This window comes from Apium graveolens, chromosome 6 (assembly GCF_009905375.1).
Source record: "Apium graveolens cultivar Ventura chromosome 6, ASM990537v1, whole genome shotgun sequence".
Lineage (NCBI taxonomy): Eukaryota > Viridiplantae > Streptophyta > Magnoliopsida > Apiales > Apiaceae > Apium > Apium graveolens.
This window is the reverse complement of record NC_133652.1, coordinates 22,910,698-22,982,786: the sequence shown is the minus strand read 5'-3', so window position 1 is coordinate 22,982,786 and position 72,089 is coordinate 22,910,698. Positions and strand designations below refer to the sequence as shown.

At 35.4% G+C, this 72,089-nt stretch overlaps 5 protein-coding genes and 1 long non-coding RNA gene across 6 annotated transcripts; 1 reads left to right on the top strand and 5 right to left on the bottom strand.

Moving 5' to 3' along the window:
* Window positions 1-28,507: 28,507 nt before the first annotated feature.
* On the bottom strand, window positions 28,508-29,569 carry LOC141668660 (blue copper protein 1a-like). Its single transcript, XM_074475632.1, has 2 exons — window positions 29,206-29,569; window positions 28,508-28,994 (listed from the first exon to the last, which is right to left on the bottom strand). The coding sequence occupies exons 1-2, from the start codon at window positions 29,366-29,368 to the stop codon at window positions 28,666-28,668; spliced, it is 492 nt and encodes a 163-aa protein (XP_074331733.1). The 5' UTR covers window positions 29,369-29,569; the 3' UTR covers window positions 28,508-28,665.
* Window positions 29,570-29,895: 326 nt separating this feature from the next.
* LOC141664766 (blue copper protein 1a-like) lies at window positions 29,896-30,769 on the top strand. Its single transcript, XM_074470722.1, has 2 exons — window positions 29,896-29,959; window positions 30,450-30,769. The coding sequence occupies exons 1-2, from the start codon at window positions 29,896-29,898 to the stop codon at window positions 30,767-30,769; spliced, it is 384 nt and encodes a 127-aa protein (XP_074326823.1).
* Window positions 30,770-34,533: 3,764 nt separating this feature from the next.
* LOC141667448 (uncharacterized) lies at window positions 34,534-35,598 on the bottom strand. The gene is made up of 2 exons (XR_012552626.1): window positions 35,110-35,598; window positions 34,534-34,859 (listed from the first exon to the last, which is right to left on the bottom strand). It is a non-coding gene; the product is annotated as an uncharacterized LOC141667448 (long non-coding RNA).
* Window positions 35,599-44,977: 9,379 nt separating this feature from the next.
* LOC141664765 (uncharacterized) lies at window positions 44,978-46,129 on the bottom strand. Its single transcript, XM_074470720.1, has 3 exons — window positions 45,823-46,129; window positions 45,240-45,601; window positions 44,978-45,034 (listed from the first exon to the last, which is right to left on the bottom strand). Exons 1-3 carry the CDS (start codon window positions 46,127-46,129, stop codon window positions 44,978-44,980), a joined length of 726 nt encoding a protein of 241 aa, XP_074326821.1.
* A 1,372-nt stretch (window positions 46,130-47,501) lies between these two features.
* Window positions 47,502-49,013, bottom strand: LOC141668037 (AT-hook motif nuclear-localized protein 18-like). The gene has a single exon (XM_074474720.1). It carries the CDS (start codon window positions 48,510-48,512, stop codon window positions 47,628-47,630), a length of 885 nt encoding a protein of 294 aa, XP_074330821.1. The 5' UTR covers window positions 48,513-49,013; the 3' UTR covers window positions 47,502-47,627.
* A 6,186-nt stretch (window positions 49,014-55,199) lies between these two features.
* On the bottom strand, window positions 55,200-59,566 carry LOC141667128 (ATP-dependent Clp protease ATP-binding subunit CLPT2, chloroplastic-like). The gene is made up of 5 exons (XM_074473499.1): window positions 59,252-59,566; window positions 59,105-59,143; window positions 58,906-59,015; window positions 56,647-56,826; window positions 55,200-55,649 (listed from the first exon to the last, which is right to left on the bottom strand). Exons 1-5 carry the CDS (start codon window positions 59,485-59,487, stop codon window positions 55,492-55,494), a joined length of 723 nt encoding a protein of 240 aa, XP_074329600.1. The 5' UTR covers window positions 59,488-59,566; the 3' UTR covers window positions 55,200-55,491.
* Between the last annotated feature and the right edge of the window lie 12,523 nt (window positions 59,567-72,089).

The window sequence follows — 72,089 nt, the reverse complement described above, 5'->3', positions numbered from 1 at the left end:
GTAGATTCATCCAGAAATAGAAAGCCATAACATCTGATGGAGTTGACACATGAGAAACCTCCTTATGCCTTTGTTCCTGAGCAAACAGATGATACACTTGAGAAATAGTTGGAAGGGGATGCATCATAGCACATTTCCTCTTACAGCAGCAAATTGTTCCAAAAATTTCATCATAAACTGAAGTAACCTTTGTTCTTGTTATCGTTGTTGGATCCTCATAGTTAGATTGCAAGTACAAAGATTACATGTATAGTAGGGAAGTGTATTAACATCATTAATACTTTCTCAAATCATTTTGATCTTAGTAAAAAACTCAGATATTGAATCATTCCCCTGGTTCAAGTCCAGCAATTGTTGCTCCAATGAATAAACCTGTGGTATTGAATTATGTCCATACCTATAGTCTAGGTTATTCCATATGTCTTGTGCAGTCTTAAGAAACAACACACTTCTAGCAATAACCTCACCGATATTAAACAATAACCAGGATATGACCAAATCATTACACCGTTCCCACAACTTATACTCAAGAGAAGTAATTGGAGGAATTGCAACAGTTCCATTGATAAAACTAGTTTTATTCTTAGTAGATAGCGTCAAAGTCATGGATCGTTTCCAATTATGAAAACCTGTTCCATTGAACTTCACAGACACAAGTTGACTAGTAGAAGAATCTGAAGGATGTATATAGTAAATGTTGGAATCATGATCAGTGTTTTGAGTATTGTTTTATTTTTTTCTCTTCTCTTCTTTTTTATTGTAGGTAACCCGCAGCCGCTACCCTTCGGGTGCGCACTGGGTAAACCCTACGAGCTCACGCAATAGCCTGTAAACCACGTGAACCAAGGTAAACCGTATTTAAGCGACAGGCTCTGGCTCAAGAGGCATAATCATAAATTCTCCTTTCGAAGGATTCGAACCTGTAACCAAGAGGATAGTTATCCTCTCTTTAACCAACCGAACCAACCCTTGCGGGCTGTTTTGAGTGTTTTCAGTTGACATTCTTTGAGATATATTAGTGAAATATCATAATCATACACTTTATCAAACAGATAGAGTGCACAAGCGGTTGAATAAACAGATTATAACAAGAAATTTAGGAATTACGACAAATCGTGTTAAGAGAAGGCAAACACAGTGATTACTTTGAGATCAAAAGTAAATTCAATGATCGATGAAGATTATAAGATATAAATTGTAATCAGAACAAGATTCACACAAAAACTCAAGATCGAAGCTATAAAACTTCAAGAAATCTATGTATATAACAAGAACAAGCACTAAATCGGCCTTTTATGAATTTAAGACTAGAATTCTATCAAAAATTATGATTATCTCAAGATCTTAATCAAAAACATTATGATAGAAGTGATTAGATAGAGTTTAGTAAAATGACACCTGAAAATCGATGATTCTAACTATGTGAAATGAAGATAAGAACTGTCTGCCATTAAAGTTTCATCTTGAAGCTTCGTTTTTGTTTGTCATTTTTTTATAAAAGATGAAAGAAAAGATTGTATCGAACTAACTAACTGTTTACATTTACAGAGATTGAGGTTTTATATACTATAAGACTAACTCTTGAACTAAAAACAAATTGGCGGGAAAAGTTGTTACTCCCTAATTAACTTAAGTCTAATAAACAAGGTGAATGTGCTGAATGAGGTGGCAAGTTCTGCTGAGTTGGAATCGAGCACGTGGCAGATGGTGATATATTAATAATAAGCACAAGTCTAATAGATTTGATTTTCAAACAAAAAATAAGATAAGTTTGTTAAAACTGATTGTTTAAAAATAATTTAAATAAGTCTTCGAGAACAATCCGTTAGTTTGTTTTAGATGATACACCTGAACAAAATATAAGTTTTGATTAGTTCGAAACAAGTTAATTAGATAAATTTTGTTTGAGGAAAGATATGAAAGAGATATCGAGTCAAACTCAATTACATTAAGTCCTAACAACCTAACAACTCTAAGTTTTGAACAATATCCGATAAATCTGCATCATTCTCGAAAACTTGTTATAATGTTCTCGGATATATGTGCAGAAGTTTCATCATCAGAAACCATAAATTAACAGGAATAACGATTGACTATTTTTTTTAATTTTAAACATGCACTTATATCATGCCAGTTAACTTTGTACTATTATATATAGACACACAGATATAATTATGGTGGCATCGAATGTAACTAAAATATTGACAGTTCGCTTCTAGTAATGTCTGCTTTCTGCAACTCACTGCCAATGTGTTTAATTATGATCCCCCCCTTCTCCACACACTGCCTGATGTAATGATATCAGATATCTATGTGCTTGCTGCGCCCGTGAAAGACCAGATTCTTGGCTAGATCTATAGCTGATCTGTTGTCAATGTAGATGATTTTAGGACCAATTTTCTCACCCGTTAACTGACCTAAAACATTACGAAGCCATATTCCTTAACATGCTATCGCCGTGGCCGCCATAAATTCAACTTCACATGAGGAGAGTGTCACGCACCTTTATTTCTGAGATACCCAGGTGATCATGCTTTCATTGAGGTAAAAAACCATTCCCCCGGTGCTCCTCCTGTCATCCACTTGACCCGCCAGATCACTATCAGAAAACCCTGATAACAAATGATTATCACTACCCTTTGAGTACACTAAACTGAAGCGAATTGTTCCCTTAATGTACCTCAGTATGCGCTTGACAACTTCCAAATGTAACACAATAGGGTGTTCCATGTACCTGCTCACAATTCCAACGGCATAAAAAATGCCTGTTCTCGTATGCACTAGATACCTCAAACAGCCAACGAGACTCTTATAATCTGTAGCATTAACCAATTCTCCTCCCCCATCTTTACTGATCTGTAATCTTGGATCCATAAGATATTTAGATGCATTACAACTTATCATCCCAGCCTTTTCAAGGACTTTCCTCGCGTAACCAGCTTGCTTTAGCTCAATCAAATCATCACCCTGATGTACTTCGATACCCAGATAGTAGCTTAATTCTCACAAGTTTGTCGTTTCAAAGATTTCACTCATCTGTTTTTTGAAGGTTTCAATGATTTTTGCACTCGAACCAGTGATCAGGAGATCATCTACATAGACGCCAACTATCACGCTATCTTCACCTATTCTCTTTGTATAAACGACATGTCCATACGGACATCTAACAAAGCCGAGACCCTCCAGGAACTTATTCAATTTTGCATACCAAGCACGTGGTGCTTGTCTTAGATCATACAATTCTTTAGCCAATTTGTACACAAGATGTTCTTTAGCTTTTCTTTCAAAACCTTTCGGCTGGCTTATATAAACTTCTTCAAGAATTTCACCATTTAAAAATGATGTCTTCACATGTAAGTGGTGTACCTTCCAACCATTTCTAGCAGCCAATGCCAGTAAGAGTCGAACCATTTCAATGCGAGTTACCGGAGCAAAAATCTCGTCAAAGTCGATACCTTGCTCTTGAACGTACCCCTTAGCGACAAGCCTCGCTTTATGTTTGACTACCTTCCCACCAGCATCCCTTTTTATCTTGTAAATCCATTTCAAACCGATAGCCTTGTGCCCCTTAGGAAGTTCAGTTAGATGCCATGTGTTGTTTTTCTCTATCGACTCCATTTCTTTTGACATCGCCTGTCTCCACTCGCTTGATTTTGTGGCCTGCCTGTAACATGTAGGCTCATCAACCCCCATTAAAAGCAATTCCTCATCCAACTCAATGGACTCTGTGTTGTTGTAATGTCAGCCAATGCTCGAAATCTTCTAGGTGGCTGACTATCATAATTGCTATCATTGTCTACTTGTGCAGCAGACGAGATATACGTCTGGTTGGGACTCTGATCATACTCTGTATGCTTCTCACCCTCTGAATCATTTACATCATCTCCTCTTTCATTGTCTGCTCTGTAATAACCCCAATTTTTGGGAAATTTTTGAAACCCTTATGAATAGTGTTTTTGCTGAATGAGAAAACTTTTCATGCCACACTATGTAGGGGTTCTGATATGGATATTCTGAGATTTTATTAGTACTTTATATGGGATATAAGTGTATGTAAAGATCGTCAGAATCCAAATCCGAACACTTTGATTTTTCCCGGAAATACACTAGATACGGAAAGATTTGAGAAAAAGGTAATAGGATAAAAATGATTTAAATTAAAGGATTATAGGAGAGGATCATAAAAGGAATATAATATATTGAGAAAGGTTAAGGGAACCTAAGTAATAAGATCCCGGGTATGATCCCTCAAACGATAAACGAAAACGAAAGTTAAGCGAACCGTATAACAGATCAGCGGTCATTAGGCAAACGATTAGGAAGCTAATCAAAGGGTTTAATGGGAGTGATGTCATCCAACCAATAGAAAGGAGACAAGGAAGGGAGGATGACATCATAAGGGTGACATAAGCATGACATGGAAGAAGGGAGGTGTGGTTGATTAAGGACCACACAAATTCAAGGGCAAGGTGGTAATTTGCTAAATCAAAAGCAAAACCAAGTCAACCAACTAGCAAATCATTTCATTTCACCAAGGCAAAACACAAAATTCTTCTTCTTCTTCATGAAGCTCTCGGGTTCTCTTCTTAAAAAATGGAAGTTCAAGCTCCTCCACTTATTATTTAGCAAGGTAATTATCTAAGCTTCCCCATGGATAGTTACATACTTCCTATAAGTTTAAGCTTCTAAATCCTTGCCAATCTTTTTCTATAAATCATCAAAGAAGATGGTGAATAGTGTTTTCAAGAACTAAAATTTGTGTTCTTGAAGTTTTGTTTAGATTAAGCTTGGATAAGGGCTTTAAAGATGATTCCAAGCCATCCCCTTGATTCTCCACTCTCCAAGGAAGGTATAATCTCTTAACCAAGCTTTGTTATTGAAAGTTAAGAGCATAAAATGAGTATTAGAGTTCATGAGAGGCTTGATGATTGTGTATGTAGAGATTAATGGGTTTTGGGTTGTTTTTGAAGTTGTAAATCTTGGTTGTTGATTAATGAACTTAAGTGTAGTTTAAATTCATGATAAAGAATAGTATAAATGGTTAATGTGGATTTGTTGGGATTGTTATGATGTGATAAGGATGGATGTTTGTTGTATGATGGATTGAGGTTGGATTTGGGGTTGATTTGGAATGGGTTTGAATGGTTTAAAAAATGGGAAATCGCGTAAACATAGCCGTCGTAACGTCCGATTTTCTTTGGACTGTTTTTGTGCATAGCATTAGGACCCGAGAACCCCCTGCTAGATTGTGACCACTGCCATGTTTAGATAGCTCATGTTACGAGCTTCGTTTTGATATGTAGTTCGTTCGATTCCGATTTACGGTTTAGGAGAAACGACCGTTTCAAGTAACGGCGTTTCGCGAACGAAACTTTTTCCCTCGCCTTACTTTGAAATGTAGGTTAAAGACCAAAAAGGATTAATTAATGCATGAAACATTTATGGTAAGTGTTTTAGGCAGTTGGTAAGTCACTCGCGAAGGAATCGCTTTAAAACTCGTAAAGGTTAAATTATTAAAAATGGTGGAGCCGAGGGTACCCGAGTGACTTAAGCGAATCAGTGAGCGCAAAACAAGCGTTAGAGTCTAAGTTAGTTAAAGTATAGAATTACAAGTGATTTTGGTTTAATTCCAACTTACTTGTTGTTTATAGGTTACCAGACTCGTCCCGAGCCATTCGTAACCCCCAGTCGCTCAGGCAAGTTTTCTACCCGTTATACTGTTGTTGTGATGTAAATATATGTATATGCATTATCTTGTGATATTGCATGATTGTTATTAGCAAATTTTGCGATATATTGGAGCATGCTAATATGGTATATATGCATGTCTGTTTCGTAATCTGGTTATCTATCTGTTGATTTCAATGCTTATAGTTGCATAATACCTATGCTAGAAATAAGCAAGTAGTTGCATATACCCTTAGTATAGGGACCCAAAGGTGAAAATATTTTCTAAAACCGGGAGTCGAGGATCCCGAGTAGATTTTATATATATGGATATGGATATTTATATATATATATATATATATATTTATATATATATATGGTTATAGTTTTCCAAGCTATTAATCGAATAAGGTTTATTCAATAGCTTGAAACTTTATTTTATTATTGAATATTATTTCGAATATTATTCGAAGGCTTATGACTCTTTTATATTATTTATGAATATTATTGGAATATTCATTTGAGGATCTATGACTCCGATTATGTGCTGTAATATATTCTTTATTTTATTAAAGAATAAGGTGTTAATAATCAAACTTATTTTCGATTATTCAAATAAAGATAATACTTTCATATAAGTATATCTTTGGTTATTTAATACTCGTTTCAAGTATAAATTTTAATACTTCTACTTCAATTATTTTTATAAAGATTATTCTTTATGGGAATATTATTTAATTAATAATATTCAGATATTTCCTAATATTCTGGGGACTGATTTACTTCATTAAATCAGCCTTACTCCAAACACTCTTTAAAGTGTTTTCGAGTCTTTAAAATGATTTTCAAAAGTTAGAGCGGATCCCAAAACTATTTTTATATTTAAGATCTTCCTTTTAAAAAGGGGATTTAAATACTCGCTCAAAACCTGGGGGATCCGGCTCAATGGTGTGTTTTATATTCGCAACAAGGTTGCTGTCTTGGTAAAAGAGTTTTTGATTACTTACCCAATATTCGGGAAGTAAAATTCTTGGAACAAGTTAATCCATTAACAGGCATCGCCTGGGAAATATCGGTGAGTTTTCCTTTCCAACTAGGTACGACTTCTTGGTGGAGCCGTATCAACAAGTTTCTACTTGGGGAAAGGGGGAAACGAGCTTTACGTTTCAGAGTCATGGATTTCATCTGAACTAGGAGTGGCGTAAGTGGCCGAGTAGCGCCGGCCCAGCCTTATTATATTGGCCCAAATGGCCTGGAAGTTCCGCTAAGGCGGTCCATTCCTTAGGAGTTCAGTGTTCGGTTGACAAGTAAATCCGACAGGTTCTCCTCTACATGTAGAAAATGGTGGGGTTGTACTACTACGACTGATCATCGTAAGTGGTCTTCCTGGCGCGGTAAACTCCCGTAATGAGTTCATCATCCAATTGGATAATTTCTGCAACACTACCCAGAGCACTTCGATGGAAAGGCTACGGTTGGGCGATTGTTGAGTGTTGGCAGGGTCAAGTTTTCAAAATGATGTTTACATCAAATGAAGTATCTCGTAACTTCATTTTATTTTGATAATATTTTAAAGATTTAATCTATTCAAATCTTGTCTTATAGTCTCATCTATGTGATGAACTTTTGAAGCTAATTTATAACTTGAACGGTGGTAGTTCAAGTAGTATTTGGGAAAGATATAAGTATATTGGAGTATTTTGTAACTTCATCTTTTAAACTTATATCTAGTAAATGATTATCTTATGCATGACAAAGATTTTCAGAAAAACGTTGAGACAAGGTTAGATATATGAGATCACCTTGCAACGATATTTTTATACAGTTATACACTGGAATTCTGTGTGTATTATGCATGGAAGAGGACTTCCAATATTTTGAAAAGTATATATGTATATATACTGAATATTTTGCGACTTCATCGCATTAAGATATCAAACTTGGTTCATTTCTTTTGACCAAGACTTTCATGAGTATTATGAGTAGGCTCATATATTGTAAATCATTATACATATTATTTTGGTGGGCTTGCTGCTCACCCTTGCTTTATTTCTTCATCACACAACAACAGTTAGGAAAGATGGCCAGACTCCAGCAGACCCAGCGCAAGCGCGTGGGAAGCGTCCCTCGTCTTCCCGATGATGTCGTAGCTGCTATAGCTGCAGAGGTAGATCTATTGTAGATCAGACCATCTACTTTTGAGAATCAATTATGTATAATTATAACTTGTGGCAGATAATGGCAATTAACTGTAAATTTATCAAGTAATCGTTTTGGGGTTGTAATAACTTTTAAATTGTGGATTCAAAGACTTGTACTTATTTAAATTTCATCTCTGAGACTATAACGGGTTGTGGTGTGTGTTAGTGTGGGGTCACAGCATAAGGTTATTTATTAATTAAGTGAAGTGATATTGTGGAAAGAAAGACCGTGACGACCCGGATCCCCGACCCCGGATCTGGGGGTGTTACAGAAATGGTATCAGAGCTAAGCGTTATAAACCTCAGAGATGATGGGACGTTAAGATAATAAGTTCACTAAGATAATAAGAACTCTTGCCAAGTTCATAGTCGGGCTACCTAACGTAGTACTGACAGTTAAAACCCTTATGGGAACCCTTATAAATGTAGCGATAGAAGCGTAGTTCGTTATCGTATAGAGTAGCGGGACTCCGAACCCTGAGGTTGAGGAGCAACAGCGCGATGATGTTTTATTACTAATTGGAGGTCGGATTGTGGATCCGATAGAGTGTCCTAATGCAGGACCGGATGATGTTGATATTGAGGATGTTGTCCTAGTAGGGATAGTTGTTGAGAAGGACCCCATGGAGGATCCTGACAGGATTGGATAAAGGACCACTGATGAATTGATGACCATGGTTTGGTCGACTACCAGAGGTAGGATTGGCCGGTCACTACTGGAGGTTCGTTCAAGTTGTAAAGATAGTAGCCCCTTTAACGCGGCTTACTCGTAAGCCTGAGAAGTTCGAATGGACAGAGAAATGCGAGAACAGCTTTTAAGAACTGAAGCAAAGGTTGGTGACGGCCCCTATGTTGGCGTTGCCGGATGGAAAAAGGAGATTTTGTGATTTGTAAGTGACGCTTCGCATAAGGAATTAGGGTGCTTCTTAGCACAGCAAGATAATCGCGTCTGCGTCAAGACAATTAAGGTAATATGAAATTCGATATCCCCGCCCATGAGCTTAGGCTCGTGGCAATAGTTTTACCTTAAAGATTGGAGGCACTACTTGTATGGAGAGAAGTGCGAGAATTACCTAAGCCATAAGTGCTCTAGTACATTCTTACGTAGAAAGAGCTCAACATACGCTAGAGGAGGCGGTTAGAGCTAATCAAGAATTATGATTGGCAGATTCTTTATCATTCGGGGTAAGCCAATATGGTGGCTGATGCCCTTAGTAAAAAGGAGAGACTCAAGATGATAATGTCTTTTGGAGAGTTTATAAGAGATTTTGAGAAAATGGAAATAGTAGTGAAGGTAACCGGAGCCGGTACCGAAAAGCTGTTTGAGATTGCAATACAGCCCGAATTATTGGAAAAGATCATATTGTGCCAGAAAAAGTTATGAATGAAGGCAGGGAGCCAACAATTAGATAAAAGATTAATATCGAGAGAGATGATAAGGGAATAATGAGGTATTCCCATAGAATTTGGGTTCCAAATGTTTAAGAGCTTAAAGATGAAATCTTAGATGAAAGCTAGTTTGAGGAATAAGAGTTAGAGCAAACCCTGAACGTGATAGTCAGGGAGGTTGCCACCAAGACAAAAAGGAACCCATAACATGATGAAGTGGAAAATGAGGATTTTAAATTAAAAGATGACCCCAATTATGGGGAGTAGGATGAAACATTTCATACTAAGGAAACAGAAAGTCGAGTAAGGAAAGGAGACCCAAGACGGTACTCCTATACGGCAATTCATGGACCTGTCTAGACAGAACTTAGACTATTATCCCCAACCACCACCTTGAGGAAACAATGTGGTGTGAAATTCTTTCAGGACCTCTAAGTCGCTAAGCTCTCAGAGTTCCAAGGAACAAGCTGACCCCGTCGAGGCAAGAGCCTGGCTAAAGGAAATAGAGGAATCATTTGAGATTCTAAATGATTGATGAACCACAAAAGACTGTTTTGTCACTTACCCTCCTAAGAGAGAGACCACCCGCTGGTGAAAGACCAAGAAAGGCACGGAGCCAGAGGTTAGAATAAACTGATTTAAGTTCAGTCAATTGTTTTCGGGAAAGTAATTCCCAAAGATAAGGAGATGGTGTAAAAGCTTTGGAGCTAGAACAAAGGCAGACGAGTATGATAAATTATGAATCTAAGTTGTAAAAGTTGTCAAGATTCGTTCTGAGGACACAAATCCAGAATGACGGGATGTTTGAAATCAATGTTTATGTTGTGTTGGTCCATGAAATAACGATAAGAGAAAGGAAAATAAAAAGAAACTGAAGTGGAAAGGAATATAAAGGCAATAGAGTTTGAGGAATGATAAAGGAATTGGGTATGAGGAAACCCTAAAGACTCGTAGCAATAGAAATAGAAAAAGTATGTAATCGTCAGGATGAGGGTGATTCACCATGAGTTAAAATTGTTGGGTGAAGGCATAAGAGATACATATATTTTATCCCCTGTAAGTTGGGAGGATTTGAGGAAAACTTGAGATAGTTCGAAGGTTAAATATGAGACGCGGATAGACTGAGGAGACAAGGAAGTAAGAAATTAGGAAAATTGGATGAAGGAAGTGACCTTCAAGAATGTGAAGTGTAAGACCGGTGGCTTGATACCCAGAAAGGGAGACGCCAGGTATGAGAGATATCCCAACATTGAGGTGACTGTTGAGAAACAATAAAAGTAAATAAGGAATTATTAAGAAGAAGTTCACGTTGAACACGACCAATATCTTCCAGAACATCCTTGTTATCGTTACCAAATTAGGCAAGACAAGCGGATAACCGTTGTTATCTTTTGGAGGCCATATGGATTGACCTCAATATGAATAAGGATGCTATTATGAAGTTAGGTATAGACTATCGAGGTGGGAATGATGAATATGATAATCTATCAGGGATATATGACTTTATTTATCCATGGAAGGATGCTTGTACCTTTTTAAAGGTGGAATTAAGGATAGAACATCGGTAACTTAAAACGAATCCTAGGGGAATGCCTAAAGGTTGGCATTTCACCCTTAATAGGGATAGTTAGAGTTTTGACAGTATGAATTGGAAAGGATTAAGGTAATAACAACCTTTAAGAATCAATGGAGAAATTTTTTCAGAAGTATATAGACAATGATTCTGGTATTAATAAATGGTATCTTGATATGCCCTGTATCTAGGGAATACAGGAGGAACGATTCAAGGATAACCTTAGAGGTTTTACAAGGAGAAAGGTAATATTCAAAATTCTCAAGAATAGAAATGTTGATAAAGGAAATATGACGTAATTATAATGATGCCAAGTGAGGCACGTGTTAAACCACGAGAAGGTATGGATCGAACCAGTAATGGTCGAAATTATTCAGGGAAATTAGGACTTAAGATAAAAGATGTTCTAAGTATGATTAAAAGTCAGTCGTGACAGTGATTAACCTCTAAAGACTGAGGCAATAACTTATGGAAAAATGGTGATAATTTTTTTATTTTTACTCATCAGACTTTAAAGAAAGCATCTTCACTCAAGCAGTGATCGGAAATAAGGTAGAAAATTTATTTGGAGGTGGTTAAAAAGACATTGACTGTAAGGAAAATTTTACTATCAGGAAAGGCCAAAGAGGTGGCCGACACTTTAAAGGTAAGTGGATAATTATAGGCGCGTGTGCCAAAAGAATACAGTGATGATGGTTAAAAATGTGAAGGTTGAATTATGGTTTGGAAGATTGACATTCCTTCTGATGACTGTGCAATACCCAACCGTAATGGTAGTTGGTAAAATTTAATTCGTGTAATCGCCATGAACGGGCTATCTATCTTAGGAGGTCCTATCTTGGGATAAGCCAGGACCATGTTTCCAAAAGGACTAAACGAACCTTTGAGTTAAGTCTTCTATCGAAGGCATATGATTAAGAATGGTATTAACCTGCTATCGTTGCTTGAGCGAAACTCTTCTGCAATTTTATCTGCTTCATGTCATGTATGTATGTCAGGATCAGGAGTGTTCTTCATGAATCAGGAATGGTGATTATGTTACCTCCTTAGAATGATTTGATACGACATGTATGGACTCCGTATGGTTAGATATTAAGATTTTATGGAAAACGAATGACGACAGTAGGTCAGTGGTGGACCATAGTAAGGCAGCAATGATTCTGCGAGTATTGAGCTGATTACAACCGTGAGAGTTGTATTGGAATGGGTGTTGAGATTGAGTACCACTAATCGGGTCGTGGTAGTGTATAAGTTATCATTGATAGACTAATTAAGTAGAATATCTACCTAGTGAATAATTATTCTTTCTTATCAATAGAGAGTCGTATTATTATACGAGGGAGGTTGCGATGCAAGCATAGAATTCTAGTAACGATGATGTATAGAATAAGATCCCAGATTCGATTTTCGATGTCGAGGGAGTTTCAAAGGTGATTATGTATAAGCTCGAGGAAGAGTGTGCGTCCATAGAATGATGGACGGGATAGCGAAAATATTTAGGCATGGGAAATACGAGGCTATAATGCTTGATGCTAATATAAATACGTATATGTTTTGTTCTCCTATGACAAACCTCTATAGTTCAGAGGTAGGTTCCAAGCCAGATATTTTGTGGCAGTATATTTTTTTTCATATATACAATTCTCTTCAGTTCGTTCATTTCTCTTCTTTTCATTTCATGTAAGCTGAGAAGAACAACCCTTCCAGAAGGGGAGGTATTGCCGAATGACTATCTATCTTTGTGATAGAAGCCTAGTAGGATACCACATGTTGTTTAATTGCTTGTCAAGTACTAAAGGCTGGCCACCTTCTGTACTAACTATGCGATATAACAAGTGTTCATGATCATAGTGATCTCTCAACAAATTCCTTTACTTCTATATGATTAATCAAACTTTGGAAAATAGAAATAACTGAAAAAGGAGTAATAAAGTGGTGGTAGTATGCGGAATGGAAACACATTCGTGATACTAAGGTTGACGTGGTTATTAAAAGGTTATAGAACGCTAACGAGCAAAAGTATAACCCGTATAATATTAGGAACGGAAGGTAGTAGCGATTACGAACTGGAAAAGAATGGGTATTAAGAAGCAAAAGCTATAATGAGAGTCTGTGCAATAGACTTGAAAGAAATTGGAACGATCACTTAACACGGATTAAGTTATCTTACGACAATAGATCATATGCCATTATCGAGATGTCGCCTTATGAGATCATTGAGGGAAGACAATGTCGATCTCCCTTATGTTAGGATGAAGTTGTAGAGCGCAAGATGCTCGGACCTGCAGTAGTCCAAAGGACCAAGGATATAATAGATCTAATCAGAGGACGGCTGGTAGTAACCCAAGATGGACATAAGAGGTATGCTGATTTGACTCAAAAAAAAAAAAGGACAAAGAGTATGAAATAGGGGGCCTAGTAATGTTATAGGTATCCCCTTGGAAACCCTTGAAAAGGATTGATGAGGTTCGGAAAGAAAGGAAAGCTAAGTCTACAATTTGTTGGACCCTTGGATATATTAAGATGTTTGGGAAGTTAGCATATGAGCTAGCCCTACCCCCGAACCTGTAGTAAGTTCATAGCGTGTTCCACGTATCAATGTTAAGGAAGTGTAATTCAGATGCCAGATAAATAGAGGCATATGAGCGCATAGATATGCAACCCGACGTAACCTATATGGAGCAACCAGGAAGGGTTATAGAGTGAAAAGGAACAAGTGCTTAGGGGAAGGATTATCAAACTAGGCAGAGTTTGGTGGCAGGACCACAATGTGGGAAAATTGACTTGAGAGTTAGAAAGTGCAATATTAAGAAGGTATCCCTATTCATTTCTATCTGATTCCGGGACGGAATCCTTTTAAGGAGGGGAGACTGTAATAACCCCAATTTTTGGGAAATTTTTGAAACCCTTATGAATAGTGTTTTTGCTGAATGAGAAAACTTTTCATGCCACACTATGTAGGGGTTCTGATATGGATATTCTGAGATTTTATTAGTACTTTATATGGGATATAAGTGTATGTAAAGATCGTCAGAATCCAAATCCGAACACTTTGATTTTTCCCGGAAATACACTAGATACGGAAAGATTTGAGAAAAAGGTAATAGGATAAAAATGATTTAAATTAAAGGATTATAGGAGAGGATCATAAAAGGAATATAATATATTGAGAAAGGTTAAGGGAACCTAAGTAATAAGATCCCGGGTATGATCCCTCAAACGATAAACGAAAACGAAAGTTAAGCGAACCGTATAACAGATCAGCGGTCATTAGGCAAACGATTAGGAAGCTAATCAAAGGGTTTAATGGGAGTGATGTCATCCAACCAATAGAAAGGAGACAAGGAAGGGAGGATGACATCATAAGGGTGACATAAGCATGACATGGAAGAAGGGAGGTGTGGTTGATTAAGGACCACACAAATTCAAGGGCAAGGTGGTAATTTGCTAAATCAAAAGCAAAACCAAGTCAACCAACTAGCAAATCATTTCATTTCACCAAGGCAAAACACAAAATTCTTCTTCTTCTTCATGAAGCTCTCGGGTTCTCTTCTTAAAAAATGGAAGTTCAAGCTCCTCCACTTATTATTTAGCAAGGTAATTATCTAAGCTTCCCCATGGATAGTTACATACTTCCTATAAGTTTAAGCTTCTAAATCCAAGCCAATCTTTTTCTATAAATCATCAAAGAAGATGGTGAATAGTGTTTTCAAGAACTAAAATTTGTGTTCTTGAAGTTTTGTTTAGATTAAGCTTGGATAAGGGCTTTAAAGATGATTCCAAGCCATCCCCTTGATTCTCCACTCTCCAAGGAAGGTATAATCTCTTAACCAAGCTTTGTTATTGAAAGTTAAGAGCATAAAATGAGTATTAGAGTTCATGAGAGGCTTGATGATTGTGTATGTAGAGATTAATGGGTTTTGGGTTGTTTTTGAAGTTGTAAATCTTGGTTGTTGATTAATGAACTTAAGTGTAGTTTAAATTCATGATAAAGAATAGTATAAATGGTTAATGTGGATTTGTTGGGATTGTTATGATGTGATAAGGATGGATGTTTGTTGTATGATGGATTGAGGTTGGATTTGGGGTTGATTTGGAATGGGTTTGAATGGTTTAAAAAATGGGAAATCGCGTAAACATAGCCGTCGTAACGTCTGATTTTCTTTGGACTGTTTTTGTGCATAGCATTAGGACCCGAGAACCCCCTGCTAGATTGTGACCACTGCCATTTTTAGATAGCTCATGTTACGAGCTTCGTTTTGATATGTAGTTCGTTCGATTCCGATTTACGGTTTAGGAGAAACGACCGTTTCAAGTAACGGCGTTTCGCGAACGAAACTTTTTCCCTCGCCTTACTTTGAAATGTAGGTTAAAGACCAAAAAGGGTTAATTAATGCATGAAACATTTATGGTAAGTGTTTTAGGCAGTTGGTAAGTCACTCGCGAAGGAATCGCTTTAAAACTCGTAAAGGTTAAATTATTAAAAATGGTGGAGCCGAGGGTACCCGAGTGACTTAAGCGAATCAGTGAGCGCAAAACAAGCGTTAGAGTCTAAGTTAGTTAAAGTATAGAATTACAAGTGATTTTGGTTTAATTCCAACTTACTTGTTGTTTATAGGTTACCAGACTCGTCCCGAGCCATTCGTAACCCCCAGTCGCTCAGGCAAGTTTTCTACCCGTTATACTGTTGTTGTGATGTAAATATATGTATATGCATTATCTTGTGATATTGCATGATTGTTATTAGCAAATTTTGCGATATATTGGAGCATGCTAATATGGTATATATGCATGTCTGTTTCGTAATCTGGTTATCTATCTGTTGATTTCAATGCTTATAGTTGCATAATACCTATGCTAGAAATAAGCAAGTAGTTGCATATACCCTTAGTATAGGGACCCAAAGGTGAAAATATTTTCTAAAACCGGGAGTCGAGGATCCCGAGTAGATTTTATATATATGGATATGGATATTTATATATATATATATATATATATATTTATATATATATATGGTTATAGTTTTCCAAGCTATTAATCGAATAAGGTTTATTCGATAGCTTGAAACTTTATTTTATTATTGAATATTATTTCGAATATTATTCGAAGGCTTATGACTCTTTTATATTATTTATGAATATTATTGGAATATTCATTTGAGGATCTATGACTCCGATTATGTGCTGTAATATATTCTTTATTTTATTAAAGAATAAGGTGTTAATAATCAAACTTATTTTCGATTATTCAAATAAAGATAATACTTTCATATAAGTATATCTTTGGTTATTTAATACTCGTTTCAAGTATAAATTTTAATACTTCTACTTCAATTATTTTTATAAAGATTATTCTTTATGGGAATATTATTTAATTAATAATATTCAGATATTTCCTAATATTCTGGGGACTGATTTACTTCATTAAATCAGCCTTACTCCAAACACTCTTTAAAGTGTTTTCGAGTCTTTAAAATGATTTTCAAAAGTTAGAGCGGATCCCAAAACTATTTTTATATTTAAGATCTTCCTTTTAAAAAGGGGATTTAAATACTCGCTCAAAACCTGGGGGATCCGGCTCGATGGTGTGTTTTATATTCGCAACAAGGTTGCTGTCTTGGTAAAAGAGTTTTTGATTACTTACCCAATATTCGGGAAGTAAAATTCTTGGAACAAGTTAATCCATTAACAGGCATCGCCTGGGAAATATCGGTGAGTTTTCCTTTCCAACTAGGTACGACTTCTTGGTGGAGCCGTATCAACAAGTTTCTACTTGGGGAAAGGGGGAAACGAGCTTTACGTTTCAGAGTCATGGATTTCATCTGAACTAGGAGTGGCGTAAGTGGCCGAGTAGCGCCGGCCCAGCCTTATTATATTGGCCCAAATGGCCTGGAAGTTCCGCTAAGGCGGTCCATTCCTTAGGAGTTCAGTGTTCGGTTGACAAGTAAATCCGACAGGTTCTCCTCTACATGTAGAAAATGGTGGGGTTGTACTACTACGACTGATCATCGTAAGTGGTCTTCCTGGCGCGGTAAACTCCCGTAATGAGTTCATCATCCAATTGGATAATTTCTGCAACACTACCCAGAGCACTTCGATGGAAAGGCTACGGTTGGGCGATTGTTGAGTGTTGGCAGGGTCAAGTTTTCAAAATGATGTTTACATCAAATGAAGTATCTCGTAACTTCATTTTATTTTGATAATATTTTAAAGATTTAATCTATTCAAATCTTGTCTTATAGTCTCATCTATGTGATGAACTTTTGAAGCTAATTTATAACTTGAACGGTGGTAGTTCAAGTAGTATTTGGGAAAGATATAAGTATATTGGAGTATTTTGTAACTTCATCTTTTAAACTTATATCTAGTAAATGATTATCTTATGCATGACAAAGATTTTCAGAAAAACGTTGAGACAAGGTTAGATATATGAGATCACCTTGCAACGATATTTTTATACAGTTATACACTGGAATTCTGTGTGTATTATGCATGGAAGAGGACTTCCAATATTTTGAAAAGTATATATGTATATATACTGAATATTTTGCGACTTCATCGCATTAAGATATCAAACTTGGTTCATTTCTTTTGACCAAGACTTTCATGAGTATTATGAGTAGGCTCATATATTGTAAATCATTATACATATTATTTTGGTGGGCTTGCTGCTCACCCTTGCTTTATTTCTTCATCACACAACAACAGTTAGGAAAGATGGCCAGACTCCAGCAGACCCAGCGCAAGCGCGTGGGAAGCGTCCCTCGTCTTCCCGATGATGTCGTAGCTGCTATAGCTGCAGAGGTAGATCTATTGTAGATCAGACCATCTACTTTTGAGAATCAATTATGTATAATTATAACTTGTGGCAGATAATGGCAATTAACTGTAAATTTATCAAGTAATCGTTTTGGGGTTGTAATAACTTTTAAATTGTGGATTCAAAGACTTGTACTTATTTAAATTTCATCTCTGAGACTATAACGGGTTGTGGTGTGTGTTAGTGTGGGGTCACAGCATAAGGTTATTTATTAATTAAGTGAAGTGATATTGTGGAAAGAAAGACCGTGACGACCCGGATCCCCGACCCCGGATCTGGGGGTGTTACATGCTCCCTGTGAGTTGGTATCATCCTCTCCAGTCATTTCAGGAACCCTGAACCACTCATTACGATCAGTGACATTTCCTTGATCATTCCACACCCAAAGCTTATCTTCTTCGAACACCGCATCACGGCTCACACAAATTCTTTTCTTTTCTGGGTCATACAAGCGGTATGCCTTGGTCCCTGATTTTTTCCCCAAGTTTATTATTTTCACACTTCTATCATCAAGTTTGCTTATTTGATAGTTGGGCACTTTCATGTCTGCAATACAACCAAATACACGCACATGTCCCACATTTGGATTTCTTTCAAATCACACCTCATAAGAAGTCTCACCTGACAGTCCCCTTGTAGGTAGTTTGTTCAAAATATATACAGTATGCCTAATGGCCTCACCCCATAGCATCGATGGCAATTTTATTTCCTTTAAATAACTTCGCGCCATCTCCACCACCATTCAGTTTCGCCTTTCAACAATTCCATTTTTTTACGGTGTGTACGGGGCAGTATAATGTCTTTCAATTCCCTTTTCCTCACAGTAAGATTTAAATTCCCTCGAGTAAAACTCGCCTCCCCGATCCGTTCTGAAAACTTTCACCTTTTTCCCAGGTTTATTTTCGACTAGAGCACAGAATGATTTAAAAACATTCAAAGCCTCATCTTTGCTCTTCAATAAGTATGCCCACATATACCTGTTATAATCATCGACAAGCAAAAAAAGTACTTGTTCTCTGCTGCTGTATCAGGCATTATGGGGCCACACAAGTCACCATGGACTAAGTCAAGTACCTGATTTGCGCTATAATTGCTCTAAGACGGGAAGCGTTTCCTTGTCTGCTTTGCTAACAAACACCCATCACAAATACCATCCACCTGGGTAATCTTTGGCAGACCCTTCACCATGTGTCCCTTATACATTAACTCCATTGCTTTGTAATTAACATGTCCAAGGCGTATGTGCCAAAGACGTGCTATTTCATTTAATTTTGACATAAGGCAACTTGGTTTTGTAGTCTCAATCAGGAGCTTGTACAATCTATTTTGCGACCTCTTTACTTTCATGAGCAATTTCTTCTTTTTGTCAAAAACCCACAGATACTCTCCTTTCAGAGTTACTTCATTACCACTTTCAGACATCTGCCCCAGGCTAATTATGTTGCTACGTAAGCTAGTAATGTAGTATACCTCGGTTAAGACACGTTCCTCCCCGTTCTGGCACTTGAAGGTGATCAAACCTTTTCCTTCAATTTTTACAGTCGACCCATCTCCAAAATGAACCAAGCCAGATATTCCTTCACTTAATTCTGAAAATTTGGACTTGCAACCTGTCATATGGTTGCTCGCCCCATTATCAAGATACCACAGATTTGATTCTGCTTGTCCTTTTGTATCATCTATTTTTAGCGCCGGTATCACTTGTTTCTCGTTCAGCAACATCGTATTTTTTTCTTTTTTATCACATTTTGCCAACAGCAGAGCGGGCTCTTCGTCCTCCACCAGAGTCATGTTGACCTCCTGCCTCCGTTTTTTATTTTTCTTCGATTATCGGCACTCAGCTGCGTAGTGTCCAAAAATACCACAGTTGTAACATTGAACCCTGCTCTTGTCTCGACCTCCTCTTCTTCTTTGGCTACCACTTGAGTCGAGATCAGGCTTATTTGTACGTCTCTGCTACTCCTCCCTGGTGAGTAATAACTTATTTTCATCATTCTCTCTTATGGACCACTCTTCTTCTGAAAGAAGTAATTGGCATCCACTTGATTCAGTCTTACATCCACCCTTTCTTCGTGAGCCTTCAAAGATCCTACTGCTTCCTCCACTGTCATGTTTTCAAGATCTCCTAATTGCTCCAAAGTGGATGTAATTTGAAGGAACTTTGAAGGCACAGCTCGAAGCAATTTTTTTTACCACATAAGCCTCACTCACCTCCTCTCCTAGAGCTCGTATATTCGTTACCAGCCCGTTGAGTTTCATGCAAAAATTATTAATCTGCTCACTTTCCTTCATACAGAGTGACTCAAATTCAGATTTCAAGGACTGTACTCATGCAGTCTTAACACGTTCGGCTCCCTGGCACAAGGTTTTGATTGCAACATATGCCTCTTTAGCACTCTCCTTCGAAGCAAGCGAAAGCAGCCACTCTTCTGGTATGCCTTGGTATATCATGGCCAAGGCTACCTTGTCTGTTCTCACATCAATTTCTCCTTTGGGATCGCTTGACTCTACAGCTTCCCACAACCCATGCGCTTGCATGATTACTTTCATTTTCATTGCCCACATTGTGTAATTCTCCTTAGTCAGCGTTGGGTAATTCAAACCAAACGAACTTGTCTTCGTTTTAGTCATCTCCGACGTCGTCATCTTAGATATGTACTTTGTCATTAACCTGCGTACCAGGCTCTGATACCAATTCTTGGTTTCTAATCTGTAATATATATATATATATATATGTATATATATATGTATATATATATAGGGTGCCCTTCCACAGCCATAGGTGGTTCTAGTAACCACCTGCCGCATTGTTATATTGCGGGAGTATAGCCGCTTTGCTTCAATGCGGGCTACGCAATGTTACATTGTGGGAGTACTACAGTTTTGACTCAATGCGCCTAATGTAATGCTTCATTGCTGCAAATAATTTAGTTTTATTTTTATATTATTGTAAAATAATAGATAATAAATATATAAATAATTTTAATTGATGTATAAATTCTTAATATATTTATTATTTGGTTGTTATTTTTTTATTTTGTATTTATATATTTCTATTAATAAATTCTTTATTTTAACAAACTATAACTTAAAATTCGCGAAATTACAGAATAACCCCCGCTGCCGCAATGACCCATTGCAACTTCCGCAATGACCCATTGCAACTTCCGCAATGAGCCATTGCGGCAGACGAGACCCGGGTTTAACTCGTTTCTTCGTGAAATCCCTAATTTCATAATATCAAAAACCTAATTCTCCCACTCTAGGCGATTTCAGGCGATTTCAAAGCATTTCTCAGGCGATTCAGCTACTCAGGTATGATACACGCTTATACACACACATATACACACACACAGTCACATACTACCGTAACGGGTCATTGCTGCTTCCGCAATTATAGACACAACCCTTGTATCGTTACTATTTTAATTTTCTGCTTTATATGCTTATGATTTCTGCCCCGCTATTGATTTGCACAAAGCAACTGAGCTATAATGATTAAAACTGATTTGTATTATCTGCATTTTTGGGCGGCACAGTTAAGATTTATAGCCATATTATGGCCCCCGGTATCTTGATATTTTCGATTATTTTTAATGATCATTTCTGCAATAACATGATAGAGATCAGAATATAATACTTGGACTGGATGAGAATTTTTTGTATTGAGATGTGAAATGGAAGTTACTGGTCGCTTTGTGTAGTTGTGTATGTATGTAGCGATATTGATCGTAGTTGTTGTAGTGGAGTTTGATATGTTCTGATTTTGTGTATCTATTTCAGAGATTGTGTTCTTGATTTATGTATCTATTTTAAGGATCAGTTATTTTGTTCAAGAATCAAGAATGGTGATTTGTTGTTTCTAAGTTTTTGTGATTGTAAGTGTTGACTTTTGTTGACCTTGATCATTTGTTCTTGATTAGATTTTTTTTGTGGTTTATAAGGATCATTTGTGCTATATTTGTGCTATCATTTGTGCTATATTGATTGATTGGTTGTGGCTAGCTTATAAACGAATGAGTCATGCCGAATTTTCGGTAGGACTTAAAATAGAAAATAACGGTTCTATAAATGTTTCGTGTTTAAGTTGGGTATAAGTAACTTCCTGATTATATAGTATTTTTTATTATGCACTTTGCAGTTACTATGGAGAATGAGTGTGGGCCTATTGTTAGATCACTCCTGACGATTCAGGATGATCATATTAGTACTGCCATATGGGCGGGAGGTGTGCGGGATAAGCTGGATGTACGGTAGTACACAGCTAATCATCAGCAGTGGATACTTTCGGATCCCCAGCGTGAGTTGCTGAGCCAATGGGGTTTCTCGGATTTCACGAACAATCGTTCAGTTCCTCAGAACGATATTCGTTTGATAACGGCCTTAGTGGAAAGGTGCTAATTTGTAATCAATTTTCTCATTTATTTGAATAGTCATTGGCAATGTTTATGATGTTTGTGTATGAATGTAATTGCAGGTGGAGGCCAGAGACTAACACCTTTCACTTTCCATTTGGTGAGTTGACCATCACCCTCGAGGATGTATACATGATTATGGGCCTCCCTGTTAAGGGTCGTCCAGTTACTCATAGGGAGCTTGACGCTCTGAAGTCGTATTGGATGAGGGAATGGCAGGATGCAAGATTGGATGAGGTGGGGCGTAAAGATATGTATAGGGACGGGGTCAAGCTTTACAAATTAAGGGAACGATATGCGGAGCTACCAGAGGGGGGGCTAGAACAGGATCTTGTGGTTTACACACGAGCTTATCTTTTATACATCAATGGGGGCATATTGTTTCCTTCATCAAGTCGATATATCGTACATCCGAGGTATTTACTTGTATTTGTTGCATTTCAGTTTTTAAATTGTAGTTTTCACTTGTCCTTTTTGTTGATTTTGCATATGAAGCCCTGTATTCTCATTTATTTTCAATTTGACACTATAATTCTTGTAATTGGTGCATTTTAGTTCTTAAATTGTAGTTTATAGCATCTTAGTTCTAATGTAACATTAATGTCGCATTGTTTTTGCATATCATGTCCATATTTTGCCCTGTATTCTTACTTACTCTGTATTTCCTTTGTCGCAGGTACTTACAGCTCATCCAGGATTCACTTCGAATTAAATCGTATGCATGGGGAGCTGCTGTATTGAGCTATTTGTTTAGAGGTTTGACCAAGGCTGCTCATAAGAGTGCAAAAGCACTTAATGGATGCACCATGCTACTGATATTGTGGGCACACGAGAGGTTGTTACCTGGTGCTCCTAAGATTGCACCTGGGGTGGACCTTGTTTGGCCGAGGGCTTTGGCATGGGCTGAGCCGAACCCTGATAGAAGGGAGAACCCTCACCACCATACAGGTATTGTTCTTTTTTGCATATTTACTATTTAAACTCTCCTTCGACCAAACATTTGCATGCTTTTGAACTATCTAGTTTCATATGTTCCCTTATTGTTTTGCTTATAGGTCAGTACCGAGGGGATTTTGACCGATTTGAGATGAGTTGGCTGACATGGGAGCCTTATCGGTTATTCTTTGATGCGGTGGACTATTCTGAGGAGCAGTATGATGTCGAGCTGATGGATGCTTCGTATATGAGTCTCGGCCGTATTCCACTTATTTGTTTCGAGATTATCATTATGTCATGCCGGACAGAGTCTTGAGACAGTTCGGTATGCTGCAGCATATTCCAGATGATCCTATTGATATGTCTGCTCTGCGGAGGGACAGGTTATCTCGTTGGAAGAGGGACCAGCATATGACTACTCTGAGATAGTATCAGGATGAGTGGTATGCTTATCTTGATGGCCAGATAGAGCCCGTTGGAGAGGGGAAGTATGTGAGCATTGACCAGTATATGTACCGGTATAGGACCCATAGTAAGCTGAGGATTGCTCATTTTGTGGGTGTTGATCCACGCAAGATAGTGCCGCGTGACTGGTACTCTCAGCAGGACATGATTGATGCGGTATATTTTAGAGTTTAGTTTAATATTTGAATCCTGTATTTATTTATTTCATTGTTGCATTTTTATAGGGTGTTTAGGTAGATGATTAATAGTTAATGATTTGTGTAGCTTGACTGTTGGATGAGGACATTGCATGCTATTCATAGCCATGATCCCCCAGACTGGTTCTATGAGTGCATTCCTAAGTTTCTGATTCGCTATGATCGAGTCAACACTGAGTGGAGGGGTCCTACATTCAGTAGACCCAGTTTTGATAGACCCTCACGTGCACAGGATATTCATATTGATCCAAGTGCTCCTCCTTCACCGCAGAAACGTACACGTGAGGTGTGTTTCATTTATGTCATTCCAAAATCCAGTTTACTATATTGAATGTGAATGTGTGTATGATCATTATCTTATCGTGTTATTGCAGGAGTTTGCTTCTGATTCTCATGATTCACCTACACAGGCAGCCAGTAAATGTCCTCGTCAGGTACTTACTCGAGTAAGTTATTCGAGTAGTCTACTACACCGAATTATATGTAGTTTGATCGAGTTATTGACATCTAATGTAGGATGAGACTATAGTCCCTAACGCTGCGGCTATCCCTGTACATGTCTCTCATCCTGTTCAGATTGAGGTACTTATTCATATTCGAGCATGTTATTCGCGTAGTCTAACTCTTTAGTTTTAAGATGTATATAATGTTTGATACTCAATGCATTTGTAGGTTGCTGCTACTGCTCCCCCTGCTTCACATTCGACCCCCCTATCTGCCCCCTGTTGTTCAGTCTGATGTTGTTCAGTCTGAGGTACTACTCTTTAGTTTTAGAACTTTACTTTTTTTTACTATTGTGTGTCTTATACATATTCGAGTATGTTATTCGAGTAGTCTAACTCTTTAGTTTTAGAGGTGTATATAATGTTTGATAATCAATGCATTTGTAGGTTGCTGCTACTGCTCCCCCTGTTCCACAGTCGACCCCCCTATCCGCCCCCCTGTTGTTCAGTCTGAGGTACTACTCTTTAGTTTTAGAACTTTACTTTTTTTTTATTATTGTGTGTCTTATACATATTCGAGTATGTTATTCGAGTAGTCTAACTCTTTAGTTTTAGAGGTGTATATAATGTTTGATACTCAATGCATTTGTAGGTTGCTGCTACTGCTCCCCCTGCTTCACAGTCGACCCCCCTATCCGCCCCCCTGTTGTTTAGTCTGATGTTATTCAGTCTGAGGTACTACTCTTTAGTTTTAGAACTTTACTTTTTTTTACTATTGTGTGTCTTATACATATTCGAGTATGTTGTTCGAGTAGTCTAACTCTTTAGTTTTAGAGGTGTATATAATATTTGATACTCAATGCATTTGTAGGTTGTTGCTACTACCACCCCTGTTACTCCTACTACCGAGCGCACTTTTGGGAGTTCTCCTGTTACTCCTGCTAATGAGTTGACTCCACTTGCAGGTGGCATGGTGAAATTCGGTAGTCGTAGTGGTGTTATTCCTGATAGTTTGAGGATGATTCTTGATGTACGTATGTTGAATCATTCCATTTTTTATGTTTGATTCTTGCAGTATGTATTTTGATGTATTTCTATATGCTTAATTTTTTTTGTCACGAATATGTGTTTGATTTGATGCTCTTGAAATGTATTAGCAGATGGACATTGATGAAGACAAGTTGAAGGATAAACTGAGGCGGGGTGGTCTTAGGCGGCGTGCTGATATGACGAGGCCATTGAAAAACAGGAAGATTTTTTTGGCTATACAAGCACTGGTGGGGTAACAAGAATGATTTTATTTGGAGAGATCATAGAGGCACTACTGAGCTTACTTGGGATTTTTTCCAGACCTTAAAGCCGGAAATGTGATTTAGACAGCAATGTCGTGGATGCCTATATAGAGTTGTTGAAGGTTAGGGAGTCCATCTCGGGTCTGGAGCCCACAGCTAAGAAGTTCTTCTTTAACTTCAGTTTTTTCGGGCAACTGTTGTTAAAAGATTATTGCAAGAACTTGAAGGTAAAACAAAAAGTACTTTTTAGTTCATGCGTTACTAAGTTAATGATAATTGATAACTCTTTGATTTTGTAGTTCATTTGATCTTTTATAATTGTTTCAATGTTGAAGTCCCATCCCGAAGCTGAACTTTCAGATGTGCAGTTGGCCGGTCTGCATAGTTTATATGATTCTTATGCAGTCCAGCGCATTGGGCCATCATTATTGGATTGTGACTTTGCTTTCTACCCTTGCTGCAATGATGCTCACTGGTTTTTGTTCATTCTGGACATTAAATAACAGAATCTCCTTTTAATTGATCCTCTAGTTGAATGGGGGGATTGTCTTAAGAGTATTTAATCTCGATATATATATGTCATGGTATTCTATGTTCTTCGTAATTAATTTACTAGTCAATTTATATATATTTGTCATTGTTGGTTACTAATTATATGAAACCAAACCTTTCTAGGAGTGCATAGTGCCAACTATGTTGCATTACTTGGATCCTTCCAGATTTGATGGACATAAGTTGAAGGTTCATTTCGTACAGGAATGACCGATGCAGTCCAATACCCATGATTGTGGCGTGTACGTGTGCAAGTACATGGATGTTATACTTAATGGCATATCGTTGAGAGATGCTGTTTGGGAGCTTGTATTGGGTATTTGGACATTCCGGTATCGCATAGTTTGGGAGCTTTCAAAAGGGCTCGCTAGACGGATAAGTGACTATGGGATCCGGCAGAGGAACAGGGGACTATAGTTTATATTTTGGATTTGTTTTGGTGTTTTCCTTGTTATTGATTATGATTGTTTTTATTGGATTGATGTTGCGTTTAGATTTGATGTTGATTGGTTAAGTTTAATTTAGATCATGATTGTGGTTGCTTTGATTGGTTATTGGTTGGTTGATTTAGATTTAGTTGAAACAGGTTGATAAGTTATAAAAATAAACGGAACCATGCCGTTTTTTTTTCTTAAACTATGTAAATCACCCGCAATATTGATGTTAACAGTATAAAGGTCTGTGACCAGTTTTCTGCAGAAAACTGGCAAGCACTAGTTTGTTTGTCAGTTTCCTGCAGAAAACTGGTCACATACCTTAGCATTGAATCATTGCGGGAGATACCATATTTTACAAATTTTACAGTTTAGTCACCCTGCAATGAATCATTGCTGCAGTGACCATACCCAGCAATGAGGCATTGCACTAGGTCATGTTGACTATTTTAAGGTCTAGTTGACTTTGTTTATTAAATCAATTTTTTCAAATTTTACCACTAATACTGCATTTTTTAGTTATTTTAAGAGTTTTGGTGTTGAAAAATATTTAAAAATATTAATATTACTAAAAAACAAGTTTTGTTAACAAAAAGGGACAGTGAGTTTTGGGTGAAACAGAGCTCCCAGCAATGACTCATTGTTGCAGTAAGTACCTCCAGCAATGTCTCATTGCTAGGTACTTTGTCACTAGTTCGCATTGACTATTTGAATGTCTAGTTGACTTTGTTGATTAAATCACTTTTTTCAAATTTTTACATTAATACGGCATATTTTAATTATTTTAAGAGTTTTGGTGTTGAAAAATATTTTAAAAATATTAATATTACTAAACTCACTTTTGTTAACAAAAAGAGGCAGTGAGTTTTGGGTGGAACAGAGTACCCCGCAATGAGTCATTGCTGCAGTGTGACCTCTAGCAATGTCTCATTGCTGGGTGCTCTGTCCATATTTTCTTACAATATTTTAAGTTGGATAATAAGAGTTTTGGTGTTGAAAATATTTTAAACAATATTAATATTACTAAACTTGGTTTTGTTAAAAAATAATATTAATATGCAACATTATGTGTAAATTAAAATAATGTTAATATTATGTAATTTAAATAGAAAAGTTAAAAGAACTAATGTACTACTTGTCAACAATTGTTATGTTAAAACCTAAAAATTTCTTCGATCATGCTTCTCCCTTAGGGGACAGTTTCTTGCATCATGTTCTCCTCCGATCTCAGTTTCTTCGGAAGACGACACATTTCGATCAATAAACAATCATAGCAATACTACATTCATACATTTCAGTTATCATCTGCGATTTTTTATGTTTTTCATTAAAACTAATATTTTAATTATTTTTCCGATTATATATCTAATTAAATTTTAAATTCTTAACTCATTATACAATTGATAATATAAATGGGAAGTAGTAATAAAATTAGTAAATATAGAAACAAGTGGTTGTTAAAATTAATTATATACTTTTTAACTCCGTTATTATCGGAAACAAATTAAATCATTATAATATAATTTTTTGTTATTTAAGAAATTAAATAATTGCTTCATTGTTTCATTGCGTGGTTGCAATGAAACAATGCGGCAGTACTGTTGCAATGAAATAATGCGGCAGTATCTGCAGCATTGTTTCATTGCGTAGGGTGCAATAAAACATTGCTGGTAGTACTGCCGCAATGCCTTAATGCGGAAGGTGATTACTACAACCATCAGGGGTTGTGGACCAAAACCCATATATATATATATATATATCGTGTATGTCTTGCCTTTTCATTAAGATGCTGCAAACATAAATAACTACTACAGGATGAAAAAATGTTAGAAAATAGAAACAGAAAAGAAACACTCACTGCTGCCACAACACTCGATCACAACACTCGATCCTAAAAGATAGCAACTGCTAGTATGACTGAGTCACACACGACTAAATCAACTGCTCATGCTTCAGACATACTAAACACCTAACTTTATTGTGAAACAAATTCAGATTAAATAACAAATTAGTACGCAAAGTTATCCCGTTCAATTAACTTTGCAAACTGGAACAACGAATTTTGCATATATTAGATTCGAAACACTTTGCTATTCTATTCCCCATGCATCATTATGTATTTTAGTGTTCAGGGAAAAAATTACAGAAGGAATCCGATAGCATTTTTCTATGTGATTCGACAGAATAGACATTTAAATGAGATCAATGATCGAACAGAATCAATAATATGAGAAAGAAAAAAGGCTCAAAAGTAAATATAATAATGCGCACACTCTCGGAAATTAAACCATCAACATCGAAAGTGTTCCAAATGCTGCGGTGATACATGCCAAGTACATAGAAGCTCTAATTCCAAAAGCTGTAGATACTGCAGGTGCTGGTTCTGGTGCAGGAGAACCTACTTGAGGTAACACCGTTATCGCAAGCTTCATATTTCCAGTAGCACAATGAGTAGCTTTGGTGCATAAGTACCATTTTTTGCCTTCACTTGCAAGAGTAATCACATCGTTTCCGGTGGTGAGAGCAACACTTGTTGAAGATTGTTTACATTCTTGGAATGAAGCTAAATCTGCCCTATGAACATTATGGACTCCGGAAGTATACTTGAAAACTGCAAGTTTACACATATACATAATTAGATAAGAAGGCTGCACTAATCATAATTGCTTATAATTTTTCAAAATTCAATGTTGAAGTGTGAATTTGCATTTGAAAAACTGGAGTGCCAAATTTTATATGCGTCAAGTTAGATTGTGTCACATTAGACAGTTACACTGATATTTTAGAAATAATGCGACAGAATATTCAAGTAGGTAACATACTGAGTCTATCGCCGACGTGAAATTCCTTGCTGGCAGCCCAAGTTTTGTAATCGAAATTGGTTGTCCAGCCATTTTCATCTCCGACCACGAAGTCTGTTGCCAAAGCTGGAGCGACAATTGCTGAAATAATGGCAAATGCAACCAAGAGACTAGTAGAGGCCATTTGAAGAATTAATGAAATTAGAAGAAATTGCTCAAGTATTTTCTTATGTTAGTCTGTTTGATGTGGATATGCTTTGATGGTGTTGGTAATATGTATATTTATAGTATATAGATGTTCGGTGCCGGTGAATAGCCGGCTAACCTTAATCGGCAGTGCAACCTTTTATGCCGTATATGAGTTGCAAGAGTCTTATATTGACTCTGTAGAATCTTGTTTTGACATTGGTTTTAACTTGAGACGCTGTGTGTCTTTTGATTAAGTGAATATAGACTAGGTCAACAAAATTCCAGATCTTAAATAATATTTCAATACAAAGAGATGGAAATCAGTAAAAAGTATTTGGTTAAATTTAAGGAGAGAAAACCCGTCCAATTATAAGAAGAATCACATTTTTCATCAAATATTAATTAATCTTTTGATGAATCCAGATCTGTCGAAAAATGATGATAAGTTTTAATAAATTCATATTGAAGTTGTAGAAGAATGATATTACACAATTCAACTAGGTTGTTAGAGCATCGAGTCATATGAAGTTATCGGACAGTTCATACAAATCTTGGATGCAACAGTGCTGTGTTGCAAACATAGAAAGTAACTTTGTTGAAGTTGTGTTGTGCAGTGAACATATTCTGGGGAGAAGTTAACGTTTAACTTTAGGCTTGGTTTATCATTGAAGTCTGAAGCCGAACATCTCAGCTTCAGAGTTCCAAAACTGTTACATAAAATATCCACGTACAAACACTTTAAGCGCACATAGTTTGTCTTTAATGATTAACTAATCAGGAATTCTATGAGGCTGCTAATTACAGATGGCACGCTAAAGTTCTGAAGCCGGCTGTTCACTCGCTTAAAGATCTCTATAAATTGAACCTTAACATTTTCTCATAAGTTGATACTTTAGTTTTGACGTAACTGAATACACTCTACTCTCGGTAACAAGAGGATGAGCGAGGCCACGGATACACCAGTACTAATATTTCTGTAATTGACTATAAAAAAGACATAGTACCACTTGGCAATATAAGAGAACATGAAGCTATTTTGGCCTTTATATCTGATCATGTACTTCTTTGGTGTGCAGTTTTCAAGTACTCTGCTGGAGTTCACAATGTTCATAGAGCAGATTTAGCTTCATTCCAGAGCTGCACACCATCCGCAACAAGTAATGCTCTTACTACCGGAAATGATGAAATTACTCTTGCAAGTGAAGGCAAAAAATGGTATTTGTGCAGCAAAGCTACTCATTGTGCCACCGGAAATATGAAGCTTGCAATAACAGTGTTGCCTGAGGTTGAATCTCCTGCGCCACCACCTGAAATTTCTGCAGCTACTGCATTTGGAAGTTCTACACAATTGTTATGGATTGGTGCAGCACTGGCAGCACTTATGATGATGATTTAATTAGGAGGAACAGAGTGTTCCGTGATGTTCTTTAAATTTGTTGCTATTTTGTATCCTGGTTAAATTATGATTAATGTTATTACTTTTATTTAAATATTTCTTTTTTATTACAATATTTGTTGATGATTTGAAATTTTGTGTTAGGCTAATTTAAGAGTTTTCATGAGTGACGGAATAACTCTGTTTTCAAAAAAAAAAACCACACTAATTAAAGTATGAATTTTTTTTAAAAAATATCACACTAATTAAAATTTAACAAAATTAAAGAGTAAAATATTATGCTAAACAAAATTTTAAAGCAAATAAATTTATCTTTTAAGAAAATGCAGACAAAGTATCTTGTCCTTTTCGTCTTCTTTTGAACAGAACATAATCTCCGTGCACAGAATCTCCGTGCACAGAATCTCCGTGCACACTTTTCTTGTCGGAATCTGCTTAAGTACTCTTCACAAAATTCTCCAAAGTAAATTTTATAAACACCCATTTCATAAATTCTCCCAAACACAACCCATTGGGTAATATATATTTTTTTTTGTTCATATAATCTTGTAGTGTACTAAAGATTCAATTTTTATATTTGTTTGCAGAGTGCATTCTTGAAGTTTGGGATAATCTTCACTTCAATTCTTCATGTGGGTACTTTTTCAATCATATTTTGCATTTTACTGTTATGCATTTTTTGAGTTTTGGGAAAATTGTAGGTGTAAATTGTAATCATATAGGTTTTGAGATGGGTAATTTGTTGACTCTCTGGATTGCATGTATATATCTAGTTAGGAAAGTATTAAGATTTTAACTTTAATCTTATGCTAAACGTCCACTGTTTAGATAAGAACCCATCTTTCAGGGTAATATTCAACTTGTGATATTGGGGAGTTATTGAACGTACTAGTGATTGAAGTGTGTTACCGCGAGAGTTATTGGTACTAAACCAAACATGCACTCGTAAATTAGGGTCCGAAGAGGGTAAGATGCAAGAAGACCTTACTTCTACTCTAAAAAGTAAAGAATCTGTTTCCGTTTTGTTAGATTTAAGACCTTATGCTAGTGCTTGTTATGTGTAAATAACATAGAAGAGTTATGTTACTGTATAAACACTAGCATAAGGTCTTAAAACCAACCATGGTATCAGAGCTTTAAGCTCCATTGCTTCCATTGCTTCTGCTAAACCCAATCTGTTGCCATCACCGCTTCTGGTGTGAAAGCTCTTTGAGATATTTTTACAAACAGCTTGCGAGCCAAATCGGTGAGTAACACAAACATCTTATTAAATTTTAACCACATTTGCTGTCCAACAACTTCCTGCTAACTACATACCGCGTGTTGCAAGAATAGATATACTATTTTAAGAAGTTTCTGCAGAGACACCTTAGCATTTTATTACTATTGGCTTGTACTCTGTTGCTCATAACATTGATTATAATATTTGATCTTACCACAAATCAAGTCCCATTCGCCATACTTTTCACATGCTAAGTATTAAGTTTATCCCCAGGTGTAGGGGCTATAACAAATTAAAGCCATGGGATGAAATTGTGATATCGAATATTAGAACATTGTTTCATGTATTATTATATGAATTGAAAAAGGACTTGTTCTGTGAAACAAAAACTGTGTGCAGTACCATTGTGCATCATTTATGCATTTCGTCTAGGCAAGAACATTCTGTAAGCTACATGTTGCTGTGCAGTTTCTTCTACATAGAGCATTGAATTAGCTAGCAATCTCAACTTCTTTTTTACTGCATTTAAAAAAAATAGGCTTTTTCACAGCATAAGTTGATCCGATGTAATTGTTCGCTTGTTTTGATCAGATGCTTAAGCAAGAGATGTTTTCTCTTTTAAACAGTTTGAAGAGAGCAATTTGTAGTGCCTTGTAGTCCTTGCTAGTGTAGTACTAGCCCTATCAGTCTGCCTTAATTTACATGATTCACCAATAGATTTTTTTTTTGGTATAGAACCTTAAACATATCTATGCAATGGTTGGCCAATCAGGAGCCTCCTGCTTTCTCTGATATTAATATAGAACCAATCTGACGGGTGAGCTGGGTATAGATGATTTGATATGCTCTTTAAGTTAGTGAACTGAATTAAAGTTGAACCGTTTGGCTGTGAAAATGCACCGAGTACAGTATATTTTTCTAACTGCACTTACTAAAAGTCCGTTTTAGCTTGATGAGGATTGGTCATTAACTTATTAAAGTGGTAGTTAATATATAAGTTCAGAATATCCAGGTGAATATTTGGTTTTAATCTTAAATTTTAGGCTTGCTACCTTATTGGCCAAGTGGCATGGACCTAACAGTGAACTGGTTTATGTCATATTGTACCTGCAGGCATATAGAATATATTTTCCTCAATATTTAAACTCTTTGAAGGTGCCAAGGCGCAACACTAGGATTCTTGATGTTTGCAGTTTTGAGTTATTTCAAGCACAAAATATTTTCTTGAAGCACAAAATATCTCCATTCGTGGCAGGTTATGTTGACCATTTTGGTTGTAAGTTAAAGTCATTATCTGTTTGGCATAATTTAATGTCCATGTTTCTTTAAAAAAAATGTCTATGTTTGGTCTTCCAGCTTGTTCAGGTTAATTTTTAGTGTAAATATCTATGTTGAAAGATTGGTTGCTATTTCAATATATATATTGGGATATCAGGAATCACAACGAATATAGAGAAGACATATAGAATTTGCATGTAGAGATATATCAGCTACTCAGTCCGAATTTGAAATATATGACTGATTTAAAGGTGTCACGAGACTTCTTGTCAAAAATTATGTCATGAGACTTTAGTTAGTTCAGGTTCGATTTTAGGAGTGACGAGGTCAATTTATCTTCCTGTTGTCCATGTATATTGGACAGTCAGACGTTGGGCTTGCATGGTTGAAGATCAATCAAGATCATGCAAAAACTTTGTAATTTGCCAACATATTACAAAGTCAGAGCTTGAAAATGATATTGTAAAACTGTCCGAAGATAGGAAGTTAAGAATTAACGTTTCAGATAACTGTCACATATACTTTACTTTGTGATAAAAAAATTTAAATTATTCAGCTTGAAATGAATCTTCTGTATGAGACACCATTTGAGACTTTTGGAGGAAAGACAATATTTTCCCCTGTGCCTGTATGCAGATTGTTTCCATGTCAATGCTGAGTTCTTTCTTGTCGTGTTATGGAATTCAAGAAAATAGTAATATGCTCTCTGTACCTTTTAAAAAAGAACAACAATTCGACACCAGCCTTTTGAAAATACGTGTTAATAAAATGATGCCCACTAATATGCTCTTGTTGATTGGGCTTAGGGCGTACAGGAGACTCTCGGAAACATTTTGGAACCTCTACACAAGTGAGGAGAAAAATAGTAAGCAGCCTTCTTTCAAAATTAGTGCTTTTGCCCTTCTATTAATTAATTTCCTTGTAGAATTCCTCAGTACTCAGAATAAGTTACCCTGTAGTTTGTTTTCTTGTACTAAACTTCACCTTCAATCTATGTCTAGTTGATCAGAATATTGAAATTATTATCAAGGTTATAAACATCTAGCGGTATAACCAATTATACAATCACACAAAATGAAAAGACTATGTGACATTTCACATTTGATATTTAGAGAGGTTCAAGATCGAGCTTACTACATGGTTTACCTGATCATCTAAGACTTTTGAGTTTATCTGTGGAAACACTCTTATATAAGATTTGTTAAACTTCTCTTTATTGATGATGTCATGAAAGAAACTCTCTTTCTTGTGCATAAGTTATATATGCTGCCAATTGCATAACCCAGTAATTACTTATTCCAGTTCAATTGTAACTTACAAACAGGGTACTGAGAAGATAAAGCAATAAATACATGTGTTCACTGATATTATTGATCTCGAAGAAGTTGAGAAAGGGTGGTGGACATCCCATCAGACTTAAAAGTTGGCCTCTTCTGAAACTTTGACATCAAATAAAGATTCTCTTGGTGTAGAAGACTAGCTTTCTTCCTCAACTTTTCATTCTCTTCAAGGATACTAATGTTCTCCATGTACAGCTTCAGGTTCTGTACTACGATTTCGGTTCCCATCTTCTCTTCACTTCCTTTCCTCCTGTTATGCATGCCCACGGTCCCATGCATTATTATAGAAAAGAAGTTTGGATGTGCGTCTTATGTGAAATTGATATACCATATATATATATGTATATATATATTTATTAAAAGAAATAATATAAATGTATATGATGCAAAAATGTCAGAAGAGGTGAGGCGCTCATAAAGCGCCTGAAAGCCTATGCGCCTACTAATAGACGATAAACAATTTCCCAGTATCTTATGTTTCTGTATCTAATCAAGCATACCTGTTAAGCCCATGAATTTGAACCTTGTTCCGCATGGATATTCTTCGGTTCTGTCTAGATATATTGATGGTTTCTGATGATGTCGATTTTGTGGAACTGATGCACATTTTCCTTTTTTTTGGTGAGGTTCTAATTCTTCTACCGGAGAATCACAATGCAGAAGAGCTTCTTAATGTATTGAGTGATTTCTGGTAGAAGAGCTTGTTGTGTTCTATATATAGGTAGAATTTGAATCTTATCATAAGTATATGAATATTTAATATGCATATACACCCATGTGGTTCCCTGCCCTTCTCCAGTGTATGTGCATATGTTTAATGTCAAGATTGGTAATGATGACCAAAAAATTCATGATTACATGGAGTTCAAATTACATTAAAGCCTTGCATACTCATGAAGATAAAAGACAAGAAAGATGTCCTTCCTATGAAACTAAAATCTCCTTCTTATTATCTATTTATCTTCAAGAGGATCATCGGTTATTTTCATTGGTAGATTAGTAATCCATCAATTTACCCTCCCTATTAAAAATATACCCGAAAAAGACTCTTCATGATCTTCATTCAGTACTATTTATAAAATTGTTTTTGTATAAACTTTCGGTAATTCTAGGACTATTAATAAAATTGACATGTAATTAAGTGAAAGTTTAAAGATCACCTACTTGCCAATCTAGTCTTCATTTTTTATAGAATCGGAATCAACAAGTGATTTGTGTAGGTATCTAATCAGCATATTTTTTAATGAATCCTTATGTTCCAGGCATATTTGCTTTTCGAGTGTCTTACACTGAGTTACACGCAAGTTGTCATTGTTGTGCAGGATATAGATGGCGACAAAGATGGCTAACGCTCCACAATACAATGGTAAAAAACCCTTCTATCACTTTACGCTTACAATAAAGTATCATAAGAAACCTTCTATCATTTTATTCTTATGATATAGCATCATAGGATTATTAGGATGTTATATATTTATTTATTTATTTACTATATGGCCATGGATAGAAAGGGAAATATACAACTTTGTACTTGTGTCCCTAAAGCCTTTTCCCATTCCAGTACCTTGTTTTGTCAAATTTGCCTAAGAAATTTTCACAAGCGTGAATGGTACTCATTTCTGTGTCTTGTACTAAGTTTTATGGACCTTTTTTACGAGTCATGCAATATTTTATGTATGGTGTGTTGTCATAAAATGTATGCCCCAAACAGAGAAATAAATCTTAAAATATGAAATTATAGCTCCTCACTTTGAGTAGGAATGAAAAAAATAATTATAAGTTTTAGATCATTTTACCTTTTCAGTGTTGGTACAATCTTCACTTTTGTGCATGCATGAAGGTTCAGTCATATTCAGAGCAAGTTTAAACCATAATTTTAGCTTTAGCTTTTTGTTGTGGCTGTCTTTATCATATAGAAGATGAGTTAGGTATATCTGATAGTTAAAGGATTTTTACATGATTACTACTTAATCAAGAAATTAAGATAACATAATTACACTTAACAAGTACTTGAAAATTTCAATTGACTAGAACTTGTCAACATTTCATCTTCATATTTAATTAGCGTTTTCACCATCCAAGCTAGGTTAAGCCCCATACCTAACCTTTTTTTTCTGAGCGCATATGGTTTGCTGACATAATAATTCTTAGTTAAATCTAGTCAATATATCTCTAAGAATTCTATCTGTTAGTGTTGCTGAATTTATGTTAATGTTCTATTCAGCCATACAGGTTTAGATGCTTTCTTGTTGTTTTATCCCAGTGGAAGAGAAGGTGGCTGTTTGATCTTTGTTCACAAGATTTATTGTTCATCTCCCTGTTGTGGTGTCTAGTGCCCTCCTTGCCGATTTCTTTATCCCTCATAATATTTACTTTGAACACAAATTTAAGAGTCAATCTTATTTTGAGGACCTCTGTAAACCCCTTCTGTAAGTCTACCCGCACCTTTCATGTCCTCATAATGATAAGAATCGATACTTGTGCACACATAATTATGTTCTGTCGACGAACCTAGACCAACATAGTGTTCAAGTTTTTTGTACCCGCTCAGATAGAGAATAACATATGAAATTATGAAATGTTAGATATATATTGCTTGGTAAAAAGTTGTAAATAAAGTTAAATAAATTTCTTTTCATTAAATTATAAACATTCAGAGGGAAAATACCCTAAATATGTAATATTCTTTCTTATCAGCTACTCTAAAACGTACTCCCTCTGTCCCATTAGATTCTATACATTACTTTTTGGCATGCTTTTCAATACTCGTTTAAAGTATAGTTCCATAATATTTTTTTAAATTTTTCTTTTTTTGAATTAAAGTTTTATGTTTAAACTTTTATTAAAAAAAATTGAAAAAAACATTATGAAACTATATTTTATAGAAGACTCGAAATACGTGCAAATAGTTCACGTATATATCCCAATGGGACGGAGGTAGTATCATATAATAAGGTTCTAGATATAAATTTATTAGTACTCAATTTCGAAACTTGGCTCTTGGTCCCTAAGTGGGTTCACCTCTGCTATATGTATCTACTGTGGGAGCCCCGTCAAGGAGACTGAGAAGTATATAGATACACGCATTTAAACCATGCATACAACAAATTGTATGAGTTTTTAGTGGATAGTGTTAACTAAAATGTTTCATAATACCTTTCTTGATTATCAGTTTATAATGATACAACTTATTACCTTGTAGGCACGTAGCTAATCTATATAGGGTAGGATGTTCATATTTGTGTTAAATTCAAGCAACACTGCAACTTTATTCACCGCATACATCACGTATAATCAATGATAATACCATGCATAAGCGACACTGTAACTTATAAATACCACATACATCACTCTATAATGGTGTTACCTAATAATGTCAAGTTGAAACCACTCAAAACCTTCAATTATGTCCTCTCTTACTACTACCACTGCTACATAGACATTGTTTGTTTACCAGTACTTTTGTATGCTGATATGCTTTTAGTTGCACATATATAGTGTATGTACATTTTTCTATTTTGTGTACAAGTCAACTTTGAAATGAAATTATTACTTATTCTCTAAATATACCCCATTCCAACTTGTACTGAAGTGTCTCAAAGAAATTGTTTATAGCCTTTGTACCTGCATCATGTGAGGTTTGATAGATACATTCTATTTCTCTTATACATGGAGAGATAATTATATGCATATATAGTGTACACATATACAGATACATAATTGTGTATATCTAATTATGTTTGCAATTTTATAAATTTGAATTTTGAGCAATTAGCCAATTAGTTTCTTCATCAGCATCATTGCCATTACTTGAAATCATAACAATAATCATGGTGTTCAATTTAATTGATTTTCATGAAATAAAAATTTGCCGTGTTGCTCATATTCAACTTGTAAATTATGATATTGTAAATTATTTACTTGTGCTGGAGTGGTACCTGTATGTTTGTATCATAATTATATTTAACAACTAGTAGATACATATACCTGTCACCTGGTACCTCATCTTTTAATCTTGGGACCATGTTACCATTGAGTGGTCTTGTGACTATATAAAATATCACGTAAATTTCATTTGCACGAATTTTTAATGCTTATATTTTTCGTCACACCCTGATCTTTGCTTATCGTCTTTTTATATTGACAGTCGAATGACTTGAACCATCGATCATTGCCTGATGTGAAACTACTAAGAATTATACATTTCAATCTTGTTAACCATTTGTTTTGATGCCATATTTGTACTAAATTGAACAGGAAGTGGTCAAGCGGATGATGGTGTATTATAAGGTACCAACATTTCATCGCTTTAGCACCTTGGAAAAAATATTTCATGTGATCTATGCATATTAGTAACAATTAATAAGGAATGATATGTGTAGTGTATCGACCTGAAACCCCAACTCGAATTTGTATTTTTCAGGTTAAATTTATCTGGGGTTGTCGGATATGGCTGCCCCTAAATTGTCCTAGTTGCAGACAAATTGTTTTGAACATTGGTTTGATGCATGAATATTTAGAAAAGTTTTACCCTTCTGTTGCACTCGTGATATATCAATGTCCCATTAGTTTGTACTTACTACAAGAATACAAGTTCATACTGAGGTAATCACTGTATTCTTTGTTTGTTCTACAGTGCTTCTTGAATCAGAATTTCTTTGTGTATCAGATAAATTAAAATATTATGTAGATTAGTTTAAGATCAAGATTAAGTGATCAACTGTGGTACTTTTGAACAAACAAAGCCCAAAAATAAGAAGCTGACATAAGTCTAAGCAAATATGAATGTGGCTTCTGGGCTTAAGAATGGTACAAGTTGTGCCTTTGATTAAAGCGGCCCAACTTGTCAATATTACATTGCAATTTGCAACGGTCAATATAAATATTAGATCAGATATATAATGAGGACTAAAAACATCTCCAACGCAACGCTGACATTCAAGACTGAAATTAGTTATAATTATTAGTTATATTTTTTATATTTTTCTTTTTATTAATTTTAAATATAAAATTAAAATACTTTTAATTAATTATTTTTTGAAAGGGAGTTTAATTAATTATGTTCTATATTAGTATATATAAAATAATATATTTAATTATAATATTATAACATTTTTATATTTATATCAATATTTTGAAGTAAACATTATGAAATAATAATGAGTAATTATTATGAACATTAAATAAAATATTTGACTAAAACATATCTTAGTATATTATAATTTTTATAAATTTAATAAACAATAAAATAACTTTATTACATTTAATATTACATAACATTATTGTTTTATAAATAAAAATACTGGTACATCTATACATCTATACATATAATAATTATGAAGATATATACATCATTTTTATATTATAATATTATATATTTAAACCTTAAATATATTATAAAAAAATATAAAAAATAAAATTTAGAATAAAATTTAGGTTAGATTAGGATTAATGTAGCCCAAAAATGATTATAAAAGATTGTAGAATAATTAATGTGCGTCTCTTTAATTATTTAAAATTATACCTAAAAAGTCATCACCTTGGATGAACTTTAGGAGATATTATAACTAACATGTGCAATAGTGTTGGAGATGTGTAAGAGTTTTGTTTGGAGTATCACGTAGATGAGCATGACCTCATTTATAACATTTTCAATTTTTACATAAATATATAACGGTAAATTTGTAATTTCAGGATAAATTATTAGCATTTACAAAAATGTCATTAAATTTATATGAAAGGAGTTTATAATTAGTTCATTTTTAGGCCCAATTTTCTGTTGGTTTGGTTGCCCAAAAATAAAGAATGAATATGATTTAATATTAACGCAAGTACTTGAGCATAATTTTCCCCCAAATAACCTAAAAGTTAAATTACCATTGCTACAAAACTTAATTTAAAGACTGTTATAGTTGACTGTTATTGAACTCGATCGGTTGTGTAATTTGGAAACACTTTAACTTACAACATAATTTACAATTTTATTTAGGTTATAGAATCACTGCAATTTGTAACGAACATTGGAGGGGAATTCCCTTATAAATGACAAATGTCCAAGTCTAGTCAGGCCAGTTGGCAAGTTCAGTTAGCTAGGTCAAATATTTTTGACAACCAAGCCAACCACTATACTACCGTTAATTTAAAAACAAGAGATGAAGGAGCTTGGTCTGTCCAAACCAAACATGCACTTCAAAAATTAATTTAAAGAGACTATTATTAGTAGTTAGCTAATTAGCTTTAATGAAAGTCTTCTTGGTTTTGGGGGGGGGGGGCTGACTGTGGGTTCTGACTACAGTGCTAGTTTTTGGAGCTTCCTTCAAAGCACTGCACGTGTAAGCCTGTGCTCCCCCATTGATATTACTCCCCTACATGTTGACCCACCACTCTCTTCACTCTTCCCTATTTACTACTACTACTTTCTTCTCCCCCTCTATTTCATCGGACACCGGATTCTGAAAACAATTTTTTTTTAGCGTGTACCGAATTTTCGAGTGTGAGCATAGAGGCATGTAGGGTTTTTATGGGCGGGTTTGGTACGCAGATCGACATTCCCATATATATTTCGTATACAAAAATAATTTCCCAAACCTATCCCGTTCCTTTCAGGGATTTCTAATATATCCATATTCCACGTGACAAATTTTAATTCCTGAACCGCCCCATTACCCCGTTTAATAATAACCTTTTTTAAAAAATTATTTTTATAATATATTATGAAATGCATAGATGATTTAAAATATTTTATGCAATATATTCATTTTATTATGTATATAGCTTAAATAAATAAATTATAGTTTATCCTATATTATAAATATATTTTACTACACAATATGAAATATTTTATTATAAAAAAATATATATTATATTATATTCGAGGCGAAGCTAGGCGGATTTTTCTCACGAAATCATATAAATACCATACCTACCCCATATTTAAACGGGATAAACTTTTCCTCCCCGCCTCCCATTCCCCATTTAAGCGAACCCTATATTCTGAAAAGCCTGACCTAAAACACATGTTAAGAATTTGTGTGTGATGAGTTGTAGTTTATTAATAATGATGGATCTTTACATGCATAAAAATCTCTATCAAAGTAGGTTTTGATAGTTTGTTGAAGGTGATGGGGCGATTACATGGGTAAGACCGCAAAGGAATTCAATAAAGATAACACTTGATTGATGGGAGTATGGTTTGGGGTTGGTAGCTCGAGATTCTGATGGGAAGTTAGTGGCACCAGAACCTGGTGTTTTCAAGGAATGGTTGTAGATAACAACCTGCAACACCTCCTGTATATATATATATATATGTGTGTGTATACACCAGAATTATATATATATATGTATAAGTATTGCGATAACACTAAAGAAGCTGGAGTGCAGGAACTGAATGTTATTCGTTCCACTGCAATTACCCTGAACTTAAATAATACAAACTGATCACCACGATATCAGCTAGATGTCCTACAAAATAGGCGCATCCAGATACATGGGAAACAGCCTCCAATAAAAACTCTGCACTACTAACTTATTCAAACTTAAACTCCTAAAACTACTCCCACGTATAGACTTGGTCGATACAAAACATAAAACCAAGTTAATACATGTTTACATAAATAAACAAACATATTTAAATAAAGTTCTAGTTTAGATTAAACCCAACAAACTCCCCCTTAATCTAAACTAGTTTATTTCAGACAAATTCTTGAGACCCAGAAGACTCCGCATCTTCTCAAACTTAACAATAGGCAATGCTTTTGTAAGAGTATCAGCTCGTTGATCATCTGTTTTCACGTACTTCAATTCAATCTGCCCACGTTCCACACAATCCCTGATAAAATGATAATGTATGTCGATATGTTTGGATCGACCATGAAACACTGGATTTCTAGCCAAGTCAATGGCTGACTTATTGTCCACATACAAAAGAACCGAACCTGGATCATCACCTGTAACCTCTGTTAGTAAGTTTTTTAGCCAGATACCTTGGCATGCCGCAACCGTAACTGCCATAAACTCCGCCTCACAGGAGGACAAGGCTACGCACTTTTGCTTCTGAGATACCCATGTAATGACACTTTTATTTAGATAAAAAACAACTCCTCCTGTGCTTCTTCTGTCGTCGATGTGCCCAGCCAAATCGCTGTCCGAATACCCCACAAGTTCGTTGTTACCACTGTTCTTGGTGTATATCAGGCCATAGTTAATCGTACCCTTTATATAACGAAGAATCCGTTTGACAGCATTGAGATGCAAAACTATGGGTCGTTCCATATACCGACTTACTACACCAACTGAAAAGGCAATGTCTGGTCTAGTGTGGACCAAGTAACGAACCCACTAAACTTTTGTATTTGGTTGAATTCACAACACTTCCTTCTGGATCTTTTGTAAGCACCGGTTTTGGGTCCATCGGATACTTTGTCGGATTACATCCAACCATGCCAGCCTTCTCGAGGATCTTGTTTGCATATGCAACTTGCTTGAGCTCCACAAAACCATCCCCTTGTGTCACCTGAATTCCCAGATAATAAGATAGCAGTCTGAGATCACTCATCTCAAAATGCTGTTCCATTTGTTTTTTGAACTTCTTTATCCCTTCCATGCTTGTCCATGTTATTAGGAGATCATCTACGTAAACGGCGACAACCAGGCATTCATCTTCGTCTCGTCTTGTGTAGACAGCATGTTCGAATGGGCACCTAGTCAAACCCATTCCCTCCAGACACATATTAAGTTTTGAATACCATGCCCGAGGGGCCTGTCGAAGCCCATACAAGGCTTTGCTCAACCTATAAACAAGATGTTCCTGACCTTTTTTAATAAATCCCTCCGGTTGGGAAACATACACCACTTCATTTAGTTCACCGTTTAGGAAAGCCGATTTCACGTCTAAGTGATTAATTTGCCATCCGTTTTTAGCAGCCAATGCAAGAAGCAGTCTCACTGTCTCAAGCCGTGTTACCGGGGCAAAAATCTCGTCAAAATCGATGCCCTGTTCTTGTACATAGCCCTTCGCTACTATCCGTGCTTTGTATTTTACTATCTCTCCACTTTCGTTTCGCTTAGCCTTGAATATCCACTTTAAGTCAATTGCCTTTTGTCCTTCAGGGAGTTTAGTAAGAATCCAAGTCTGATTTCTTTCAACAGCTTCTATCTCTCTTTCCATTGCTTCTCTCCATTCTTTTTTCTTTGTTGCTTGACTGTAATTCACCGGTTCATCTACTCCCATCAGGAGTAATTCTTCTGGAAGTTCTACCACCTCGGTTTCTTCGTACAGTTCTCTCAGCGATCTAAAGTTACGCGGATGGCTGTTGTCTGAGCTTTAGATCTCACTGGTTGTTCGAACAGAGGAAGAGTGAGGAGTGTTGTGCACTGTAGTTGAGTCTGTGCTGCTCTCACCGCTGATGTAATGTGACTACATTGGGGTTGTGTACCCCATATCATGCTCAGTTTCTCCTGTCACGTCTTTCTTGCTAGTTCCCATGTCAAGCACCGTATAATTCCTGTAGAAGCAGCTGGATTTTTTTTTCTGATTGTATCCATGGCCAGCCCGCCTTTTCATCAAATATCACGTCTCGACTTACCATAATTTGCTTGGTTAAGGGATCATAAAGTCTGTATCCTTTCGTGCCAAGCTCTCTGCAAAGATTCACAACCATCCTACTTCGATCATCCAATTTTTTTGTAAAAACAGCAGGAACTTTCATATAGGCAATGCACCCAAATATCCTTATATGCTCAAGATTTGGTTTCTCCCCCGTCAAGATTACATGAGGAGTTTGTGCAGAGAGTGCTCGTGTGGACAAACGGTTTAAGATGTAAACCGAGTATCTCACAGCTTCACCTCATAAAAACGCCGACAAGTCCATAGATTTCAAGAAACTCCGAGTCATTGCCACCACCGTACGATTCCTTCTTTCGACTACGCCGTTCTGTTGAGGTGTATACAGAGTGGTATATTTCCTTAGAATGCCATTTTCTTGATAATATGAGTTGAAAGCGTTTGAGCAGAATTCGCCGCCACGATCCGTGCGGAATGTCCTTATCTCAGTTGACCCCTTTTCCACCAGAGAACGAAATTTCTTAAACGCATCGAAAGCTTCACACTTTTCCCTGAGCATGTAGACCCACATATGCCTGCTATAGTCATCAACAAGAAGAAAGAAGTACTTATTTCCACTTGGCGTTGCTGGTGTCATTGGACCACAGATATCACCATGAACTAGCTCGAGAGTTTTGCTTACACGATACTGAGTTTGTGCAGGAAATGGTTTCCTGGACTGTTTAGCCATCAAGCATCCTGAACAATTCTCTTTTGGAGGTGTTATACTTGGCAGGCCCCCACCATTTTATTCTTAGACATGGAACTCAAAGCTTGAACGTTGACGTGTCCCAAGCGCTTGTGCCACAGCCAGGAAATCTCCTCTGTTTTAGACAGTAAACAAGCAGCATCACAGGTTTCAAGTTCAATTTTATACAGCCTGTTTCCCGATCTTTTAACTTTTATAAGAATGGTTCCTTGTTCATCATATATCCATAATCAATCCCCATTTAAAATAACTTTATTTCCATGTTCAGTTAATTGACCAAGAGATATAATGTTATTACGAAGATTGGGAATATAATATACCTCATGGAACTTCTTTACTCCTCCATTTTTACACTTGAAAGTCACAGTCCCTTTGCCCTTTATGTCCACAGTTGACCCGTCTCCGAAACGCGCCTTCCCTGTTACTTTTTCATCTAACTTACTGAATTTAAATTTCTGTCCGGTCATATGATTACTTGCGCCGTTATCCAAGTACCAAATATTTGACACTTCTTTGTTGTTCTCACCATTTGCAAGCAAGTTGGGCCTTATATTTCTTTCATTCAGGAGCAATTCACCTTGTCCACATTTTGTCATTAACAGAGTTGGTTCGTCGTCTGTGGTCTGTGACATATTCACCTCCAATAGATGACTTTTCTCACGCTTTGGATTTCGACATTCGGCTGCGTAGTGACCATAGGCAAGACAATTAAAGCACCAAATTTTGCTTCTATCTCGTCCCGTACGGCCACCACGGAACTCATCTCCATTTTGGCGTCCCCGGATATTAGACCGTTTGATCCATTCGTCTCTGGTTAACAGCAAATGACCCCTTCTTGTTTTTCTTTCTTAATCCACTCCTCTTCTGTGAGCAGTAACTGTCCGCCCACAGGTTCTTCCTAACCCTTGAGTCGTTCTTCGTGGGCCTTTAATGACCCGATTGCTTCTTCTACAGATATTGTATCGAGATCACCAAATTGTTCGATTGTAGATGCTATTTGTAAGAACTTGGCTGGCACTGCCCTCAAGAGTTTCTTTACGACATAGCTTTCTTCCACGCTTTCACCCAGAGCCCGAATATTAGCAACCAGTCCGTTCAGTTTAAGGTAGAAGTCGTCCAATGGTTCTCCATTCTTCATTTTCAGGGACTCGAAATCTGCTTTCAAAGTCTGTACTTTCGCCTTTTTAACACGTTCTGCGCCGAGACACATCATTTTAAGTGTCTCCCACGCTTCTTTGGTTTCTCGGCAAGTGACAGAAGAAAGTCCTCGGGTATTCCCTGAAAGATAACTGCCATGGCCAGCTTGTCAACCTTCTCTTCCACAGCCCCCTTAGGGTCGGACGGTTCTATAGCTTGCCAAACCCCATGTGCTTGCATGAACACCCTCATTTTAATGGCCCATGCAGTGTAATTGTCTCGAGTTAACATCGGGTAATTTAAGCCAACTCCTCCCTCTCTTACCTTTCCTGTTTCCATCGCCTTTCCTGCTTCCATCGTTGTTTTCTTGGGCATGTATTTTGGCATCCGCCAACGACCTCGCTTTGATACCACGTATAGATAACAACCTGCAACACCTCCTGTATATATATATATATATATATATATATATATATATATATATGTGTGTGTGTGTGTGTGTGTATACACCAGAATTATATATATGTATAAGTATTGCGATAACACTAAAGAAGCTGGAGTGCAGGAACTGAATGTTATTCTTTCCACTGCAATTACCCTGAACTTAAATAATACAAACTGATCACCACGATATCAGCTAGATGTCCTACAAAACAGGCGCATCCGGATACGTGGGAAACAGTCTCCAATAAAAACTCTGCACTACTAACTTATTCAAACTTAAACTCCTAAAACTACTCTCACGTATAGACTTGGTCGATACAAAACATAAAACCAAGTTAATACATGTTTACATAAATAAACAAACATATTTAAATAAAGTTCTAGTTTAGATTAAACCCAACAATGGTAACAGCAGAGTTCGCAGAAGCGTTGGCAATTAATGAAGCTTTGTCATGGATTAAGTCTAGTGACTGGCAGGTGGTGCAGCTGGAGTTGGATTGTTTGACGGCGGTTCAAGCAATTCGTAGCAAGGTGGAGATGAGATCGTGTTTTGGTTTGGTGGTGAGGAGTGTCGGAGAGAGCTCCGTCTTTCAAACATTGTTTTTTTATTTTTTATTAAACGATCTGCAAATATGGTTGTTCATTGTTTCGCAAGAGCAAATATTCTGATCGTAATTTTGATAGGAGGGATGTTTCTATTGAATTCCATGATTGTATTTTGAAGGAGTCAGTTCATGAATAAAATTTCTTCGCTTTTGTCAAAAAAAAATTGACAATTTATAAAATATGGATTTTTAGAGTGTGCCCTTGATATACATTAGAAAAATCGTTTAGGTATGTTCTTTATTGAATTTATTATCACAAATCAATTTCATCTCATAATTAATAAAAACTCACACACTCGATTTAAAAAAAAAACTCACACACTTTGTCCTTCAATATTCAGTAAAGTGAAATAAAAATGAAAACACATGTAATGCTCGAATTAAACAACCCCAATGAAATGCGTGAATAATACAACTAACATTTTCTAATCAACCTTTCCTAAATCAACAATATGCTAACTCAATTACCAATTTAAAAAGATGTTTGAATTAATCAACATTAACAATACAAAGTAAGTTTGCTCAGTAAGGAGGCCTACCCGTAGCCCAAAATGCTTCCGTTGGTAACTGTATAGAGTTTAAGAGATTAGGAGGCATTCCATGAAATAGCGACGGATCAGCTAGCAACTGTTGCTGATTCTGTAGCGCATTCTGTCCCACAGGAGATCCAAGTGAACCTCCGCCTGGTAATGGCAGCCCCGGGGCGTCCTCCTCCAACGGCAGCCTCTCGTACTCGGCATTACTAAAAGAAGCTGCCATGACAACAACTGGACCCGACGCTAAAAGTACCCCAACCACACTCCCTCCAACAACTTGCCCTTGACCACCAGCCAGATATATTGTTAGTCCAATAGTTTCTGGCGGGGCTGGTGGTGGCAAGAACGATCCCGAGAGAGATAGTATTTCGAAACGGCCTTGTAATGTCATAACTGCGCCAGGCGAAGCTGGTTGACGAAGTGTCACATTAGTAACCGTTCCATTTCCGCTCAAGACACAAACACCTCGTTGGCGTCTGCGTGCAAATGTAGCTACACTATCCATTATGTCGCATCCATCAGCAATTTCCATTACATGGGTTCGGAATGCGTTAGCACTGTCCCGTGAGATGATGATAGGTTGTTGGGGTTTGTTTTTTGATCCTGCTGGCCGGCCTTTGGGACGCCTTAAGTTTTCCGCTTCTTTTCCTTGGCTGCCGCCTCCATTAATTATGTCATCGTTGTTCTTGTCATCCCTGAGGCGTTTGAGTCCACTTGTGTCACTTTGTTCTTCTTCGGAGTTTTGCTGTTGCTGCTGCAGCTGGTGGTGAAATTGCTGTTGGTGGTGGTGGTGTTGGAGATTAAAATCTCTTGTGTGGAAAGCAGGTGGAAGAGAATTATGGCCGTGGCCTGATGCACTTCCTGGATCCATTCCTCTCTCTCTCAAAAAAACCCTAATTTTCGTCTAATTCTAAGATCAAGAAAGTGAGTTAAAAAGCAAGTCAAGACTTTTTTCTCTTATAAGCTGCTAGTAGAAAAATACATATATAAGCATAATTGTGTTTGATGAACAAGAAATTAAAGGAAATAAATTATGAGTGGACTTCAATATATGTATATATAGCAACGAAATAATTAATCTCAGCCAGTAACTAAGATGAATCAAGCCAGCTCTAAACTAATTGATTCTTAAATTTTAAAAGGGAAGTACATAATAGATCATAGATTAACAAAGCCCCATATATATATGTAGTTGTGGGTTTAGTGTAGGGTTTAAGAAAGTGATTAGGGTTGAACAAGAAATAAGGAGAGAAATGAAATGATAGGGGGGTTGTCTAGGGTTTGGAGGAAAAAATGAATGGATAAGGATGAGAAGAAGGATGATTGATGTGATGGGGTTGTGCTGTGGTTAAGGTAAAGGCTGCTTGCTTGCGTATGGCCGGTGTATGAATGGCCCCCTCTGCTTTCTCCTTTCATGTGTTTACTCCTAATTAAGCTCCTTTCACATCCACAAAGATATGTTATTTAATTTATCTAAACCGGTTTTTCTGGTCCTTGAGATGGTCCTAATCTCCTTTTACATCCACAAAGATAATATATTAGTATTATTTTCTGTTGTCATTTTCCCTCCTGTTCTCAGAAATAGCCATTTGTTTTCTTGGAGATTAGTGATGTTAAATACATGGCAAGAGTTGAGACTAAATGCTTGCTTACGGCATATTAATATTTGAATAGATACACAAGGTAAAAAAATTTGCTTAAGACCTAAAGATAGATTGTCATTGATGTTCTTATTCCCATAAATGAATAATCTTGTCAAAAAAATATAATTATTTTAATATGAACATTATTTTAACCTCAAATTATAAATAATCTTGATAAAGGAATGTGATTCTCCCTCCAAGAGCATCTATTTACAAAGGTAACATATAAAACTCAAATTAAAAAAAAAATGTAACCTTCAAGTTTGTACAATACCCTGAAAGCTGAGAATTACTACACAAGTAATAAGTGGCTAATACTTTTTTTTAATCTTGGTAAAGAGATTAAGAGAGTCAAAGCCTTGTAATATTTGTTAAGGCATAGACTGTACAATTATTGTTTAAGGTTCTCTGGCAGTAGGTCTTCAAGTTTGGTTGTAAAGTGAACTTTTTTCTTGTACAAAAAATAATTTTGTTGTGCAGGTCCCAAACTCTAATAATAATTAATGTGTGTCTTCGTCTCAATGTATGTCCGTTTAAATTTGTAATCTTAGGTCTCCTAAATATATATATATATAGTCTATATAAACTCTGTTACTATTAAGCAGCATAGATTAGACACTAGTACAAACATAATTGAGGGAGGGAGATCAGTTGATGAGGTGGTAGCCTGGCATGGGGTGGGTGAGTGAAGAAGAAACGACGCGGGTGTAGCGCTGACATTACAGGGAGACACACAAAAGACAGACTCAACAGCCTTAAAACACAATGAGAGAACCTAATCCTGATCCTAATCTTAATCTTATTGTATCTGTGTGTGTGCAGGCATGCTAATAACACACACACGCACATTTTTTCACAGTTTTGATACACATGGGAGGGAAGTACGAGAACCGCATATTCGTATAACATTGGTACGTAAAAAGAACGTTATCATCAAATAACATTACCATCATACATTTGTGTCCCATTTTCCTACAGTCTTGGTGTGTTGTTTTTAGTTTCTCAAGCTCACCATTGCTTGCATGACCCTTGGGGGTGAACTCCTATGCAATAAAAGATGCCCTTTGTCGCCTCTCCTCTCTCTTGACTTAATTAGGTTTAAATTTAAATGACTTGCATGCATCATATATATATTTCTAAATTTTAAGCATCCCCCCCATCCCTATCCCTACACCCACCCCCACTACATTAGCATCACCCTGGTCTCTCCCTCACGCCTTCTTTCTCGAATTTTTTGTACAAGAAAAAAGCCTGATAAATGTAAGATATTTAGAAGTGAAATATATTAATGGAGTGGCTAAAAGATACTTGACCAGTAACTAATGGAAGCAAAGAAATCGAATATATTAATGGAGGGGCTATTACTTCTATTTTCAATAAACTTTGTTTTTAATACAAATAGACTTCTATTCTTTGTAAATTTTATTTTCTTTTTATTTAGTATTCATCCAATTGTCTATTTACTTTATAAAATAAAAATATTTTTTAAACGATTTGTTAATAATATCGAAAATTTATTAAGTTACGTTAAATTAAGTAAAATAACTTTATTTATTTTTAAATTTAGAAAAACTATAAACTACTAAGTAAACTCCTAACCCGAACTGACTTATATTCTCTGTAAACTTTATTCATTTAGAAATTATATTAAAAATTTATTAAGTTACGTTAAATTAAGTAAAATAATATATATATTTACTTTTATTTTGAAAAACTAATAACTACAAAGTAAACTATTAACAAAAATTGACTTCTATTCTCGGTAAATTTTATTTTCTATAATATTATTTTAAATATAATTAAGTAATAGCAAATGACTTTAGTAACATTTATTAACTTTTAAACTGAAAATTATTGATTTAACGATTGTATTTGTTACTCTCCATTACAACGTTTATTTACTTTAAATTAAAAAACATATTTTAACACTAACAAATTTACGGATTGTATTTAGATTATATTAACTAATATTAAATTAAGTTTAATAACATATATTTACTTTTAATTCATAAATTAATTTTTATCTATAATTAAGTAATATTAAATAAACTATATTGAAAAGGCTAATTATAAGATAATTATCAAATTATATTCTTTAATATTAAATTATCCAAAGAACAGATATTTGGTTTATAGAATAGAGATACAATTCGTTTCACAAAAATAAAACTAATGTGTTAGATTTCTATATCAAGTAAAACAATACAAAAATAGAATTATAGTGGAAAATTTTATAACTGATTCAATTTTTTTTAACCACATAACTATTAATTAGATTCTTTTTAACCACATAACTATTTTTTGCAAGTACCAATTTAATATTGATATTAATATATTAATTTGTATTTGTATTTTGCACGGATTATGAATAATTCTCTACAAATATTAATTCAATATTTTTAATCTCAAACCCGTGTTTAGCACGGGTTATCAACTATCTATACTAATAAGTAAACCATGTTTAGGTCCTAAATTTTGGTACTCACTAGAAAATTATACAACTATTTTTAAAATTTTATGTAATAAAATCTCAACTGACAAAAATTAACTTCTACTCTCTGTAAATTTAATTTTCCTTTAATTTTTATTTGTTGCTGAACATCCAAACGTAGGTTTGTTTTAAAATAATCGTATTAGTAAGTTAACATGTCAAATTTATATAAGTAAATAATTAGGTGCATGCATAGCTAGAACTATACGGTGAAATTTTAGAGTTACACTTAATTTTGATTTTTTTTTCTTTTTTTTATCGTAGGTAACTCGCAGTCGCTACCCTTCGGGTGCGCACTGGGTAAACCCGACGGGTTCACGCAATAGCCTGCAAACCACGTGAACCAAGTTAAACCGCATTTAAGCGACATGCTCTAACTCAGAAGGTATAATCATAAATTCTTCTCTCGTGGGATTCAAACCTGTGACCAAGAGGATAGTTATCCCTCTTTAATTTTGATTTTTTTAACTACATATTTTAACAACATTTTATATATTATATTTATATCTATATTTTGCACGGATTATGAGTTTCAGTTTTATGCAAATAATAATATGATTTTATTATTTTTAATTTTGGGTCCGTCACTACAACAAATCTGGCAATTTACGACGGTTTTTTTGAACTGAAATCGACGTAATTGAGTCATTTACGACGGAAAAAACTTGTCATTTTTGGTCGAGTTGTAAGTTCGTTTTTCGTCACAAGATAAAATTGCGTCGCAAGTTAGGAAGTAGGGGCCCATATACTCAATAAAATAATAAATCTACTTACGACGGAATATATTAAGAACTTTCAATTAGTTTGAAGACTTTGCAACTGAAAGGATACAATAAAAATTAAAATGTTTCAAGAACTTAAAATCTGCTAGATTGGTGCTCATACTATAAAAATTAAAATGTTTCAAGAACTTTCAATTAGTTTGAAGACTTTGCAACTGAAAGGATACAATACAATGATGGTGATGGAAAAGGTGAAAACTAAACTAACTAAAAAGTCAGCATCATTGTTAGTGGCATACAGATACAAGTGTCTTCTTTTTAAAGTTATAAGGGTAAACAAGGCAATGAATTTTGTAATCCAATTAGAGTTTTGGATCAGTTCAAAAGGATGTAAAAGGGTTAATAAAAGTCCCCATGTGAAAGGGAACACAAAGCATGGGAATCTTAACACATATAATGCTGTTGCATGTTTCTCCTTTCTCACAAGCCCCCCACTGTTTGCGCTATAAGCCTGCATTTCATTTGCTTATCTTTCTGGGAAAACTAGCTACTTGATCCAGGGATTTCATTATCTTAGCTTTCTTGTTTAATTTTCTTAGTTATTTCTTATTTAAATATTGAATTTTGTATTATTCTAACGATAAAGACTAAGCTAACGACAAACATTGACGAAGGGCGCATGTGTAGTATGATTCTGGTCAATTTTTAGTCCAGCTACCCATGGATTGATAAATTACCAATAGCAATTACAGTATCAGATTGTGATTAACCTCTGCTTAGTTTTTGACTTTCTTCCTTGTTAAGTGTTTGCTAAACTATAATCCTTTCTAAATTTTGATTAATCTCTGGTTCTGAATGATACGGTTGAGTGCTTAAATGATAATTATCTATAATATAATTAACGTTCTAAAACCTTACTCCCTCTGTCCCATTCATTTCTATACACTTTCCTTTTTTGGATGTCTTATTTAATTCTATACATTTCAAACTTACCAAAAATAGTAAAAAATTTATAATATAAAATTCAACTATACCCACTACTTTCTCCCACTACACTCACTTTATTCATTAAATATTGGATGTCCTACCACTTTAACCAACTTTATACTTTTTCTCTCTAAATTACTCTTTTTCTTTCTCTCTCATCCCACTATCTTAACAAAAGTAATATTATTTTATTATGTTTCTTGTCCTCCGTGCCCAAACCATTTGTATACAAATGGCTGGGACGGAGGGAGTACTTGTTAAGGTGTAAAGGCGGTACTAGGTGCTAGTCCACCGCCTAACTGCCTAGGCGGTAAGGCACTCGCATAGGCGACCATTAGACGGATTATACTTTTGGCTATATATATTGGTTTTTTTATACACATATATTTATATATTATAATAAAATAGAATAATGTAGTTATACTACTGAAGTATTGTACACAAATTACAAACAAATAAATTTACTATATGTGCGTGTGGGTGTGGGTGTTTGTTAAGATTAAAAGAATAATAACTTGATAATAATACTAAATCAATTTTTTGTTAGGAGATAATTCGTTCTCCTTTTTCCTCTTTAGATTGTTGTAGATGAGGTTTTAGTGGTGAGTTTTGATGGATATAATGTTTACAACACAATATAGATCCATTATAACTCAAATATGGATAAATCTGGTCAAAAGTTATTTGGGCATGGTTGACTTGAAACTAGGCGAAAATAAGACTGGACTAGGCGGACTTAGGCGTCGCCTATCCCTTAAAAATTAAGACGGATTGGACACCTTTCAGTTTTTTGCCGCCTAATCGCCTAGGCGACGCCTTGACAACTATGTCTAAAACAGATTATATTCGGTGCCAAGGACAAGTTTGAGTGCTAATAATGTGTAATTGAGACGAGCTATAGGAGAGAAGAAAACTAGGAATTAATATATCTCTTCATTTGTAAAAAAAATGTACCATTTATTATGCAAAGTATAAATTTGACAGAAAATTTAGTTTAAGATGTAGTTTCCTTCTTAATATCAAAATAATAGATTCCAAGATGTAAGATTAACTGCAACAATCGACTCTAAATATCTGCCTATATTATATAGATGTAATAATAAATTACGAGAATGAACAGGAAACAAAGCTGCAAGTTGATAATATTTGTTTTAAAATTACTCAACAGCAAGATTCTGAATTAAAAAACAAAGGATAAGAATGACTGGACGTTTAAACATTTAAAGATTCAATGAAAACAAACGAAGCTGTAAGTTGATAATGTTTGTTTTAAAAATACTTAACAGCAAGATTCTCCAACTGTACTGCTGTCTTCGTATGTACAAACTCCGGTTCATAGGGAAAGTATGATTAAATTAAACACCAGATTGAGACTGAAGGAAATTATTCACAAGTACTTGCGTTGCCTGCTATCACTTTATATGTGTTAATTATAATCCTGTTGTTTTTTTTATTATGTAGTATGTACTCGAGTTCTGAGTAAATACAGGGTTGCACAGTTGTCCTTTTGGTTGCTATAGACACATAAGAATGTTTAAGTATTCCTGTTACTAACTTTACTATGTACTTGTAAGATAAGCTTGAAGTCAACAACTTATACATTCCCTTAATGTATTGGAAAAATATACTAGGAGCTCCAAACTTATAAATTTTAATTAGCATCACCTTGTCTATTTATTTGCTTATTATTATTAAGAGTTAAAGAGCTTTATACATTGAGCAAAATTATGTGATATTGTCTATTGATTCTGCAGCTAATTAAAGTACAATTTACAAACCTCTGACTTCTGAGATTACAGGGTTCATATTTGTATTTTGTAAACTCATATTCATGTAAACAAACTGCAGAAGAGACCAATTACAGCTGGTTACTCTTGTCAGTCTTGTGGCTTTGCAAAGGTTGCATATTTGCATATTACAAAATTTCTCTAAGAATTGTTGGCAACAATGGCAGTCTATCGGCTTCAGAAAACAACATGGTTTGCGATTCGAATGAGTTTAATGCGGTTAACTTTCAACATAACCAGGTTCCGAAATTAAAGAATAAAGTTGTTGGGCTGTTTCACTGTTGAAGCCAAGGGTAGCCATTACCTTGTGACCAGGTGATTCCTCTTCAGACCATATTCCAAGAAGCTGATGTACTGTGGTGACTTCCCCATCTTCGCCTGAATTTATACAAGTAATGGATATTAAATTCTGGTTTAATAACATGTTTAATCAGGGAGCACAATAAAGTCCTTTATGATATATTTAAGCCGCAAGGGCGGTATTTACAATTTATTCCAAACAGACTTTCATCATGAAAGTTTCATGTAATTACTAAGAGCGGGATACTGTAACTTCCCATTACTTGTTGAATTTAGTTTATTTATTTCTATGATATATCTCACGCTGCATAGCTAATTTTCTGGCAGAAACTTTGCACAGCCACAAAACCGTAACATGTTCCAGGTGTAAGATGCAGTGTTTTTAACAGTTAGATAGAAGTAGTGACTTTTTTGAGGAAAAATTGCAGGTAGAACAGCTAGATCATCATCAGGGATGAATCCCAATTTTTGGGGTTCTACTGGCTAGCACTGCCCTGTGGAACGTTTCTAGCTCGTGATGTCTATCTTGGGCTCAAGGCAGAGACAGAGGTTAGAAAAATTAACAAAAATTAAAACTTCGAAGATATTTGCATGACTACAACGGATGGTCTAATAATGGTAAATCACGACACTGGCGATATGTAATTATGTATATATTCTTCAACAGTTCAACCTAAGTTTAAGAGCAAGAAACTATTAAGCAATACAGGTCTCTCGAGAAATCGAAACGCATTACACTGAGCATGCAACCAGACTACGTACAGCATGTATTTAATAGGATTGGAAATATTTTCTACACAAACTTGCACCACCTATCATACTTCACATTTCTTCATCATTGTATGAAAATTATATGAAACAATACCATAGATGTAGAAGTAGTCAATGTAGCAAGTAGAAAACTAAGTGAACATAAGGAACCTATATATATATATATATATATATATATATATATATGGGTCGAAATTATGCATGCTCAACATCTGGATTCCAATATTACCAAGATTACTTAACAAGAGATGGAATTCAGCAAGCAAACTAAAAACAAATCCAAGCAGGCGAACTAAACACTTACCAGATTTCAACTTTTGCTCGATAGCCCAATCAAGAGCCCTTTGAGCTTCTTCAGTTAGAGGAGGATGCTCGGGACTGAAGAAGTACATGTCGGCTTTTCCAAGCAACTTCACAATTTCTTCGCGCACTTTCATAAGTGTTACGCCATTTGTTCGCAAAATTTTTGAAGCCTGATTTGTTCCTAGATGAATTAAAACGATGCCATTTGTATTAAAAACTAATCCGTGTTGATACTTACATTCTAATGCCAAGAGAGGAGACTGTATTTTATAAAAATAAACACACAAGACATTTATCTATGATCTTTTCCTGGCCCCATTATTGGTACCCTGTTCCTCTCTTTTCCCGAAGGAGAAAAACAATTTCAGAGAACGGATAGGAACACATACTACCATACTCATATAATCACTAGGACAGTTGCACTATTAGTACTATACGATAGGCAGAGTATCAGACTTGATAAAAATAAAATGGCACTGCTAAGAAGTAAAACATATATTCATATCTGGGAAGTTTCTTTAAGCAATCCTATAAACATCAGGAAGCAAACACAATAAAGTCACATTCATAATGTTAATGTTGGTTTTAAGCATTGTCAAATATGACCCCGTTATTGAAAGCCCATGTTTGCTCAAAATCATGAAGAGAAACCTACAATCTAGAACAACATTATAGTAATATTTATATTACATCTTGTGGCCATTTTCCCATTCAACTAGATAGTGGCATGTCACTTCATCGGGACTAAAAGCCATGATAGAATCTTTTTCGGAAAAATGTTCTGGATTTTACCCTCACCAGACACTTAGGGCAATTGGTCAAATACCAAAACAATACTCAAGGCCAGGAGTCTCAAATTACCATAAAGTAATAAACTAATCTAAACACACAAACTTGATCCCATAATATAGAAATAACCACTTGCAACCCTATAAATCCTAGCAACCCAAAAGGGAAAGGTATTCAGAAAATCCCATACATGTACACATGTAAAGTAACTCAAACTATGGTCCAACACTTTAGTGACCTAGGCAGCACTGTCATCATTGTTTGCTTACTGGTGCAGGCGTGCAGCTAACAAGCACCTCAGAGATCATAGTAACTTTTAGGTTACATATCGTGGCATTTTCGTGTTCAACAAGATTGTAGCATGTCACTTTTTCAGGATCTAAAGCCAAATCAGATCTCCTCTGAAAATATCTGTCTGGTCCAACCAAAATTTCTCATGCTATATAAATAACAGCAAGATATATACATTGCTGCCTCCACTTGCTACCATGAGGCAACATTATATCATGATTAGTTACTTGCTCATTCAATTTTCAACTTCATGCTCACAATTTTAACTAACTAAACCAATATCAACAGCAAAATAAATTAGATACCATCAACACTGGCACTATCAATATTAACAAACTAACGATCTCTAATAAGTAACGCATACAGAAACTTGTTACAACTACGTACAAAACAATGTACATTAGCGGCTGAAGCGTAGGTTTGATACACATGATGTACAGGACCCGATTGCTTTGGATGTAATTGACGACTGTAATGAGTGGTTGCTTGGAAAAAGCCTTGATGATGAAGATGTGGATCCCAATTATGTGCATGAAGGAGAAGATCTTAGTTGGGACGATGTCTGCATTGCTTCTAGAGTTGAAGAACCACTTTATCGCACTAGGTGCTTGACAAGAAACATGAACACCTCAAAATCAAGTGAAAGAGCTGGTTCTTCTCAAAGTCTTCGAGACGAAGATGATGATGAGGAAGAAAGAGAATTCGAGGGTCCCGTGATCGAGCTAAATGATTTGGAAACCTTTGACTTGCTAAATGTCATCGATTGATAGTTCAATGACATTCCTTCTAAGATGATATTCTACTAAGAGAGACTTCTTATTATGTTTATTTCAACCAAGTTGATATTTCTACTAAGCTGTAGACTTCTTACTATGTTCATTCCTACTAAGTTGCAGACTTATTATTATGCTCGAAAATAAAAGTACTATTCTATAGTTAAACATTAGAATTAATATTTTCATAAGTATTGATGTATAAATACATATAATTACATAATTAATTTCATTTTTGGCAAAAAAAAGTTGTGCGAGTAATCGTGCTTCGCGAGTTGCGATTCAACATCGGAACTTGCACTTTTTTCGATTTTGTGCATTTCACAACAGTGCATTAGCCTAAAGACACTCCTCCATCTATCCGATAAACCTAACAATATAAAACATACAATACCAATTAAACTAACCCTCAATCAAAATTCCCATAAGGAGTGCTTCTGTCCCGGTATTCGGATACTTGAGCTTTCTTGCTTCCAATTCACCCATAGCAAAAGACTTTATAGCCTTTGAAGACCACCTATTTTTAGTCAACCAACTTCAATCAAATCCATAACAAGAAAACCCAATTACAAAAATTCAAGAAAATTAAATTTAAACAAAACTCACTTAGGAACCTTAACAGTAGATGAAACCCCATCTGATTTTCTGCACAAAACATCATAAAGATCAAAACTTTATGGCCTAATCACCTCAAAATCACTCAAATTATACACCAAATTCAAATATTCATAAAAGGGTGTCATAAAAACTTACTTAGTTGGAAGACTAGAGACCACAGTAGCAGTAATAATGGGTAAATGTTTAAAAGTTACTGGTCTTAAATTTGAGGAGTGAAGAGAGAGCTTTGTTGTGCCTAGCCATGAATTGTTTAAGCTATGGGGTTTGAGATTTTGGGTCAATGTTGGTGAAAACGGGTCGGGTTTTCTGCAATCGGGTCGAGTGAATCGGGTTGCATTTGGGGTTTTGAAGAAAGATTGAGTAGCAGCCATTTTGAGAATAAAAATGACTTCTTGGAGCGGAGAGCTCTATGGATAGGAGCAGTAGGCACTAGCAAATAAAAATGTTAACGACGACGTACTACAATAATCTTGAAATAAATCTGTTTGGGCTTTTTATTTGATGGGCTGACCCATGGATAAAATATCCTAACATGGACAAAGTTTGCATAGTCCCTTTTTTTTTTTTTTTTTCGCTAAATATTGCATAGTCCCTTTTTATTGTAAAGGGTGAAATAGTTTTTTTATCATAAACCAGCAGACCCAACTAGGGCCGTCAATGGATCGGAAATCCGGTCCGGTCCGATCTGAAAACTAATGGAGCGGATATAGATTACTTAAAAATAAATTTGATCCGGAAAAAATCCGACCAGGTAACGATTCGATCTGATAAGTATCAAATATGAATTTATGCCGATCTGATCCGTTAATGATTCGATCCGGATAATTTATATACTTGGGTTCTGCTAAATTTCCTATAATTTGATTTGTATGGTTGTTCTTAGTGTGAGATTTATAACTGTTGTTAGAGCAAAAAAGCTTTCTATGAGCTCTCTCTCATGTCACGTTGTTCTTAATTATAATTTAGCAATTTTTTTTGTTACTCTTGACATTGGAGATACACCAATGATTTACTTTATTGGTCCAGACTCTATAAACAACTATATCTAAGATGTTTTACAAGATTTTATACTACATAATCATCAGGGGGAGATATATGCGCACTGCACTCTTTTGTCCTTAACCATGGTTTTTTCCCACGGGGTTTTCCTTGTAAGATTTTTAATGAGGCAGCATCATATGCACATTATGAAATAATGTTCTTGTTCTTTCACTAGGTTTTTTTACCCACGGGGTTTTTCCAGTAAGGCTATAACGAGACATTGTTTCATATAACGGATATTCAAGAGATATTGCTTTATATGACGGACATCCAAGGGGGAGTGTTATGAATAATGTGGATGTCTTTTGGCCTTTCAAGTCTTTAGACTTTTGACTTTTCCAATCTTTAACTCCAGACTTTTGACCTTTTGTATTCATATGACTCTTGAATTTTAAATACTTGTAACCTTTCACTTGTAAGCCTATAAATAGGCACCATATGTGAGCATGATGATACACACACTTAAATGAATTTATTCTTCTCTTAATATCTCTCTTTCTCACATATTTATTATATAGTTATTATAGTATATTTCTAACAATATACACTTAATTATATATGTTTAATTACAGCATAAATTCAAAATTATAACATGAATACAACTCATTCTTAGATCTTGCATTTTCTGTAATAATAACTTATCGAGATGTCCACGAGAAGTCTAATAAAGACTTATCGAGAACTCTATCGAGAAGTCAAAATAACTTATCAAGATGTCCACTCGAGAAGTCCAAAACTGACTTATCGAGAAGTCATTTATACTTATCGAGAACTCATTCTCTAAGTACTTTTGCTGCTTTTCAGGTATGTCTTTTATTAACTTCATATATTGAGATATGAATTAATCAAAGAGACGGTTTACTTAGAATTTGAAAAATTCTAGGTTAATAAAAGTAAAATGAAAAATAAATATGCAGAGAAATCTGAAATATTTATAATTCATATTCCAGTAAAAATTTCCAATTAATCAAATTAATTTTAATTTATTAGAAATCAATCTGCTGCAAAATATTAGTTGAGTTCTTGCATTTAGGATGAAGAATTTAGCATACCAATTTCACCTACAAGTCTAGTGAAAGTAGCTTCATCCAAAAGTTTAGTAAAAATGACAGCTAATTGTTATTCTTTTGGAACAAAAATGAGCTCAATGGTACCATTTGCAGCATGTTCTCTAATAAAATGGTACCTTACATCAATGTGTTTTGTTCCAAAATGATTAACTCGATTAGCCACAATAGATATAGTTCTATTATTGTCACACATAATTGAAATTTTGTGTAACACTAGGCCATAATCCATTAGCTGATTTCTAATCCAAAGCACTTGAGCACAACAACTTCCAACAGCTATGTATCCAGCCTCAGCTATAGAAGTTGACACAGATTGTTGTTTCTTGCTATACCAGGATACAAGTCTTTGTCCAAGAAATAGACAGTTTCCACTAGTGCTCTTTTTGTCAACCCTGCATTCAGCAAAATCTGCATCTGTGTATCCAACAGCTTCAAATCTTGTTCCCTTAGAATACCATAATCCCAAATTTGGAGGTTCCTTCAAGAATCTAAAAATATCTTTCACAGCCATCAAATTTAATTCTTTTGGATTGGCTTGAAATATTGCACACAGATATGTTGCAAACATAATGTCTGGACTACTAGCAGTCAAATATAGCAAAGATCCAATCATTCCTCTATAACCTGGAATGTCTATACTTTTTCCTTTATTATCCCCATCCAACTTTGTAGCTGTAGAGATACGTGTTGATGCAGGTGAACAATAAACCATACCAAACTTCTTCAATAGATCCTTAACGTACTTGGTTTGGCTGATGAAGTTTTTATCACTTCTTTGACTAACTTGAAGTCCAAAAAAGTAACTTAACTCTCCCATCATACTCATTTCATATTCACTCAGTGTGACGCCCTCAATTTCGGGGTTAGGAAATGAGGACCCACACACCTTTAAACTACGCATAAATCCCGATTAGCTACTAACAGGATCAAACAGGATAAAGTATGAGACAAGATTACAGCTACCAACCATAGAATATAATTTACACCCAAATTAAAACCAACTTTACATAGTCGATCCCGACTTTGAACCGACAGATAACCCATTGTATCTTAACAACTTTTCGGCTAAGCGCTTGCTCACTCAAAAACCTGTACTACCTGCTCTGGCAACCGGAGCCCTCAACACGGTAGGGACCACCAAGTACGCTCTTACGAGCAGTGCGCCTAAGCCTGGCCATCTTCTTACTTAACTGCCATGGTTAGATTAAAACAAAACATATGAGTATAAAACTCAGCAAGTAACCATAAAACAGTTCTACAATACAAAATCCACAATATACCATTTCTGAACTCAGGGCATTCTACTTTATCATTTCTAGGTGGCAGATTTCTATCTTTTGGGCTATGAAAGGGTTATGAAGAAAAGCTTTGAGCTTCCAAAGAACAAGGCTCAAGATAGGGTGAAAGCCGACGTTCATCACAAATCATTAACAGGATCACAAATGATCTTTCAAATGGAAAGCGAGAATCTTTTCATCATTGGGAATCAATTATACGATTGATAACAGAATCAAAATCAGGGTTCACAAGTTGTAAGCTAATAAATATCACAATCAACTCTTTTCAAAACATTATATACCATTTCATTTTCAAAGAATCATTCACTGAATAAAATTTCAATAATTATGGAACCCTTGATTGGACTACTTTAACTTTCAATTCATATTAATACGGGTGATCAGCCCGTACCGACCTCCATCCAGTCTTTAAGGTACCAATGGCATAATTCAGCATTAAACTGGACTAGCCCCGCTAGCCTCTTTATATGACTGGACTAGTCCCACTAGTCTCTTATGTCTCAATCCGATCCATCAGGAATTCGTTTGGAAAACCTTGTGTTGGAAAAAGAAAGGTTTACTAAATTCATTTTATCATTACCTAGAATATGAAATTATTCAGACTCTTTCAAGTCGAAACTCATTCTTAAGTTCAATTTCAAGAATTCAAAAGAAGTGAATAAACCAAAGGTAAGCAAAGTTCAATGCTAAGGATCTTGATCAAATGATAACAAGGTATACAAGTTGGGGAACCAGAACCATTTCAAGGATCAATAGGGTATAAGATAAACAAAGGAATAAAGGATCATTACACAAGGGGTTCGCAAAGGTTCTTATTGGGTTTACAAGAATTCATGGTATTGACAAGTAATCAGGATAAGAAAAGGTTACCAAAAGGTTCGAACAATAATCTTATCAATAACAAGTTCACTAGAACAATAATAGGGTATCTCAAGAATCAATAACATGGGTACATTTCTATAAAAGTTCAATACTCTACATGGCATGAACAATATCATCTCTATGACAATTGCACAAGTAAGTAGAGTTACTTGCCTGAATTCGCTTTCCTATTTCACAAAGGTTGAACTACTGCCACCTAGTATACCTTTCCCTTTCCTAGCCTGAATGCCCTCACACTCCGAATCTATAATTAAAAACCAATCCTTAATTAGATTCCCACTCGACGTTCCCCGAACGCTTAACATTTCCCTTAATCGCAATACTCTAAGAGTATATATATACTCAATCATAAATACAAGCACGTTTATACCAAAACCCGTATACTTTAACCATATAGACTTCAGATCATGTATTGCGATAAAAATATGACATATAACATTTAATCCTTGTATTTCAAACTCTCTACTCGAGTTACCATATCAATACATAATCTCATATCAAGACGACTCAAAAACCTCCTTTTTACGTCACTTAATTCGAACCAAAACAAACAAATAATCCACATAATTCTTAGAAATCTCACATGCATTCACTTGGTAAGATATTGAATTCAAATCAATTACTTTTATAACTATGAACCATTCGGCTTTATCACATAACACAAACAAGAGGACCAATGATTCTTTTAGACTCTAATCTTGTCAAATACAACTTCATATCTCAACATGTAATCCTTGTTTCATCCAAATATAATTCCAATTCATCACTATAATTCATGGAAACACTTAAGCAACACTTTAAACACATAATCCATCTTATTTTCTATAAATTCAACTTATTCCATTTGAATTTCTCAAGAAACATCACATGCAACACCATAAATTGACATGCAAATATAGGGATCATTTATAACCTTTAGTTCAAGCCAATATTCATCCTTTCAAACCTTTTTCAAAGAAAACTGAAGCAAGTTCAAATCCTCAAATCAAAATCCTTTTATAAACTTGAATTAAAATAAAAAATCCCTTTTTAATCAACATTGAACATTGACGTGCAATGACTTTTAGTGACATGCATATAGATTCTTATGACATGCATCCCATTTCAATCAACTAAACACCAAAATCACTTAGTAATAAACCTTATTTCCCATTTTTTAAACATAAAACTTCATTTACCATCAAAACTCAAGAATCCATCAAATACCAAACATGCAAGTTACACTTTAACGAGAATACATCATTTCACCAAGAATTTCACACTCCTAAAATTCCACCGGCTCTCCTTGGATCACGGCCAGTAGTGGTCGAACTCAAGAGTGCCCAACACAGGTCTCCTCTTTGAGTTTTGAACCTTAAAACCACAAATCACACTTGTTTACATTCCTTTATGATCACATACCAAGAAATTACACTTTCTTGAATATGACCAAAGAAATTAAGCTAAGAAAAGTTGCTTAGAAACTTACATGCAAAGTGTAAATGAATAGAGGACTGAAAATTAAGATTGTTGATGGGTAGATCTTTGAATTTAAGCTATGTTTTAAGGTTGCATGTAAGAGAGAGAAGAGAGATTGATAGAGAGCCGAGAGAGAGAGAGAGAGAGAGAGAGAGAGAGAGAGAGAGAGAGAGAGAGAGAGAGAGAGAGAGAGAGAGAGAGAGAGAGAGAGAGAGAGAGAGAGAGAGAGGGGGAGGAAAGAGAGAGAGAGAGAGAGAGAGAGAGAGAGAGAGAGAGAGAGAGAGAGAGAGAGAGAGAGAGAGAGAAGTGAGGGAAGAAGGGGAGAAAAAGAGAAGGGTGGGTGGCTTATATAATGGTATGCACTTCTCATTTCTTTTATTCTCATTCCCAAAAATGAATTTGAATATTATATAACTCTCTCAGAAAAGATGAAATGGAAGAAATATCAATTTTAAAATATAGGATTCGAAATTAGCTTTTCGGCCATATTTTCGGAATAATTTTTGAGCGAACGGTTGATTAAATATGGATTTTACAAGATTATGCTGCAAATAGCATTTCAACTCCATAAAATCATTTTAAAATGCAACGATCGCGAAATAAATCCTTCTATCACTTTTAGAAAGTCTCTAGGACTATTTTGAAGAAACACAACTAGTCTCATGCTTTGACCTTACTCGAATAATTTTATAAAAATGCATAAAGGTCCAATAATCCTTGTTTTAAATTAAATAATTCCCTTAAATCCGTTTTAAAATTAACAGATCACGTAATCATGCATACAGATAAGCAAGCACATATTTCACACATCACAACTCATATTTAATCATAAAATTTCCCTTTTATTATTATTCCTCTTTTCGCGTATCGGGTCACGTTCTGCCTGACGGCCCGACGCTCAGCGTTTCAATTACGCTTCACAATTATCTTTACCAACACGTCACTAGAATGTAATAATTACTTAAACATTCCATTTCACATAAACACACATATTTCATATTTAAACTCTCTAATCTCTTTTTAAGACGGGTTCCGTTGTACGTGACGGCTTTACAACACATCTTAACCCCTAAGCTGACTCTTTAAATTGGAACGCATCTATCTACGCTCCCAGATACTAATATACAACAAAGACAATTAACCATCAAAATCATTTAATCACATAATTTATACCACAAAATCATACTTTATTTACTTAATTACATCGCGAAATTCCCAGTCGTTTGAGAATCCTTGACATAGCTTTTCATTAGTAGAACAAAAAAATGATATCATCCATATAGATCTGAACTAGGATCATATCACCAACATGTTGCTTGTAGAATTGAGTCTTATCAATAGTACCTTTAGTGAATCCATGTTTGATCAAAAATTCTGACAGTGTGTCATACCATGCTCTAGGTGCTTGCTTTAGTCCATAGAGAGCCTTGAAGTTGGTAGACAAAATCTGGAAATTCAGGATCTTCAAAGCCAGGTGGTTGTTGCACATAAACTTCTTCTTCTAACTCACCATTTAGGAATACACTCTTTACATCAATTTGATACACCTTAAAGTTAGAATGAGCAGTAAATGCAATAAAGATTCTTATTACTTCAAGTCTTGCAACTGGAGCAAAAGTTTCATCATAATCAATTCCTTCTTCTTATGAGTTAAATTTTGCAACCAACCTTGCTTTTGTTTCTTGTCAAACTCCCATTTTCATCCATTTTGTTTCTGAACACCACTTTGTTCCAAATACACTTATGTTCTTTGGTTCAGGAACTAACTTCTAATTTTTGTTTCTTTCAAACTGATTTAGCTCCTCTTGCATAGCAGATATCCAATCAAGATCAAGTAGGGCCTTCTCAGTTTTCTTAGGCTCAACTTGTGACAGAAAACATGCATGTAGACATTCATTTGTAGTTGTACTTCTAGTCCTCACTCCAGTATTTGGATCACCAATAATTGCTTCTCTTGTGTGACTCATGTCCCATTTTCTGGTGTGAGTTTGTTGACTTGAGTTCTCTGCATCTTCTTCATTATTGGCATGACTTGCAGAACTTTCTCATCTTTCTCCCCCCGAGTTTGTGATATCAAATTCAGGTGTTTGAGATGAGCTTCCATTTTCATGACTCACTTATTCAGTTGACTCTTCATCCATTTTGTTGCTTCTGTTGACTTCAGCTTCATCTTCAGAATCACAATCAATATTGAGATTTTCAATTTTAAGGGCCTCAACTTCATTTTCATCAAGGCATTCCAAGCCTGGACACTTGTCATCATCAAAAGTCATATCTGTACTTTTCATAATTTTCTTTTGTTTAAGCACATAGACTTTGTAGGCAGTTCTCTCCAATGAATATCCCAGAAAAATTGCTTCAAAAACCTTAGAGTCAAATTTTTCCACATATTCAGAGTTGTCTTTCAAGACATAACACTTGTTTCTAAACACATGAAGCTGCTTCAAAGTAGGATTTCTTTTAGATAAGATTGAGTAGGGTGATTTGCCAAGATTCTTGTTAATGAGATATTTGTTTTGATAATAGCATGCAATGTTGACAACTTATTTCCAATAACTTGTTGGCAGTTTGGCATCCTGTAGCATTGTTCTAGCAGCCTCTACTAGTGTTCTATTCATTCTCTCAACTACCCCATTTTTCAGAGGTGTTTTAGCATCTAAGAATTCTTCAACAATGCCCTTGTCTTTGCAGAATTCAGTTAAAGTTGCATTTTTGAATTCTGTGCCATTGTCACTCCTCAATCTATTCACACAATTTTGATCTTCAGCATGCTTCTCAATCTTCTTAATGTGTGGAGTTTCATCCTTGGAATGCATAAATTCTACCCATGCATACTTTGAGTAGTCATCCACCATCACAAGTGCATATTTCTTCCTTGAAATTGACAAAACATTAAATGGTCCAAATAAGTTCATGTGAATAAGTTGCAAAGGTGCATTTATGGAATTCACATTTTTACTCTTGTGACTTGACTTCTTCATTTTGCCTTTTTGACAAGCCTCACAAACTCCATTTTGAGCAAATTCCAGATTTGGCATGTCTCTCACTAACTCCTTTTTCACCAGGGTGTTGATTGCCTTGTAATTCAGGTGAGAGAGCTTTTTGTGCCACCGATTGCTTTACTCTAAAAATGCCTTGGTGTAAAAATAACAAATTCCTTCCTTGTTTGCTGAGTGTAATTCTGCAACAAACAGGCTTCCCTTTCTTACTCCTTCCAGAGCAACTTCACTAGTCATTTTGTGCTGATGATTAAGCATTCTCCTTTGTCAAATGCAACATTGAATCCTCTATCTGTGAATTGACTGACACTTAGGAGATTCATTTCTAATCCAGCAACCAGTGCTACAAGTGACGCCCTCAATCTCGGGGTTAGGAAATGAGGACCCACACACCTTTAAACTAAAATAGGTAAGCATAAACCCCGATTAACTAATAACAGGATCAAATAGGATTAAGTTTGAGACCAGAATACAACTACCAACCAGATAATATAATATATTATAACCCAAAATAATATTTAATTTACACATTCGATTCCGACTTGGAACCGACAGATAACCTATTATATCTTTACCAACTTTCCTTCTAGGCACTTGCTCACACACAATATGTACTACCTGCTCTGGCATCTGGAAGCCTACAATACGGTAGGGGCCACCAGGTATGCTCTTACGAACAGTGCGCCTAATTCTGGCCATCCTTGCTTAACTGTTATGGTTAGAACAAAAAATAATACATGAGTATAAAATTGAGAAAGTAACTAAATAACAATTCTATGATGCAATAATCAAAATCTATTCACAAGACTTTTAAGGCATTCTCCTTTAAAAATCTAGGTGGCAGATTTCTATCTTTGGGCTAGGGAAGGTTTATGAAGAAATAGTTGGGCTTTCAAGAATCAAGGTTCAAGATAAGGCAAAAGCCGACATTCATTACAAATCATCAACAGGATCTCAAGGATCTTTCAAATGGAAAGCGAGAATCTATTCATCGTTGGGAATCAATTATATGATTGACAACAATATCAGAATAAGAATCAGGGTTCTCAAAGTTGTATGCTAATCAATAACACAATCAACTCATTTCGAATCATTAAAAACCATTTCATTTTCAAAGAATCAATTTGCTAAAGCAATTGTATTCAATATCCTTTATAAAGTGATAGGGAACCCTTGAATGGAATACTTCAACTTTCAATTAATAATAATAATAATAATAATAATAATAATAATAATAATAATAATAATAATAATAATAATAATAATAATAATAATAATAATAATAATAATAATAATAATAATAATAATAATAATAATAATAATAATACGGGTGATCAGCCCGTACCGACCTCCATCTGGTCGTTAAGGTACCTATGGCATAATTTCATCCTTAAATTGGACCAGCCCCGCTAGTCTCTTATATGACTGGACTAGTCTCACTAGTCTCTTACGTCTCAATCCAATCTATCAGGAAATTTGTGTTGGAAAAGAAAGGTTTTACTAAGTTCATTTTAACATTACCAAGAATATGAAATCATTCAGACTGTTTCAAGTCAAAACTCATTCTTAAGTTCAATTTCAAGGATTCAAAGAAAGTGAATGAATCAAAGGTAAGCAAAGTTCAATGCTAAGGATCTTGTGTTGGGTTCCGAAGGCATAAAACGCAGCGGATAAACGTAAATAAAACAAAATTTCGAAACCCAAAACAGGATCCATGTATAATTATGGGCAGATTATGGAGATAACGAATCATACCTTTCAAGAGCTTAACTTTCACGAACTCAACGGAGATCCTAGCTATCACGCTTTGTGTCTACCTCTCGGAGAAACACCTCTATGGTATCTACACGAGCACCTTCAAGAACGTCTCACGAACTTGACTACGGAATGGATGTACTAGCCTCCTTCTTGACGATCTGAATTGCCTCTGCCTCTCTTTGTTGCTAGGGTTTTTTTCTTAAAAAAACGTACCAGCCTCTTTAACCTATCATTATCTATTTATAATGGCTGATTAAAAAGGCCCATAATAGCAAAGCCCAACCCTAGTAGGTATTGGATTAAATAATAAAAATGAATTTCTATTATTTAATTAATAACTAAGTCATACTTAATTATTATGGGCAAAAACATTCCTTTTAATTCGAATTTATATTATCTCAATTAAGTCTTACTTAATTATAATAAAATTCAAATAATCATCAATTAATTTAAATCCATAATATAAATTAACTATTCCATTAAGTGCTCTATTTGTGCGACCCTATAGGCTATTATTTAATTGGCAATAATTTTATTCTCTAATAAAATTATAAACAATGAGCGGTATCTAGTAATATATCATTGTTACCCAATTAAACAATAATTAAATCGTGATTAGATAAAACCTTTCGTGATTAATGTTTTTCGTGTAATATGATCCCTTTAACCATACATATTATAGATTAAACTCGAGGCATGTATTTAGTCATCCTCTTCAACATTTAATCCGGGTTTACTTGATCCATGAGTAGATTATCGAGACAAATCATTATTTGAGCATGGCCATGCTTTTATAATCTCACTCAATCAAGAGGCCAATAATATCTCTCCTAATTATAGGAGGGTTAAATCCTTTATCTATCATTTATATTTCTCATACGATTCATGATATACCCGATGTCCACTTTTATCATCACCCGATCAAAAGTAACTTTTAATGTAGTCAAAGTATATTAATCCTCGTATAGAAATATAATGATTTCAAGTCAAAGGATCGTTACACCATTATCACTGTGAGTCTTTCTTATGACTTTATTAACCATGAAGAATCTCACTGTGGGTCTGTCCAGTACCATGTACTCTCACATGTACCTATGTATTGACTTTAGTATCCCCATACTTATAACCAATGAGATGTGGTTATCTTGTCAAACAACATACTAGTCTATCTATGTATTATTATTGTCCTATATAATAATACTCGACTAGGGACCTTTAAGAATATGATATATAATATAATCTCAAGTTCAAGTCATGTACTTAAACTATACAATTTGTATCATGATTCTAAGGACATTTATTATGCTAACAAAATATCGCAGTAATTAAGGTCATAATAAATATATTTATTGAATGATCAACTGACATAGAGATTATAAAAGAATAATGTATTGCCTCTAGGGCACCTACACTAACAATCTCCCACTTGCACTAGAGCCAATCACCCATATATCTAATACCCATGGAACTAGTGTGACCATCGTGCTTCTGCTGCGATAAGCCTTTGGTTAGTGGGTCTGCAATGTTATCATTTGTGTGCACTTTACATATGTGTATATCACCCCTTTCATTAATCTCTCGAATAAGGTGAAATCTCCTGAGTATATGTTTAGCCCGGGAGTGTGATCTAGGTTCTTTAGCCTGTGCAATGGCTCCATTATTATCGCAGTATAGATCAATGGGATCTGCGATCGATGGAACCACTCCCAAATCAGAAATGAACTTTCGAATCCAAACGGCCTCCTTAGCTGCTTCACAAGCTGCAATGTACTCAGCCTCCATTGTAGAATCAGCTACTGTTTCTTGCTTTGAACTCTTCCAGCTTACAGCACCTCCGTTTAGACAAAACACAAAACTAGACTGTGATACAGTATCATCTCTGTCTGTTTGGAAACTTGCATCGGTGTAACCTTTTACAACGAGTTTCTCTTCTCCTCCATACACCAAGAATGAATCTTTAGTTCTTTTCAGGTACTTAAGAATATTCTTAACTGCCGTCCAGTGACCTTCACCCGGATTAGACTGGTATCTGCTCGTCATGCTCAAAGCATACGAGACATCTGGGCGAGTATATACCATTGCATACATGATAGATCCAATTGCTGAAGCATATGGAACTTTATTCATGTGGTCCTTCTCATCCAATGATTTCGGACACTGGTCCTTAGAGATCGTTATCCCTTGAGACACGGGGACATATCCCCTTTTTGCATTTTGCATTCCAAAACGATGCAAAACCTTATCAATGTATGTGCTCTGACTTAGACCGATCATCCTTCTAGATCTTTCTCTATAGATCCTCATTCCTAGAATGTAGGATGCCTCTCCTAAGTCTTTAATGGAGAAATTGCTCCCTAACCTAGTCTTAACAGCCTTTAGAGAAGGTATGTCATTCCCCATTAGTAGTATATCATCAACATATAGTACTATGAATGCCACATAGCTCCCACTAACCTTCTTGTAAACA

Coding starts and splice junctions, on each gene's coding strand:
- LOC141664765 (XM_074470720.1), bottom strand. CDS start 46,129: ATGTGTCTCGGCGCAGAACGTGTTAAAAAGGCGAAAGTACAGACTTTG. Junction 45,602..45,822: donor CCACGAAGAACGACTCAAGG/GTTAGGAAGAAC, acceptor GTCACTACGCAG/CCGAATGTCGAAATCCAAAG. Junction 45,035..45,239: donor GAGTAAAGAAGTTCCATGAG/GTATATTATATT, acceptor TGTCTAAAACAG/AGGAGATTTCCTGGCTGTGG.
- LOC141664766 (XM_074470722.1), top strand. CDS start 29,896: ATGAAGTTATCGGACAGTTCATACAAATCTTGGATGCAACAGTGCTGT. Junction 29,960..30,449: donor CTGTGTTGCAAACATAGAAA/GTAACTTTGTTG, acceptor TTTGGTGTGCAG/TTTTCAAGTACTCTGCTGGA.
- LOC141668660 (XM_074475632.1), bottom strand. CDS start 29,368: ATGGCCTCTACTAGTCTCTTGGTTGCATTTGCCATTATTTCAGCAATT. Junction 28,995..29,205: donor TCACGTCGGCGATAGACTCA/GTATGTTACCTA, acceptor GTAAACTTGCAG/TTTTCAAGTATACTTCCGGA.
- LOC141667128 (XM_074473499.1), bottom strand. CDS start 59,487: ATGGCTGCTACTCAATCTTTCTTCAAAACCCCAAATGCAACCCGATTC. Junction 56,827..58,905: donor TATGGGAATTTTGATTGAGG/GTTAGTTTAATT, acceptor TAATTCATCTAG/GAACAAATCAGGCTTCAAAA. Junction 55,650..56,646: donor CGAGCAAAAGTTGAAATCTG/GTAAGTGTTTAG, acceptor GTATAAATTCAG/GCGAAGATGGGGAAGTCACC.
- LOC141668037 (XM_074474720.1), bottom strand. CDS start 48,512: ATGGATCCAGGAAGTGCATCAGGCCACGGCCATAATTCTCTTCCACCT.